At 45.3% G+C, this 72,089-nt stretch overlaps 1 long non-coding RNA gene across 2 annotated transcripts; it reads right to left on the bottom strand.

Moving 5' to 3' along the window:
- Positions 1 to 14,363: 14,363 nt before the first annotated feature.
- On the bottom strand, positions 14,364 to 58,265 carry LOC109283656 (uncharacterized). Of its 2 annotated transcripts, XR_009461750.1 has the most exons (5): positions 58,000 to 58,265; positions 32,834 to 33,096; positions 25,987 to 26,052; positions 18,674 to 22,713; positions 14,364 to 16,857 (listed from the first exon to the last, which is right to left on the bottom strand). It is a non-coding gene; the product is annotated as an uncharacterized LOC109283656 (long non-coding RNA). The 2 variants fall into 2 exon arrangements; XR_002090919.2 differs by lacking the exon at positions 14,364 to 16,857 and having other exon boundaries at positions 18,363 to 22,713.
- Between the last annotated feature and the right edge of the window lie 13,824 nt (positions 58,266 to 72,089).

Raw genomic sequence — 72,089 nt, 5'->3', positions numbered from 1 at the left:
TTTTATGATTTGGGCAGTTGCCAGCGGCTGCAGCAGGGAGCTGCAGCTGACTCCGAACTGGTAAGTACTAGGGGCAGAGCAGGGGGGAAGGGACCATGGAGTGACCCCTACCAGCCCCCTCAGTGCTCCCTGCTCCCCCAGCCCTCCCAATCCCTGCCCACTCCCCCAGCCCTCCCCATGGCTGTCCCAGCCTGCCCCAGCTCCTGGTACTTAAAAAAAAAAAAGCCCTGGTGCTCAGCAGGTGCTTCTGGGCAGGGGGGCAATCCCCACTGCCCTACACTGCATAGGGGGCTTTGCCATGAGTCCCCAGATTCCCCCATTCCCTGCCATTCCCCCAGCCCCCCCCACCACAGGTGCCCCAGGACTCACTGCTCCTGAAATGGGCTTGGAGCTTCGGGGGCTCATGCAGAGCCCCTCACATGGTGCGGGGCCATGGGAGGCAGAGGAGATCACCCCCTGCCAGCAGAAGTGGGGAGTCTGGGTTTTTTTTTCATTTTTTTTTTCTTAAAGGGCTGGAGCTGGCCCGGGCGGGGAACCCACAGGGGGGCTGAGGGAGCAAGGAGGGACCAGGGGGCTCGTGCAGAGCCCCCCATGAAGTGTGGGGCAGTGGGGGGCAGTGGCACATCCCAATCCCTACCAAAACTTAAGTGCCTGACTCAGGTGCCTTAAGAAAGTGTTCCAACCACCAGGTTATAAAATAGGATAGGCAGAGGTAATTACTAGTGCCAGGATGAGGGCAGCCAGATTTGGAGGCCAATGAGGGATTGGGGTTTCTGGGCTACAGCATCAAAGCCAGAATCAGAGCAGTCATCCTGAAGTGAGCTGAGTGTGGAACCAAGGATCAAAAGACAGACTGAGTCCAAGAACACAGCCAAAGAGCAGGAAAAGAGTCATTGCTCAGATACTTTCTATTCCTTTCCCTGGTCTTAAGTAGGGGAAATGGCTAGTCAGGTGTTATATACCAGCCAACTAGGTCCCTGGCAGGGGTTTGACCCTCAGACATTGACAGAGGTTTTAGGCATACCCTATCCTGCCCCTGGAAACTACAGTGACAGTAGTAGGTCAGGTCAAGGTGCTGGGTTTGAAGCTGCCGGTCTGACACTGCTGGGCTATACCACTGTGCAGAAAGAAATACAAGTGTTCAAAAAGTGAACATGTGGAATAATGCACAACTCTTTAGCTTTTTGGTGGGGTGTTCCCCAATCAGGGGACCTGCTTTTTTGGTCTTTACTTCCAAGATTATTATGGGTGTTATATTAATGGTGTTTAATGCGCGTGTGCGAAGCATCTAGTATTCACTTCAGATTCAGATTCAGCCAGTTCAGGGGACAGTGATTTGATTTGGTGATTTGAATCACTGTCCCAATTCAATTCTGAATCTGATTGGGAGATTCGGCTGCTGCCAAATCTCCGAATCTCCAAATCTTCCAGGCTCATCCCCACCCCTCTCCCAGCCCAGCAATGGCTGCCCCAGCTCCTGGCACTTACTGGGTGCTGCTACTTGTTCCCAGGGAATGCCTGTGTCATGTGCACTCTGATGCACGGCAGGTTACGCTGGGTTGGGTAGGAGAGGCTGAGGCCAGCAACTGTGCCTGCCCCAGCAGCCTTACCTGGGGTCCTGGGAACCTCTAGGAGCTGCAGCCACGGCACTCCTGCAACAGGGAGCCTGGCCGGCAGCTGAAGTGTGGCTCCAGATGGCCAGGCTTTGGTTTGGGGCAGCATGTGGTGCTGACCTGCGCGCCACGCCACTTCTTTTGGTGTGGGATATTTTGACCCTGGGATCTACCTCATGCTGCAAAGTAGCAGTGTGGGAAATGCCTGCATGTGCTATGTGTGGCACCACAGATGGGTCTGCAGTGCTACGTACCACACCATCTATGATTGTCTGAACATGCCCTGTATGTCCTGCATAGGGAGTCTAGGCCCTAGGTTTTGGATTCCACTTCAGGTAACTGGTGCCTAAACATTAGGTGTTGCAGCATCAAGTGTGGAGGCATGCAAGTTCCTATTGTTTTTAGCCCAATAGACTTCAGACATATTATAAAAAATAGGGCTGTGAGAAACGGCACTGTTCCATTTAGACTTGAGTTTCAAGCTTTGGACGGAACAGCGTTTTGTTTCTAATTTAATTTCGAGTCAAAACAGCTGTTCCATTTCACTTTGTCAAAACAGTGAGGCTGTTTCGATATTTCGCCTGACATCATGCTGGGAAAAGGAACTCAGCCCAGCTAGGTTGATCTCATTTCCCCAACCTGATCATTGGGCTGGGGAGGGAAACTGAGTGAGCCGGGGCTCAGTTCCCTTCCCCTACACTGTGACGGGCTTCCCACCCCAGTCACAGGAGGTGGGGAGAGCCAGGGCTGCACTCCCCACCTGGCTGGGCCTGGAGCCACTGGGAGCACAGCCCTGGTTTTCCTGTGTCTCCCACCACCTGGCTGCTTCAAAACTCAAAATGTTTTGAAACTTTCAAAACATTTCAACTAGCCTGTTTTGTTTCAAGCTATTTTGAAGCCCTTGGTTTCATTTTGATTTTGCAATAGAAATCTACTTTACAGGGCTATTTACGAAGAGTAACTATTTCATAGTGTGTAGTACTTTGAAGAAAGAAAGACATTGCTATGTGAGTGCCAAAAGTGTGATCACTGTATTATATACCATATTAATGTAGCCCCCCGCAGTATCTAAAATGGGTGTGCTTAAGAAGTCAATATTTAGTACACTTCATTCTTTTCAATTCATGACCATATTTTCCTGTAGTCAAAGTTTATCTATAGAATCCAATTTTGTGGGCAGGGCTAGTAGTACTGTTATTCAAGTTTCCCAATGCTTCTCAGTATAAAACCTTGTTTTCAGCTTCTTATAACATTGCCAGCTTTAATTAGGCTGAAATTTTTCAGGCTGGGTGGCTGACTGAGGCAGACTTTTTTTTAAGGTTTGGCCATTTCTGGGAATGAGTTTAGGGAAATATTCTGGCAGCTTTATCACTAAGGCAATTTTTCTCCCAAGCTTTAGAGCAGGGACTTAAGGACATATATCTTGCTGTTTCTTTTAAAATATTCCAACACTTGGTAAAGTTTTATGCCTTTAAAAAATCTCAGTTTGCACATGTTCAGTAGAGGCTTCTTAGTGTTTAGAAGTGAAAATTATTGAAAATCCCATCTTGTCTGAGCTTGGTCTAGTCCCTCAGGACTCCTAGTTTTAGCAAGGCTACTCATATGCTATTTGCACCAATAATCTGTGTGTGGTCTATCCAGTGATAGAGGCAAAAACAGACTTTTAACTGCTGCTCTGAGATGCTCTAGGGCAGGGTGGTGCTGGGTATCAGAATTGGGTTGGGACCTTTCTCTTGTGTGCTTTCAGTAACTTCATTGCAGCTGTCCAGAGTGGAGGAAGCCTCAAGACTGAAATACAGGCAGGTCAAAAGTTAATCCAAGAGGTAGCGAGTACAGCTGGACAAGGAATTTGCTGAGGACTGGGATTTGATGTCTGTGGAGAGGAAGTCCATGAGTGGGTAGGGAGATTGAGACCATGATGGCAGTAGGATTGGTTGAGCAAGACTGGGAATTGGAAGGCTGTGAGGAGACTGGCAGTGGGATGGGAAAAGTCAAGACAGGAACAAGAAGAACTAGAATGGATTGAATGGTTCAAGCTAATAATCATAGACAAGTCTGTAACTGCTAGATGATGCTTCCCTCCCACAAACGGAACCCAAGATTTCAAAGTCTCATCTTTCCTCTGCTGTCAGCAAACTTCTATGAAACCAAATGGTAAACTGTGTGTCTTATTCCTCTATGTTGCTGGAGGATGACAATATATTCCTGCTACCAGTCATCCCATTAGTTCATAGGGCAGACCTACATGAGTTAGCTCTAAAAATTCCATCCTGGTTGATGATGTGTGTAGGTGTCACTATGATATCACATAGTATTGTTATAGACTATTGTTATAATAATGTTATAGGGCATACAAGCATATATATGAATAGAATCCAGCTAACAAGACTAAAATCAAGGGCTTATTATAGAATGGCTAGGGGGAAAATTAAAACTATGTTGATCAGGGAACCATACTAGGTTTTCAGATTAAATATGAGTTGCTTCAAAGGAGGTAAATTGGAAGTACAAATATTTTGCACAAGAATGGAAAACTTTTCAATTTTGAACTGTGGAACATGGAAATGGCTGAACATCTTTACACTTGTGGCTTCTCCTGGGAGAGTAGCAACTCTTTTGGGAGCAACCGAATATCTGTACATGGCATTTGTCAGAACAAGGCCTGATTGTATTAATCCAAAGTCTGAGGTCTGATGGAAATTTTGCTCAAGTCACTGCCTAACTGGGGGTCTAATTTAGTATTTATTAACTACTGGGCATGTCTACACATGGGATGCTCGAGAGCTTGGCAAAGGACCCAGGGGGTCAACCTGCCAGCCAGGCTGCTCTGACTAGGCTCCATGTGCTGTGGAGTGGCTGGCTGAGGCACAAATGTGCTTCAGCTCAGGAGCTGTTTGCCCCACACTGAAGTATCCTGTGCCCAACCAGCTGGGGCATCTACATGTGTGCCACCACACAAAAAAAACTCTGGAGCAGGGTATTACTTATATTTTACACTGCTGTGAAGTTTATTAGTTTCTTGTGCCCTAAGAGGAGCCCAGATGTAGACACCAAGACATTTACTTCACAGTTAATTAGTCAACTGTGCAGTAAATGTCTCGTGCAGACACATCCACTGACATTAGGCTTAGTGCTATTTCAAAACACAGAAAGAGAGCCAATAATTATTCTGAGAAGCTTCAGCCAGAGGCATAACTAGCAAGTTTTTTACCTTGTGTCACAAGAAGCTCCAGTAAAGTAAAATAAGAGTATGGTATTGCTCATTGTGACTATTGTCTGGCCTTAAGCTTTAGAGTGCTAATTTTTGGACCAAATCCCTCCATAGCTTTTAGTAGAGATAGAAACTGTGATTATTGAAAACCGTCTTATCTTGATTCAAAGACTTCAGGTTATGGTGAATCTACCAAGTCCCATGCTAGTTTATTTCAATGGCAAATTAGTAGGGCTGTACAAAATTTTGGCAGCCGTTTTGTTTCGGAGGTGTTTTGCCCCATTTTGGCACCTGAATCACAGAATATGAAAAGAAATGGAAGGCTCCAAAAAATCTCCAGAATGAAACCATCCAAAACATTTTGAAATGTTTCGGATGTTTTGGAATGTTTCAGAGGCAGGCTTACAGGGAAACAGAAACTCAGAAGAGGGAGGGGGGAGAGGAGGGAGTAGGGAGGACTGCTCTGATATTGACATCTGTAGCTGGGCAGTGTCTGCGATCTGTCCCTGAGGTCCCTTCCAATCCCAGTGCTCTGGGAGAGGGACAGAGAAACAGCATATAAGGCTCTGTGTGAAGCCTTTCTCTGCCTTTTGTGAGCTATCTGTCTGGAAGCAACAGCGTGTGGAAGGTACTGGCTGACTGCAGTGGCTGGCTTCCTAGTAGTTAGTCTCTTTCTAGTCTCTCTTCTTGGAAAGGATTGGCTACACCTTTCCAGTATATTACAGATAGAAGATATATTGCACATATAAGATATATTACACACACAGCAAACATTATGAAGCGTGCTGGGAAAGCAGGTGCCAGGACTTCTGGCAAGGAAGTGAGAAAGGCTAGAAGGGGTAGGGGCGAGCTGGAAGTTCCAACCCCCCAACCCCCCCCCAAACTTAGGTGAACTCTCTTCCCTAGCAGCCATGAGGCTTCTGCTGCTAATGGCAGCAAGGAGGTGGGAGCAGTTTCTGCACCTGCCCCACCTCCACTAACACCAGCAATAATAATAACCCCCAGCACCACCAGCATGACAAGCACCAGCATGACAGTCTCCTCTATCCCAATTTTAATCCCCAGCCTGAGCCCTCCACTGCCAGAGGAGGATCTAGAGCTGGAACCAGGGGAACTCAGTGCCATCACCAGAGAAGTTCTGGGGAAGGAGGAGGAATCTGAGTTTCTGCTCCACACCTCTCAAAGTTCCCCTAGAGCCAGGTCTCTTTCTCTAGAAAGCACCTTGGAGGGGGTTGAGGTTGTGGAGGCAAGTGGCTCAGCTGAGTCAGCTATTCCTATTGTTGTGCCTCTGCCTGCTGAAGAGGGGGATAAGGCAGGATCCGCACTCACACCCCAGAAGTGAGGGGGTAGTGTAGTGTAGGATCATTTTGAGGTGGCAGAGGATCTCAGGTATGCTATCTGCCAGCACTTCCAATGCAAGACCAGCTGGGGCAAGGACGAAAAACACTTCAGCACCATGGGGAAGCTGATGCATATCAGGGGGCACCGCCTCCTTGTCCTTGCTCCTCCTCAGCCTGGCACCAGTAGGAACATGCCCAAAGGAAAGTCCACCTCTCACTCCAAAGCCCCCAGCTCCCAGCAGCAAAGGCAGGCCACCCTGGAACAGTGGGGGAAAGGCAGAGAGAAAAAAGAGGCACATTCCCAAGGCAAGCGAGGTCGCCCAGAGCATTGGGAAGATGCTTGATCTGGATGGCCAGCCCTTATCCTTAGTTGAGCGGCCATGGTTCAGGTGGCTCATGGTGCTCATGGCTCCATCATACCATGTGCCCACATGCATCCCCTTCAGCAGGACGGTGGTGCCCTCCTTGTATGAGGCATGCAGGGAGTACTTGAGGGAGGAGCTGCACAAGACAGGTCTGCAGGTGGCCTTGCACTTCACCTTGGACATCTGGAGCAGCTGGGGTGGAAATCATGCTTACCTCTCCCTCACAGGGCACTGGTGCCATCAGTCAGGATGTCAGTGGACTCTCCTTCAAGTGGAGGTGATGGATGATTCCCACATGGCAATGGAGATCATGGGGCCCATGAACTTCATGGTGCAGGGGTGGCTCATTGGGCAGGGTGAGCTCACCTGCAGTTTCATGGTCACTAAAAATGTGGCCAATCTGGTCAAAGTGGTCCATGATGCCAACTTGTTGGCATCTGCTGTGTGGCACACAAGTTCCACCTTATAGTCAGGGACACCTTGGAGTGGGACAGGGCTGCCAGTGAGGGCACTGTCACAACCAGCCAGCTAATTTAAAAATGCAGGAAGGTGGTGGGCTACTTCCACCAGAGCATCAAGGGGTGCAAGATGCTGTGGGACAAACAGGCAGAGCTCAGCATTCCATGGCAAAAAATTATGCAGGATGTAGAGACTACGCGGAACTCCACATACCTGATGCTCGAAAGGCTAGTTGAACAACAGAAAGCCATCCATGAGATGGCCTTTCTGGGGGTGATTGGGATCAGTGGCCGTCTTGGTGGTCCTCAAGCCATTCCTCATGACCACCAAGAGCCTCAGCACTGGTGATGCCCACCTTAGCCAGGTGATCCCCATAGTGAGGGACCTTCAGAACCAAATGGAGAAGTTTCAAGGGATTGATGTTCTTGGCTGGGGCAAGCCGCTTTCACCAGAGGTGCAGGCAGTGGTGAAGCAGCTGAAGGAGGGCATCAAGAAACATCTGGATCCATTGCAGTCCAGTACAGTCCATTTGCTGGTTGCCATGTGTGACCCAAGGGTGAAGGGGAGTGTGTATGCCAGCAAAACCCTGGATCAGTGGACGGAAGTGCTGGTGAACAGAGTCAGGGAGGCAGAAGGGCAGAGGCGAAGGGAAATGGAAGAGGGGAAACTACTGTCCTGTGCCAGGACTCTATCCACCAGCCAATCTCTTCCACCACAGGTGCTGCCAATGTGGGCCAAGGGCATAGTTTCCATGTTGGAGTACAGAGCCACCAGACTCCAGGATTGGGCAGGTAGCACTGAGGCCTTGGTGGCTACCTATCTCATCGAGGACATGGAGACACTACTCTGCGACCCCTTGGCCTACTGGGCAAGCCGCAGCCAGATGTGGCAGGATCTGGCCACAATTGCCCAGGAACACCTGTCCTGTTCACTGATCAGTGTTCCAAGTGAGAAGGTGTTCAGCATTGCTGGGGATGTTGTGACACCCCACTGTACCTCCTTGGATCCTGGTTTGGTGGAGCAGCTGGTGTTCCTGAAAGTGAACCTCCCACTGCTGGGGCTCCCAAAGCTCCATGTGCAGATGGAGTGACTGCCACCCTCATCATACACACCTATTTCCTTTAAAAAAAAAAAAATTAATACCCCACTCTCAGAGCTGGAGGTGGCACTCACTGTATCACCAGCCACCAAAGAAAAAACATCTTCCTGCTGAGGATGAACCTGGAGGTATGGTCTGGGGCTATAGGGAAGGAGGAGACCACAAGTACTGGGCATGACCTAAAACTGCACCCTGCCAGGGTTGGGAGGCCTGGTGGGACTGCTGGTGATGTGGCAGCCCCCAAGAAATGCCAGGACCACAAACCTCCCTGGTGAAAGGCAGGTAGGAGGCACATTAGAACCTGCAGCCACCACATGTACTCACAGTCCTAGCTAGGGAAATCCCAGATCTGTAAGATCTTTGAGAGGCCTGAGGCTTGCTGGTTTCAGTGGAGTTGTGAGGCTCCAGGTAAGCTTAGCTGCCTGGGATGCCATCTGCGAGGCATGAGCCGCAGCATAGGGGAGGCATGGAGCTGAGGAATGGATGTCACCTCTAGACATCAGGGGCCTAAATGCTTAGCTTAAAAGATTAGCAAGCTTTCAGGTTTAAAACCCTTCATCAGGCTGAGGAAGCGTCTGCAGTTGGTATGTGTGCTCTTCCTGGATGGAAGGAATAGTAAAGAAGCCAGAGGTTGGCATGCAATGCAGGCAAGAAAGACAGTCAGTGAAAATGTAAACTGAAGTGTCAGGGGGTGAGGGACAGTCTGGGAGGCGGGGAGAGGGGGGCAGAAGGGGGATGTAAGTTGTAAAAGTGGAGAGGTACCTGGGGAGTCAGATGTTGGGAAGGTTATAGTGTGTCATAAAGCCAATGTTTATATTAAGTCCATGAATTTCTGTATCCAGGAGGTTGATGAAGTGAAGTTCATAGGCTCATCTGTGAAAAGTGGTTTGTAAATTCCCTTTGAGGATCAGGCCTGAGAGATTGGAGACAGAGTGGCTTTCTTGTGAGAAATGTGTCCACACAGGTAGCTGGGTATTCTTGTCTGTAATAGATTTCTGGTGTGCATTCATTCTGGTGTGTAGTTGTTTCTTGGTGTCTCCTATGTATTTTCTGTCAGGGCATTTGTTGCACTGGATCAGATATATAATGTTTCTGGAGGTGCAGCTGTAAGATCCAGGAGTGGTGATGGTTCTGTTGTGGGGTGTAGTAATTGTGGGGGTACTGGAGATATGTTGGCAGGTTTTTTCTTGTCATGGCACAGTCTGGATCCATTCAGTGTGTTTTGGCCTGTAGGAAGTTTGCTTCTGGTGATGAGGTTAGAGAGGTTCAGTGCTTGTTTGAATTTACAAACCACTTTTCACAGACGAGCCTATGAACTTCACTTCATCAACCTCCTGGATACAAAAACTCATGGACTCAATATAGACATTGGATTTTATGATGCACTATAACCTGCCTGACATCTGACTCCCCAGGTATATTCCCCCTGTGCCGGAGGGGGTGAAGGATCCAATGTGCAAAGCATCGGCCGCAATGTAGGACGGGTACGGAGCTGTGGAAAGAATGTCACTCCAAGACACCTCAATGGGAAGCCTTCTGCCTAGGAAACATCTGAATCAGTTTTCCATCAAGGCATAGCTGGCCAAAGAGCGATGGATGGTTGGCCCAGTTACAGGTTGCCATCCTTGTTGTTTTCATCCTGCTCTGCCTAACACATACACGTGACATGAGTTTTGCTTTGAACAGTTTGAGGTGCAGTTTCTCAAACCCCACTGCACCTATCTCCTTGAAACTTGCCAGGCATCGTGGCCTCAGCAGAGGCTACCATCCTGCAATTTCCGTCTGAATCAGCAAGAAATGACAAAGTTATAGACAGTTTATTGATTCCCCGTTATAGTCTATGGCCGAATCACTGAAACAGCATCAAATCTCTGAAACAGATTCAGTCAAATTGAAACAGAACAGTGATCTGAAACACTAAAACAAATCACTATCCCTCCGAAGTGACTGAATCTGAAACTGCAATGAAACATAGCTGTTTCACACAGCCCTACAAATTAGCATCTATTTTGAAGTATGGACAACAGAACTGCATACAGTATGCCAGTAAAGGTCTCGCTAGTAAAAAACAGACTTAAAAAATCCTACTAAATATGTTGCTGAAAAACTCTTTTTGTGAAAGGACCTATATACATTTCTAGCTAGACTGGTAGACATAAAAACTATAATAACATTCCATTCAAACCTTTTGTTTTGGTTCATGTGGTTCTGTTCAATTGCCCTGTTCATTTTACTTTGAGTTTTGGTTGCTCCAAAAAAATATAAAGTAAAACTCATCCCAAGCCACAGTCTTCCCTCCTCCTCCTCCCGCCTCACCAAAGTTTCTGTTGAAATTATGTAAAAATGTGCCTTTTCATAAACACAAAAATCACTTAGCACAACTTTGCTTGTGATTGGGCCACAATTTGTTCAAAATATTTGCTTGTACCGAGTTCTGAATATTTTTTTCTCAGATGTAGTGACAATGGACGAGCTTTCAGTATTTGAAATTGTTTACCATATTCTAACAAATTTGCAGCCAAAATTTGATACCAGGTATATATAAAAAAAATGTAGTTAAAAAAAGTGGCACAGTGGCACAGCAAATTTGTGCCACTACTTTTTGTGCCACTGCAAGTGCATGCCCTTGCATGTGGGGATGTGGCCAAAGGGTACTAACCTATACCTCTTTCTCATAATGGTTTAGTATAGAGCAGGGATGAATGGATAAATGTAGTAGGGCTGTGCAAAGCTTCGGGTGGTGATTTGATTCAGAGGAGATTCAGCCCGATTCGGTGGCCAAATCTCCAAATCCAAATTGAATCAGGGGGCCAATTAAAAGGTCCAAATTAATTTGAAGCTCTCCGAATCTTCAGAAAAGATTTGGAGAGCTTTAATGATTCGGGCAGGCCCTGGTGGTTGCAGCAGGGAGCTGCAGCCAGACTTGGAGCTTGTAAGTAGGGGGCTGGGGGAGAGGACCAGGTGGGGACCCCTGCCAGGCCCCATCCCCTGCCTGCTCCCCCAGGCCCCCCTGACCCCCACCCGCTCCCTCAGCCTACCATGGATGCCCTGCCTGCCCCAGCTCCCAGCCCTTTAAAAAAAAAAAAAAAGAGAAAAACACCAGGACTCACCACTTCTGCAGCAGCCTCAGGGCTTTGGAGGGCTTGTGGAAGAGCCCCCCATGTGGCGCAGGGCAGTGGTGGGCAGCAGGGATGACCTCCTGACAGGCAGGAATGGTGAGTCCAGGGTTTTTCTTGTTTTGTTTTGTTTTGTTTTTAAAGGGCCGGAGCTGGGATGGATGGGGCAGCCATGGAGTGGGGGGAAGCTGGGACAGTGGGGAGAGGGTCGGGGGGTTGTGGCAGAGCCCTCCATGCAGCGTGGGGCAGTGGGGGGCAGCAGGGATCGCCCCCCCCTGGCAGGGAGCCGGGGCTTTTTTTTCCTAAGTGCTGGGAGCTGGGATGGGTGGGACAGCCATTGCTGGGCTGGGAGAGCAGGCAGGAGATGGGCCTGGGTGATTCGGAGATTCAGCAGCAGCTGAATCTCCGAATTTGATTTGGAGGAATCAATTTGGGACAGTGATTCAAATCACCAAATTGAATCACTGTCCCCCGAATTGGCCGAATCTGAATTCGAGGCAAATGCTAGCCATTTCACACAGGCCTAAAATGTAGTTCATTCAAAGCTTGGTTGTTAAGTATGGGATTGGATGAGTATGAAAATGAACAGATGAAACTGCTTTCTGGATTGAGAGGTCTTCTGGAAAAGCAACCCAATGATGATGACTAGAGTTACAAAACATGGTGTTAATTAAACTGGGTTAAAAATGTTCTGGCTTAGTTTGGCAGATGTAAATGTAGCTAGGATTAGCTTTTTTGTTGAGTTGACTAGCCATAACATAGAACTATGTTACATTGTTACTGTACTGGGGCATTAATACTTTTGCATTGTAAAATAGCTGGTATTACCCCCCTCCCCCCCCAATAAAAAATCTTAGGACATATTTGGCCAAGTTTATAAACATTTTGGTGCTTGTTTGGCTTTCCCCTACATTTGGCAGCTTAGTTTTCACTCAAATAACCCTATAGTATTCACTCCAAAACATATGTCCAAACCGGCCGTTTGGATTTAAGATTTGCATGAGTGTATGTATTTACTTGATGGTGCAAGCCTATATGAAGAGTGGAAATGGAAAAGTGTTGTTGTGGTAGCCCTGCAAGCTAAATCCTGCTTTACAAAACATAAAACACTGGACTTCATATGAAGGGTGGGGTACTGTGCTGTGCATCTGAGATGAGGGGTGCTATGTGAGTTTTAAGCCATTTTTTGATCCTCAACCAAAACACTGATTATATAAAGACAATTTTAATAAAGTGCATTTTTGATCTGACAGGTCTTTTTAGTTGAATAAATGACTTTTTAGTTGAATAAATGTTTACATGCACACGGTTTAATTTAGAACTAGGGAAATTAAACTCTGCAATCATACTTTCAAAAAATATTAATCACAACAGTTTCAAAGGTGTCCTGAGGGATTTAAACAAGTGAATCCTATTAACTTCACTTAGTTTCATGCTACTAAATAGCTATGCTTTGCCTTGTTGATAAAACTATTCCTCTGAATGAAATGAAGAGTTCCCTTGCTCAGCTTAATTCAGCTCATACTACTATATGGAGGCACAGAGCCACAGGTGACTTTGGAGAACCATATCATCCTTTTGTTAATAAACATGATGCTATTTAAAAGACACCTGGTTTTGACGTTCCACTGCAAATCTTAAGATCTAGCCCAGAAAACTTGTAATGAGTCATAATTTCTATTTTGAAAGAACTAAGCCAGTTCTCGACATTGCAAGGGAGTACTTGGTTCAGGTGAGCGTTGAAACTTCTTCACTACATAGTGCAGATCCTACTTTCACATACCAATAGTGTGTATGTGTGTATGATAGTTACTATGGTTTGCTCTCTGTTACATTTATTAAGGAGAATGATTTTTGACATCTGATACTAGAGCTTCCATCCAATATCTCATATCCCCAGTCCCCACAACTTCTCCTCAGCTCTTGGGGCTTGCTCTTCAGCTCCCATTCTGAGCCTACAGGGGTATCTCTTGTCACTTATTCCAGGCTGGTGGGTTTACTCCAGGTGTTCTTCACCTTCCCTGTCTCAGGCCAGGTCTTGCAAGGAAGAAGAATAGGTGAGGGAGGATCTGTCCTCACTGAACACAAGAAGAGTTGGAAGTAGGAGGAGCAGAGCTACTGAGCTTTTTTCGCTTCCTTTTCCTTTCTGTGAGAAAGGTATTGGATGGCTGAGGGGAAGGAGACAGATTTCTGTCTGTTCTTGCAGAGCCTTTCATTGACGGCTTTGTTACAGGACATGGGCAGTCAGCACAGAATGAACTGTAATTAGTAAGAGGGTCAGAGCTTCACATGATATTGCAAGGCTGAATTCAGGCCTAGTTAGCTTGTTTAAGAATTGCAGGAATTGAAAAAAATAGATACACAGATCATAGAAAGTTAGGGTTGGAAGGGACCTCAGGAGGTCATCTAGTCCAGCCCCCTGCTCAAGGCAGGACGAGCCCCAACTAGATAATCCCAGCCGAGGCTTTGTATAGCCGGGCTTTGAAAACCTCCAAGGATGGAGGCTCCACCACCCCTCTGGGTAACCTGTTCCTTGTTGAACCTCATGAGATGCCTGTTGGCTTATTCCTCCAATTTTTCTAGGTTACTCTGGACGCATCCAGATGACCCGCACATGCCTTTTGCAGCATCTCAAACCCCTCTGAGACACTGTAAGATGCACATGAGGGAATGGGAAAAGGTTCCCCCGACTTCAAGTTTGCTGCACGGATGCAAAATTATACCCCTGGATATCCAGGGGTAAAAAAAAAACATAGTGAAAAAAAGTGGGGCAGGGCACTGTCCCCAACTGTACCCTGAGGCAACCAGAGGCTGGGTCCTCCACAGAGATGCTCTGGCTGCTAGAGCATCCCTGTGGTTGGCCCTTGCCCTGGTGCTGAAGCATGCTGCCTGCCCGTGTAGGGCAGGCAGTGTGCCAGCAGCAGAGCTTCTGCTAAGTAAGGAGTCAGGGGGCTGGAGGAGAGGGGAGGGGACCATGGGGGGACCCCCGCTGGGCCCACTACCTCCCCCAGCCCCTCTGATCCCTGCCCCACCTGGCCCCATCCTCTGCCTGCCCCCCAAGCCCCTCTGATCCCTGCCTGGCCCCATCCTCCCCAGGGCCCTGATCACTGCCCCCCCATCCCAGCATCCCCACAATTAAAAAAACCCCAATAAACCAAAACCCCAGCATTTCTAGCTGCCGTCTGGGTCACTGGGGCCCTGCCTGCACAGTGGGGTGGGGTGACAGCCCCAGCAGCCCTCTGGGCCCTGCTGCCCCCCGTTGCCCTTTGCTTAGAACAGCACCTACTTCTATGGTGAATAGAGGCATTTTTTTTAAGTGCCAGAGCCTACAGTTGGGGGCGGCAGCTCTCAGGGGGCTGGGGGTGCAACCGGGGGCTGGGGCTGGGTGGGACAGCCATTTGGGGGTCTGGGGTAGCAGGGGGTGGGGATGGGTAGGGCAGCTATTGAGGGGAGCTGCAGGAGCCAGCAGGGGATGGGTCCTGGTGGGGCAACAATCGGGGGTTGGGGTGGGGCATGTGGGCCCTGCAGGGGAGTTGGTAGCCCCTGTGGGGGCCATTTGGCCCCTGTTGGGGGTGCTGTAACTTCTGGTGGGGGGCTGTAGCCCCTGTGGGGGGGACTGTAACACCTGGTGAGGGGCTGTAGTCCCTGTGGGGGGCAGAAAAACATAGAGGTATTTAGAATTCATTTTTTTATAATGATAGAGACACTGCTAGGCATCCAAATTGCTTTAACACTGTAGATATATCAATAAAACATGCCCAACTGATTGCTGTCTCTCTGTCTGTCACTCTCTCTCTCTATATATATATAGTGGTCTTTTGTTTTGATCATGGAGGAACATGGATTTTGGGGTATTTTACAGAGTGACTTTGGGATTTTTTATCAGGGATTTTTCAATTTTCAAATAGGGAACACCAGAATTCCTGCTAGGGAGGCCAGTGGCAGGACCCTGCCTGCTCAGGGCTGGTATCTTGGACCCAGCTGAAGGTGGCTGACCTCTTGGCCAATTCGGGCCAGGAGGACATGCTTTGACAGTTCAAATCAGGCCACCACACTGGGAACATCTTCTGGGCAATAGCTGCCCAGATGGCCAGGCAGGGGCACGCATGGCAGTAGTGTTGCACAAAGGCCAAACCTGCAACCACAGCCAAATGGAAGCTGGCCCAGAGGGGTAGATGCCTCTACTGGCTGTGCAGTCCCCATCCAGGTCTGGCAGGTGCACAGCAGGTTACAGCCAGGCAGCAGCCCCCACTGCCACATGGCTACAGTGGGTAGAGGGTGCAGGAAACTCTCAGGGCTGCTTCAGCAGTCCAACTGGGACAAGGGGTCCTGTCCCCAGGTACCAGTTGGCTGGACCCCAGAAGCTTCTGAGAGCCAGTGGCCCTGACCTACTTGCCAGGGCAGTTTTTTGTACTGCTGGGGCCAGGACAGGTGCTGGCCCCAGGCTCTAGTTCCCCCTGGCTGCAGATTTGTGAGGAGCCAGGCAGGGTTATTTTGTCCCAAGTGGCACAATTTACTCCACAACAAAGTGCATGTCTGAGCATGTGTGCTGAGGCAAAAAGCCCCGGCTCAAATTTGCACCGCTTCTATTTGAGCTGTTGCAAGCGCATGTGCCTGCATGTGTGGGTGTGCCCTCTGAGTCCTAGCCTTACCCTCCAGCATATCTACTACTCCCCCCAGCTTGGTGTGATCTGCAGCCTTCCTTAGGGTAGCCTTTCTTAGCTTATGCCATCTTCCAGGTCGTTGATGAAGACATTGAACCAAACCAGCCCTCAGACCAACCCCTGGGGCACTCCACTTGATACTGTTTGCCAATTAGACATCAAGCAATTGATTACTACTCTTTAAGTCTGATACTTCAACCAGTTTTCTATCCACCTTACAGTCCATTCTTCCAGCCCATACTTCCCCAGCTTGCCTGGGAGATTGTTGTGGGAGGCAGCATCAAAAACCTTGCTAAAATCAAGGTGCACTACATCCACCGGTCTTCCCCCATCCACAGAGCCAGTCATCTCATCATAGAAGGCAATCAGGTTGTTCAAGCATGACTTGCCCTTGGTGAATCTATGCTAACTGTTCCTAATCACCTTCTTCTCCTCCAAGTGCTTCAAGATGGACGTCTTGAGGGTCTGCTCCATGATTCTTCCAGGGACTGTGGTGAGGCTGACTGATCTGTAGTTCCCTGTATCCTCCTTTTTCCCTTTCTTAAATATAGGCACTACATTTGCCCATTTCCAATTATCTGGGACCCCTCTTGATCACCAAAGTGTTCAAAGATTATGGCCAATGGCTCTGCAATCATATCAGCAAACTCCCTCAGCACAGATTGTTCAAAGGTTCCAAAAAGCAATTATTCTTTGCTTTATCAAGGACAAAACATAGATAATAAATAATAAACACTTGCGCACATTTCCCTACTTCAGTTTCTGAACTCCATAGTTGTCTTCTCTGAGCCAGAATCCTTCAAGGTGCCCAGGATCTCTGACCGGCAGCTCCTGGCTGCTCTTCTGAACAATGAAGCCTCTTCTTATTCCTGAAGCCAGTTCTCTGCAACAGCTCTCCTCTTTCTCAAATAACATCCAGTCCTCTTTCTAAAATAACATCCAGGTCCTAATGTCAATTCAGCTCAGTCTTCTCATCCACAGTGGGCGCATCTAAACAAGATGTTTACTGCAGTTACCTAATTAGCTCCACAGTAAAGTCTCAGCATTTACACATGTGACCCTATTATGCTGCAGTAAACTAATAAATGCCACTGTAGGTCAGTACATGTCAAAACAAATACTATCCTATGGTGCTGTTATTTAGTGCACCACGATGCACATGTATATGCTGATGGGACACAAGGGTGCTTCAGAGCAGGGGCTGCCTGACAGCTAGCCCTGCACTGGAGCACCCTCGTGCCCCAGCCAGTCCATCTGTAGCACACTGACCTGGGCTACAGCAACCCCAGACTGGCAAGCTGACCCTCTGGCTCCCCTGCAAGCCAAGGCTGCTCTAACCTGGCTGCATATGCTGTAGTCCCGGGCACACGTGCAAATGCAGTGCTAGAGAGCAACAAACTTTGGCATGATATATGCCAGAATTTACTCATTCACAGTAATTTCATGTGTAGATGAAATTACCCAGTGATCCATTGTTTCAATACCAGTTTATTTGGCATAACCTATTTTCTTGTTTTTGCCTCTATTGTATGCATTCAACATATACTTGTTCATTGATTACCTCATTTCCCCATGTCCCTGGAAAGAAGCTACTGACTTGATGCCAGGTGCCAAGATATGCAAGGATAAACAGGTAAACTGTGTCATACATAGAATCATAGAAAATTAGATAAATAATAATTCATTAAAATTAAACAAATTCTCCCATTTTGTCCATATGAGTACAGGTTGGATTTGCACCTGGAGGCTTCAGCTAGAGCTATATTGGTAAAACCTGTCTCATACAGATAAGAGTTTGCACAAAGGCTTAGGAACCAAAGCCATCATGTTTCATGCAGGTATATCCTATGATACCTAAATACAATAGGGTGAGTTAAGGACAGAGTTTCAGCCCTAACGCTGAATTTCCTAGCTTTTACGGGCTTAAGTCATACCCTTAATGTTATTTAAAAGTATTTTTTGGTGATTTAATATATACTATAACTTGTTCCTGTGTGACAACTGGATTTATACTGGCTTCATCCCTAATACCACTGGAAACTGGAAGCAGGCTCCCCCTATGAGTCTGCACTCCAAATATGTTGAGCGGACAGCAACCCTCTAATGCTGATCTATTTTGCCTTGCTGTTGTATCCAATAAAAGTTCTATGTTCTATTCTTCTTCTGTTGCATTTCAGTACCACGTTCAACTTGTAGGCTATTGGCCCGCTAAATATTAACAATGACCGCCAAAGGAACAAAATGTTTGCATTTTCTCTATTTCTTTTCTCTCTTGCTTCTATATTTGCATTAAAAAGTCTGATGTAACAAAAAGGGTGTGGCTTGTTTTTTTTTACATTAGAAATTCAGCTCCTGTCTAACATGCATTTCCTCTGGATGATTCTATATGCATGCATTTTCTCTGGATGATTTTATAGATGACTGGAGAAGCTTGTTAGGTGCATAATGCCACAGCCTGAGGAAGGGAAGTGATTTTCTGTCAGGCTATTCAAAACTCTCTTTTTGGTTTTTATTAACGCTTTTTTAATACAAACATCTAGCAAGCAGTTCAGAGACAATATCATCTCAACAATCTCACATTAAAGAAAATCTGAGAGCTCTTTTTTGTGTGGCTGTAAGAAAAAAATTTTAACTCTTGTAAAATAAATTATAAAGTAGGAGAGAGAAGGAGTTTTTTGTTATTTTGTTCATTTCACTGGTCATTTCTGGAAAAAGAAAGAAGCTTAACATTAATTTCCCTTAAAAGTTTTAATTGTGCAATATATGCTAGCATTTGTTTTATCAGATACTAGTTTGTTTTACGTACTCAAAAGGCAAACATCCTTAACTCTTCTATGTCCTGTTTGTGGTGCTTTGAGGGTACAGGAGATAGCAAGCTGGTTGAGTGTTCATAGGGTTGTAAAGCTAGCATGTCTATATTTACGACATCTACCTCTTCCTTCCTTTTCCCCTGCATAGGAGATATAATCACAGAGTACACAGGGCTCCTGCAATCCCGGCCTGGAAAAATGGTTTCTTAGCATCATAGAATCATGGAAATTAAGGGCTGGAAGGGACTTCAAAAGATCATTAAGTCCAACCCCCTCCACTCTGATCCCAAATGATCCAAGCAAGTGTCTGTCCAGTCTCCTCTTGAAGACTTTCATGGTTGAGGACTCTACCACTTCCTTGGGAAGTCTGTTTCAGATTCTGGTCATCCTCACTGTAAAGAAGTTCTTCCTTACATCCAACATTCTCTAACAGTTTATGGCCACTGCTTCTTGTCCTCCCCTGGGGCACCCTAGTGAATAGTTTTTCTCCCAGCTCCCGATATATGCCCCTTACATACTTATAGATGGCCTCCAAGTCCCGCCTCAGTCTTCTCTTCCCTAGGCTGAGCAGTCTCAGATTCCTTAGTTTTTCCTCATAAGATTTGTCCTCCAGACCCTCAATCTTTCTTGTGGCCCTTCTTTGGACCCTTTCAAGATTCTCTACATCTTTTTTGAAGTGCAGCGCCCAGAACTGGACACAGCACTCCAGCTGGGGTCTCACCAGCGCTGAGTAGCGAGGAAGTATCACTTCCTTAGCCCTGCTCATGACACATTGGCTAATGCATCCCAGAACCAAACCCTGAGGGATACCACTGGCCACCTCCTGCCAAGATGATACAGACCCATCCACTAACACTCCCTGGGTTCAACTCATTAGCCAGTTCCCAACCCACCTGACCATGGACTCTGCCAGCCCACAATCCCCCAGTTTTTTTTATAAGAGAATCATATTGAAGGCCTTTTTAAAATCCAAGTGTATGACATCAAAAGCATCTCTCACATCCAAGTGGTTCGTTACTGGATCATAGAATAAGATAAGGTTGGTCAGACACAATCTGCCTGCAATTAAACCATGTTGGCTATCCTTCAGCATCATGCTTTCTTCCAGTCTCCACAAATGGACTTCTTGATAATTTTTTCCAAAAAATTACCCAGTATCAAAGTCAAACTGACTGACTTATAGTTTCCCAGATCCTCCCTCCTCCCCTTCATAAAGACTGGCAACTTTTCCAGTCTTCCAGGACCTCTCCTGAGCACCACAAGTCTTCAAATACCTTTGCCAATGGTCCTGCAATGACTCCAGCCAATTCCCTCAGTGTTCTTGAGTGTAGGCCATCTGGTCCTGCCGACCTGAAGACATTCAGCCATTTTATGTGCTCCTTCACCGGTTTGACACTGACCATTGGTTGGCAATTGCCCTCCCCCACCCCCTGCATCCATCCAAAATACCAACACTGGTGCAAGCTAGCATCCTTGAGGCTGCTCTAGTTTGGTCAAGAGAGATCCTATGTAGTTTTAGTTTCTCCCTGCCACTGGGTGCATCTACACAAAACACTGAGTGTGCAGTAGCTGAATAATATTGTGCAGTAGCAGGTCATAGCACAGACAGTGCTAATATGCTATTGTGAAGTAGCATCACTTAAAAGATGTTTGCTGACACAACTGCACAGTAATGCCAGTTACTGCACATTTAGTTAGTACTTGCTGATACAAATTCTAACTAAATGTGCAGTAACCACTGTGCAGTAGTGTCTCATGTAGAGGCGCCCACTGTGTCCTTAGTTAAGTAAACTGACATCAAAAGAGGAGGTTTGGACATGAAGCAATATGCTTAAGAGCTCAAAGGAAAGAAGGCTGTACCAACTGGCCTTAGAGTTGTATAAGGCAGACAGTGTGGTACCAGAGGGGTTGCTGCTGCTGAAAATCAAGTCCTTCAACTTCCAGATACTTTCAGTAAAACATATTCCACAAAAAAGTGTTTAAAATTAGCATCTGCTGTTTGCGTTCAGGTCCTGTTTTTGTTCAAGGTGAAAATTCCTGGTAAAAATTATTCGGCAGAAGAAAAAATCCTGACCTATTCATACTATAATAATACTCAGCTTTTAAAACTTTAAACGCTCTTAACCACAAACAATTTGGAACAACCAACTGCAATCTATTAAGTTTCAACTCACAGGGATTTCATTTTTTCCCTCAGCCCTTTCTTGTATGCTATACAAGTATTTATATGAAACTCACAGATATTACTGGATTGAAAAAATAAAAGTTTATGAGGAGAGAGAGACTAATGCCCATACCTCCCAAGTTAGGCTTCAGAAACCAAGAAATGTATTCACTACTGTTTGATGTATATTTTCTGTATTTAATTATTTCTCTTCATTCCTCTGGGAATTACATCATTTTAACTTTAGGGCCAAATCCTGCCTGATTTAGGCAAATAGTACTGCTAAGGATAATGACTGTTTTTCCCTTCACTTATTTTGCTGGGAGTAAGGCAAGTAGGATTTGCTCCATAAGTCAATATACCCATTAAAAGAATACTTTATCATGTGACACATTTACTGGGGAGATCCTTATCTACCTTATGACTTTGCGGTCCTTAAAATAAGTAGCATTGTTAATAGACTGCATATGTACTGCTCTTAATGACCATGATACAAAGCAGTTCTGTTTCTCTTTTGAACCGAAGAGTAACATTTGGGAGGTTTTATCACAGATTAAATATGTTCATTTCAGGATAATTTCAAGATAAGTTAATTCATTGTTTGCAATTTAATAAAAATATCAACAAGGTGCCATTGTCATATCACCCTCTGATGATTTCCCCTAATTATCTTTAAAACTTGATTGATTTTTTTATGACATGAACTGGGCTATACTGTTAAAATAATTGCTTAATTATCTGTTTGGTTTGGTTAAACTGAGAAACAATGAAATCTAATGACTAAAGCTTATGTTTCATGGATTTTATGGGGTTGCTTATTATGCGCTATTCTGCTTTTATAGATTTATCAAATATTTTATGGAGATGGCTTATTTCACATTTTATTAGGATAGCAGCTTTTGGTATTTGGGAGTAGATGCCTGACAGATGGTGAGTATGTTTTGCAACACTGCTAAGAAGCTGATTAAATGCAAATGGTGTTTACTTTGTGACTGTGGTGATTTTTAAACTTATTAAAATATTCATCTTGTGATTTCTTCCCTCCGTTGGTTATACAGCTTACTATGGATGAAATACTTAAAAACATACCTCACAGTGAAGCCCTATCAAAGAGAAGGTGGTTATACAAGTTTGAGAACAAAATTTGGTTTTATATTCAGAAATTAACACAGTTATTGGATGCAAGTTCTTTGCTGGAGGGACTTGGTATGCTGGAGAATAGCTGGTATGTACCTATCACTTTTACCTGGTTGGGAAATGTACTTGTGATAAAAAAGTTTACAAAGTATTGCTTTAGACTGTTTGCCTTTTTAAGTGTCCAGTATGAGACAGAAATGTGCTAGAACTCTATCTGAACATATAGTAAAAATATCTTTTTGAAAGCTGTGGACAGTCAGTCAACACCTGTCAGCACCACCACCACATAAATGAAAAGCGATGACTATTTTTTACATGTCAGTGAATTTCAGCTATGACAACCTAATGCAAAACTAGACAAATCCACAGTTATATTACCCGTTAATCTCTTAACAGACCCAACTTACTGGCAAGTTTTAAAATAAACATCAGAGGACAAGATCCGCATGCAAAACTTTCACTGTCTTTAGCGGGCTGTTGAAGTAGGCCTATAATTTGAAGACATGTGGTGGCAGCTAGATATTCTGTAGCTCATCTAAGGATGTTATTTCAAAATTTCTACAAGTTGTTTGTGGTAAGCCTTGTTTCCCAACCATCTTCTAGTATTTTCTGAGTTTACATTTGGGAGCAGACCCACTAGAAAAAAGACCTAAATCATATAGATTTGGGTAATACTTAGCTGGTCTGTAAGCACTCTGCAGTCTTTGAAGCTCTGTAGACTCTGAAGATCTTACTCTGCAGGGTAAAGTTGATGAATATGTTGCAGGTAACCATATCTCTACTTAACACTATTTAAACTCTATTTTCTTCTCATAGCATGTCTTGACATTTGCTGATTCACTGAAGATATTCTAGAATGTGTCATCAGAAGTACCAAAATTTCATCACAATCATACCAAAAAACCTGTGATGGATGTAATGCCTTGGACAATTCAAAGACTGTTGTATCAATATTACAAGATTATGTAATCCTTATAAAACCAATAAGGACATATATTGCTGGTTAAATGGGTAAAATAAGGAATATTGACCATGGGAAATTAAGTTACTAGTGGTAATTAATGCAGATTTCCAATTAAGGTAGCTAACCTGTTGCAGGGTTTCACCCTCATGCAATACCATATACTCATATTTGTATTTACTTTACTAGACAGTCATCCCACTTCTTTATGGAGACCTTGATCAAGTACTTCAGAGCCTCTCACCGGACCTATTGGTTTTGGCTATTGTCCCTGGTTAGGTTTTGGATCAAGTGTGAGCATCCTCATTTCCTAGGTAAAGCCAATCACTATGTACACTTGCAGGCACATTGTCTACCTGGCCTCTTGAACTATGGCCATGTTCATGAAGCTAGGCAGATAGTGTGCCTGAATGTGCATAATGTGATCAGTCTGACCCAGAGAGTGAGGACACTTGCAGTTAATCCAAAACCTGACTGGGGACTGTAACTGAAAAAGACAGGCCTGGTGAGAGAGTCTCAAGTACTTTATTAAATTTTCCATGTAGAATCAGGTGACTTCTTGGCAGAGTAGATAAGCATATAAGTTGTTTAATTTTTTTTAGTGTTTTTTCTTAAATGCTTATGTTCTGAATAAATTATATCCAGCTCTAGCAAACTTGCCTAAATAACTACAGTAGCAATTCAGCTTGCTGGTCAATGTGATTATCTCTGTCATTGTTCCTGACAGAACAAATTGAAAGTTTTGAACTAATCTCAGATTTGTTGAGAGAGTTGCAATGAATTGCAGAAGTTTGTTGCCTATGTCCCCAGTTTAGAAGTAGAGGAACTATGTATTCCTGCCTTGTGAGAGATGACATTTAGGATAGAAACGGACACTGCCTTTGCGCCACCATAAAAACATTTATGGAGGAAAAAAAGCCAAGTAAACAAACCTCCACACCCTTTGCCATGCCACACATTCCTAAAATTTGTGGGTGCAATGAAGGTAGTAAGAATTGCTGTTGCATTATTGTAGCAGATGTCCATTTGCTTTATGGTACAATGCTACTCCAGCTTCTCGGGCAGATATTCCCAGAGCTTGAGGGGCTCCATCCTGCACACCCTGGGAATTCCTGTTTAGGGCTGGGTCCCTCAAGCCCTGATAGCACTTGCCTGGTTTTCCCTGCTTACAGAGATGTGCCCTTGGGACTCTCCAAGGTTTCTGTAAATGGGGAATTCCAGCTTAACCTACCCTTACACAGATGTGCCTTGGAGATTCTCCAAGACATGTCCCAGACAATCTCTGAGGTATGTCTCTGTAAGTGGGGAACATGTTGCCCTATGTTCTGCAGGATGAGCCCCTTGCACGATGTGGGACAACAGGCAACAACAGTTCAAACACTTTCCGCCACAGCTGATCTGCTTTATTTGATGATGTCTGTTTACATGCGTAGAGGCCTGAAGTGTAAGTGAAGCATCCCAGAAGAAATGAAAAGGGATCAAATAGATAGTTTACTCAGAAACTGTGATAAAGGATTTTTGAGATATCCTTAGTAAACCAGGAAAAATAAAGCGGGTGTCACAGAAGGAAAGTCAATAACAAAGGTTAGAGAGAATTTTAATTTGTGCTGAATGTGCATCATAGAAAATGAGGGTTGGAAGGGAGCTCAGGAGGTCATCTAGTCCAACCCGCTGCTCAAAGCAGGACCATCCCCAACTAGATCATTTCAACTAGGGTTTTGTTAAGCTGGGCCTTAAAAACCTCCAAGGATGGAGATTCTACCACCTCTTTAGCTAACCCATTCCAGTGCTTCACCATCCTCCTAGAAAGAAAGCTTTTCTCATTATATAAAATATTATAACTGAAATTTGTTTTATATTGTTCAGTTTTTTACTTGTGGTTGACTTTTCAGAAATGTACAACCCAGATTCAATGGCAGGATACAACTGACCTGCCAATTACAAGAATTAAATATAGATACCAAGAAAATCCAAATAAGTTATTGCCCAGCATAGAATCAAGTGGTTTCCTGCCAGCCACATGAATATACTTCTAAATTTAAAAAATGTGCTCTGTGCTGGACAGAAATGGAAATTGGGAAAAAAGTGGGTAATTAGCATTAGTGCAGATTATTATTATATCTTAATGTTTACTAAAACTGTTCTGTCTTTCTGGCAAAAGTGATGGAGGGAACTCTAAATTAAGGATGGTAACATTAACTTAAGGACCTACTAAGTTAAGGATGTTACCATATTCCTTATGTCTACCTAGATAGGTCTGGTGCATCTGTATGTGTCTTCTGATGTGACTGGACGCTACAGTCTTTTATAAGGCAAAAAACTCATCAAAATCAAAGGAGATTTGGCCTGAGTAATGATTGCCCCCATTTGCTCCGCCCTGGCTTAAAGTGCTGCAGTCCTGGGCACATGTGCAGACACTGAGCCTGGGAACAGCCGACCCCAGCATAAACTGCACTGGAGTTTATTACTCCGTTTTAATAACATGTGTAGATGTACCCATGGAAACCCTTTTGTGTGTGTGTGTGTGGCCCTTAAAAAAACCCCAAAAAAGGCAGTTACTTCTCCAAGAGGGAATGAGCATCGGGCCTGGAGGTACTGCAATACCAGGCACACAGAAAGGTCAGAGCAAGCTCCCACACCTTCCCCATGTGCCAAAAATACCATAATTTTTTTATTTCTTTTTTAGGGAAAATTTTTCGTGTTCCAAGTCAAATCAGCCAAATCAATTCCAAATCTGTGAGTCATTCAAGAACCATATGTGGCTCTACTACTGGCAACCATCCTCCACCCCCACCCGGGGCTTCAGATGCTTCTAATTCCTTTGGCGGGCATCCTACGTGCAGGCCCAAGCCCATCCTATGTGCAGGTTCTAAATCCTTTGGCCCATCCTAGGTGCAGGTTTGGATGCTCCCAAGTTTCGCTTGCCCCCAGCCGTATGGCCACAGGAGCAAGGTAGGGAGGAGTCTCCCATGTCCATAAAGTGAGCATAAAGACAATATCGTCCCACCTGTAGTGAAAGTGGGAGACTAACTATGCAAGGTACTTACCTCTTGTCAGAAAAGCAGTTATCCCCTGCTGGTAGGAAAACCATCTTCTAGATCATGGTGTCTCCCCTGCCAGGTAAGTAAAAGTACTTTAAAGAAATTTTTGGTGTTCTAACCCAAATCAGCCAAATCAAGTTCAAACCTGTCAGTCAGTCCAGAACCATAAGAGGTCCTACAACCAGGAAACATCCTCTACCCCCACCTGGGGCTTCAGATATTTCCAAAGTCTTTTGGCAGGCATCCTACGTACAGGCCCAAGCCCAGAGGCTCCCATTTCCACAAAGTGGGCTTTCAGCCCCCAAACCTCAGCAGGTACTAAACCACACCAGAAGAACAGTTCCTGGGAATGCTTCAGGAAAACTGCCTTCATGTACCCAGATACATGATGTTTCCCCTGACAGGTAAGTATCATCAACTACAGAAATGATTCCTGAAAGTAAGTAAAATACCATAAGGATAGGTTAGTGCAGCTCATCTGAATAAAATATATAGTGGTGTCCATTGTATACAGTCCTGTTCAGCACTGACTCTTTTTCAAGTTGTGGTGAGCGACTAAGCCTCTACATTGCATACATTTTGACTTCCTCTTCACTCTCACAGCTGAGCTATGCCTTTCTTTCCCATTTCCAATTAGTCCTGTTTCTTTACCAGCCTTAAATGTCTAGTAAACATCACCAAATGGGGTCCCAAACAGTTCACCCAGAATCCCTCTGTTGCCCCTCTTTCAATGTGTCACATATGATTAATATGACCCTGTCCTCTATAAGGTAAAGCTGAGCCAGGTTACCCTGTGCTGACTCTGCATATAAGTTTTTGGAGGATCCCAGAACTCATGGCAAGAACACTTCATTCCAGTCATGACGCGGGGCTAATTGGCACATGGATCATTTTTTGGTGGTTATATGGAGCGCACACATACTGAGCAGTGCTGAGCTATGGCTTGAAACTTTATTGACTCTGGTGGGGCCCAGCCCAAGTAACTATATGGTAAATCATGAGCCTTTTGGCTTGGCCTAATATCATGCATAGTGTGTGCTATATTTAAGTAGATACAAAAAAGTGCTGCTTAAAAATATGTTTATGGGGTGCCTGTGTTAAAATTTGTAGCAGTTTCAAAATAAGGTAAAATAGATCAGTTCTGGATGATCTAATGGGAACCCCTAGTAATCTGCAAATTACTATAGGCAAGTTTATTTCAAAGGACTTAGTAGGTCCTATTGGCATGACTATAGGCAAGTTTATTTCAAAGTCACGGTGTTCAAATTTGCCTCTCATTTTCATGTCCTCAGGGAGAGCAGGCTCTGACTGTAAGGATGGAGGGAAGGAGTTGCAGGGGGAACATGTTGTGAGGGCAGAGAGCAAAGGGATTATCTGACATCCCCAGATCTATTTTCCCTGATGTAGCAGTGGGAGGGGGACAAATTCAAGGTAAACATCCAATAATTACATTCTGTACCTTGAAAATTATAACACATTTATAAATATTCCATATATAAAATCTTAATTATTGGGGGGGGGGGGTGAGGGTCATCTTATATTTAGGGTCATCAGGTATTCATGTAATTTTTTCTTACTTTTTTGGTCATTTGATAGTGGAACATTCCAAATGGATGTATAATCCTCATCTGCCTAATTCTAAGGTATTGGTTTCCATGTGGCATATATTCTGACAAAGAATTGATTGAATTCTGATTTTTTTCCTGATATATATAAATATTTAAACTAATTTATTGTCAAGAATCTCCATGTAACATTCACTGCAGAGGTTATCCTAGTCCCAGAAAGACAGCAGTTAAAAGCCTGAATATATGTTATTCAAGGCATTATTACTGAAATGGATTGGGGGAAAATGCTCCATCACTTGAAAAACAAACAAAAGTATCTCATAAACCCCAAATAGAACAAGGACATGATTGAGCCCAGCAAAAAAATTGAGGGAAAATAATTGAAGAAATTTGCAAGGAACTTTGCCAGCTTGTTTTACAGAAAATGAATAGATATGTTCCAGTTTCTGTGGAAAGTTGTGGAGGTACTTCATATAATTTATAATTGATTTTCCACAAAACTGTTGAAAAATCGTTTCTTTTTTCTTGTGCTACTTAAAGTGCAACACCAGCAAAAATCTGCAGAACATGTTGGCAAATTCTTCAGAAACTAACTACCTCAGAAGCTCAGAAGCCTGATCTTCTGTTTCATGTATTTGTAAATGAGACTACAGAGAATGCGTGAAACATATGGATTGGTAAGACATACTACACTATTATAGTAGCTCTTCCTTAACAGTAGTTCATTTTTTAGGAAAGAATGTCTGAAGATGGTTTTAGACAAATTTTACATTAAAAAGCAGGTCACAGATTTGAGATATTAAATGGAATATCTTATAATTACAAGACTGACCTGGACTGTGATTTAAACATCACTCAGCAAAGGAGAAGACAGACCCAAGTGTTGTATCCAGACTTGGTTTTCTGTTCCTCTAAAGCATTATCTTGGAAGATTTGTTATTAGAGACTTAGCTTTTCAGTTCTAATTTGGTTCAATGCCGGTTTAGTTCTGTAGCAACAAGGAATGAATATCTCAAAGGTGTTTGGTGGTCCATGGATGTGTCTTCATATGCCTATTAATGCAGAGCAGTAAGGTCCTGAGCTTATCACTCCAGAGTGTTTTGCTGCTGGGTGCGCATATGCCCAGACTGCAACATATTGCGCTGGGTCACAGCAGCCCCTGCTGGCAGGGGGGCTGGGGTGTCAGCATGCCATCCCTGTGCTTCTCCGACCAGGCTCAATATGCTGCAGACGGGCTAGCTAGGGCATAAATGTGCTTCAGTGTGAGGCTAGCCAGCAGGCAGCTTCCACACTCTAGCACCGCCAGACCCCAGCCAGCTGGGTTGGCATCTACATGTGCACTGCTGCACATGAAAAAAATCCACCTCTGTAGCAGGGTAGGACTTGTATTTACAGGTAGTGCATTGCTACGGTGATGTAGTGTTTCATGTAGACGCACCTACTTAGTACTATAATAGTGATTCTTGCATTCAAGACTTGGTTATTGTACAGCCCAGTTTTTACATCCTCTGAGACCTTTGCATACACAACTTGTGTACGATTTTTAGTTACAACACAGAATCCATGGTATTTCCATGATCCATCTTGAGAGACTGCATTGTATTCAAGATAACTCACCTGTAAGACTCTGAGGGGAAAATGAATGTCAGTGGATCAAGTTTATACTATTAATCTGCTCCTGTTTTGATCTTGTCATCTACCTTGTTTCTCATTACACTTAGCCTATGTTAACCACACTTAAAACTCTAGCATATAAGGCTGCGTCCAGATGAGTGTGATGTTTGGCACAGAGCAAGTTACCCCGCGTTGGTAGGGGAGGCTGGGGCCAGCACTGTGCTGGCCCCAGCAGCCTTACCTGTGGGGCCCTGGTGGACTCCCAGGGCTGCAGCCATGGTGATCCTGCCAGGTGGAGCCTGGCTGGCAGCCACAATGCAGCTCTGGGCAGCCCAGCTCCACTTTTCAGCAGCATGTGCTGCCCGTCCATGTGCTGCTCCATTTTTTTTTCCCCACAGGTTTTTTTGACCCCTGGATATCAAGGGATCAAAAATCCCATGGAAAAAAAAAATGGAGCAGCGCATGCATGGGCAGAGTGCCTTTGTAGCATGGAGAATGCCTTACTGTGCAGCATATGGTGCTGCAGACATGTTTGCGGTACCACATACCTCACGGCCATGCTCATCTGACACGCCCCAAGAATTCAAGCAGGATAAAATGTGGTATGTGCTCCCTTATTACAGGAAAGTTGCACCTTTTTGAGTGAGAAGTATCTCCCAGTCGTATTGAGTAATACACTTTGTGTTGCTTCATGGAGATGATAAAATCAATTGAGTCCTGGGTCTGGGACTCACCCTACTGATTATGGGTCCCAGCCCCAGGACTGCCCAGGAGTCTTCAACTGGCTCCAGTGGGTCTCCAGGTTAAGACTGAAAATCAGCGGATTTTTGGATCTCAGACCTGAGATTGCATGAGAGCCACGATGGGACCTTTAAATCAGCTTATTTTGCAGTCTCGGCCCTAGGATTAAAGGGAGCCAGTTCAAGACACCAGTGTGGTACTATGATCTATATTTAGATTGTAATAAGCATGAATGTGCAACTGCTCAGAAAACTTTCTAAGTCATATTAATACTTACTATGATCTAGATATAACATGTGCTAAGTGTAATGTGTAACAAGGCCCCTGTGTGGGTTTTTCTGTGAGTTCTGTTCTAATCAGTTTATCCCAATTATTTCTTTGCACATATAGGACTTTTTAATTCCAAGGCAGTCTTATATCATTACAGGATTGATCAATAAATCAAAAGGACTCTTATAGAACCCATCATGGCATGCATCCCAGATAATTTTAAAGAGGAATAAAATGAGCAGGCCAAGTAATTACAAATAAGCTGTGTGAAAGAAATGTGACTTCAGTGTGGTTTTCCAAAATTAAGCCATGTCCCAGTTACAAAGCAGCTGCACCATTAAATGGGAATCCATAGGCTGGACTCCTACCAATTACCATATTAAACAAAACTTTGATTGCCTTTAACTGTAAAAGTTTACAATAACTTGTAAACATATAGCTAATAATATTGCCAAAGTTCACAAAGTGGTAAGTTACCTAGTGCACAGTGTAGTCTTAATAACAGTAGCAAAAAACAGAGTACAAGCCTTAATTCCTTGTTATTAATGTTTTATGAATGACTTTTAGTTGCATTTAATTTAACATAATTTAAATATGGTGGTTTAGATATACTCTCCTCTGTTTTTATTTACTTTTTTAAAAAGAGAGAGAATCTTTATAAAATGTTATAAATTGATGACATGTCTAAAGAAACCTTTAATTCAGATAAATAAAGAGCAGGGGATTGTGGCTAGTCTTCTGGGGTATATATTAATTTCCCAGTTGTGCTTCAGGCTTCATTCTGAACCACTGAAGTCAGCAGGAACTTTGCATTTGACTTCCATTGATGCAGAATCAGTAAGTGACTTTAGAGAATTATATCCATAGCTGTAAATTGGATATAATAATAGCGAACACTGAGGGTATTTTGTGCTCTAATTAATGTAATTCATTTTTTTTTGTAAAGTGCTTTTATACACTCAAATGAAAGGAGAATAACTTGAGACTTAATGGTATTCCATGATTCTTCTCCATGTTTCCATTCTCAGTGTTGTCTCTTAAACATGAACTGTCCTTCCTCTCCCAGTTCATTTGGCCTCCTTATTTCCTCATTCTAATTTCTCCTTGTGGTTTAAACAATGCCTGTCCACCATAAACTCTACAAATGTTAATTAAGTTAACCAGTCACTTCCCCTCTCCAAATCCAATTTACACCCAAGATATTAAGGAGGGGGTGATTACTGGAAACAGCAATAATAACAAAATCCTAGGGCTCTGGTATTGAAATCTTATGTATATAGTTTCATAGTTTCATATTTGTTAGGGGCTGGAAGGTAGGGCTGTGTGAAACTTCAGGTGATGAATCGATTCCGAGGAGATTTGGCCCAATTTGGTGGCCTAATCTCCAAATCTGAATCGAATCAGGGGGCCGATTAAAAGGTCTGAATTGATTCAAAGTTCTCCGAATCTTCGGAAAAGATTTGGAGAGCTTTGATGATTCGGACAGTCCCTGGTGGCTGCAGCAGAGAGCTGCAGCCGGACTCAAAGCTGGTAAGTAGGGGGTGGGAGAGGAGGAGCTAGATGGGTGGAAGGGGACCATGGGGGGGATCCCTGCCAGTCCCATCCCCTGACTGCTCCTCCAGCCCCCCCATGCCTGCCCTGCCTGCCCCAGCTCCCGGTGCTTTAAAGAAAAGCCTGCACTCACCGGGTGCTGCTTGGTGGGGGGAGGGGGGCAATTCCTGCTGCCCCTCACTGCCCCATGCTGCAAGGGGGGCCTCGGCCATGAGCCCCTGGCCCCCCCCACCCTCGCTCCTCCAGCCCCCCCGTGGGTGCCCCAGCCCTTTAAGAAAAAAAAACCTGAGAAAAACCCCAGAACTCACCATCCTGCAGCAGCCTCAGGGTTTTGGGGGGCTCATGCAGAGCACCCCACATGGCACAGGGCAGAGGGGATCACCCCCCCCCCCCGGTCATCAGGAATGGTGAATCCAGGGTTTTTCTCTTTTTTTTTTCTTAAAGGGCCAGAGCTGGGGCAGGCAGGGCAGCCATGGGGGGCTGGGACAACGGGGGGGGGGCAGGGGGCTCATGCAGAGCCCCCCATGCTGCATGGGGCAGTGGGGGACAGCGGGGATCACCTCCCCTGCCTGGCAGCACCTGCTAAATCTGGGCTTTTTTTTCCCCAAGTGCCGGGAGCTGGGGTAGGTGGGCAACCATTGCTGAGCTGGAAGAGCGGGCAGGGAATGGGCCTGGCTGATTTGGAGATTTGACTGAATCAATTTGGGACAGCGATTCAAATCACTGAATTGAATCACTGTCCCCCGAATTGGCTGAATCTGAATCCAAAGTGAATACCAGCTGCTTTGCACAGGCCTACTGGAAGGGACCTTACAGTCTCCTTGGTCCAGCCCCTTTGCACATGGGGAGGAAAAACTGCTGGGATCAAATGATCCCAGCAAGATGCGTGTCAAGGCATTTTTTGAAGATTACCAGGGTGGATGATTGTATCACTTCTTGGGGGAGCCTGTTCCAAATCCTTGGCACTCAGCTTGTAAAAAAGTTTTTCCTTATGCCTACCCTGAAGCAATCTTCAATCAGCTTCTGCCCATTATGTTTTTTCCTCCCCTGGAGGGCCTTGGTGAACAAATGCTCCCCTAAACCCTGATGTATGCCCCTGATATACTTACAGGCTGCAACCAAGTCTCCCCTGACTCTTCGCATCTCCAGGCTGAACAATCCCAAGTCCTTCAGTCTCTCCGCATACATCTTGGTCTCCAGGCCTCTAATCATGCATGTGGCCCTCAGCTGGACTCTCTTGAGCTTCTCCACATCCTTCTTGAAGTACAGCACCCAGAACTGGATGCAGTACTCCAGTTGCATTCTCACCAAGGCTGAGTAAAGTGGGAGGATGACATCCTTTGCCTTCCTTGAGATGCGTCAATGGATCCTCCTAATGTATGGGAGCAAAAGGGGATGAGGAGAGACTTTCATGAGACATGGGCAGAAGGGTCTAAAAACCAGTAGAACAAATTCTCTCCATTACCTGGAATTGAATCTATTATTTCTAAGTCTTAACATCCCTTTGTGGCCAGATAAACACCTGTGGAAATCACTGAAACAATGTTTTGTCACCATCTCTTCTCAGTGATAGGTCCACATAAATGAGAAAAGTTATCTATTGCTAAAAATTACCCTATTAGCTCACTGGTAGACAGAAATATGTTCTGAATCCAAAAGACTCAATCCAGTTGATGTCCCATATCACAGTCAATGAAGTTCCACAGGACGGATTTTCAACTTTAAGTCATTAGGAAAGTCCTTTTAAAAAAACTTCCAAAAATATTAAGGTTGCAAAATTAAATAATCCAGAGTTATGCCCAGATTAAAGATGTCTCTTCAGTCTTTATTCTTCTCTCGTGCATTGTGACAGGATGGCACCCAAGGACCACCATGGTGCCCCCAGTGGCTACCCTGATCTTGGCTGGCTCCCACTCTAGCCTTCCAGGGTCTTACCCTGCTTTTTCTTCTGCCACACCTTGATGTTAAAAGGTAACAAGGTGGGTGCCCTCAGAGGCTGGTGAGCCTCAGGTGCTCTCTCTCTCTGCTCATTTCTTCAGGCCCTACTTGCCTTAAAGGCTAAATTCATGGACACCTTCCACCCCTACAGCCATGCCCATATCTTGCAGGTCTTATTCTGCCTAGGGCATGTGGACAATGGATCATGGCTCTGCCCCAGCTTCAGCCCATGCTGTCACCTCTGCAATATCCTAGACCTGGCCCCAGAGCAGCTCCCTGCCCAGCTCCATGCCCTGCTAGTGCTGCTCAGGCTGATCTCTATGGAAACCCTGGTCCCACACTGTCACAACCCTGCCACTGCTGGGATCTCCATGGAAACCAGACAGAGTAACATGTGCAGGGGCTGCTGGGAAATGGAGTCCATTGTAGGCCCAATCCAACCCACAGGACTTTGCCTGCCCCTGATAAAGACACTGGACTTCAGAAAAGCAGATTTTAACAGACTCAGAACTCGTGGGCAGGATGCCCTGGGAAGCAATTCTGAGGAGAAAAGCAGTCCAGGAGAGCTGGCTGTATATTAAGGAGGCCTTTACTAAGGTCTCAGAAGCAAACTGTCCCATGTGAAGAAAGAATAGGAAGTATAGCAAGAAGCTGGGCTGGTTAAACAGTGAAGTCTTTAGGAAATTGCAAAGAATCCTACAAAAAATGGAAAAGTATAATGATATCACATGATCATACAGGAAAAAATCAGGAGGAACAAGGCAAAAAAAAAGGACTCTTTCTTATAATTCTAACAGACTCATAGGCCCTATCTACATGTTGCTATATGGTGATGTTGCTATGGAGCTGTGCTTTAGTACTTCCCTTTGGAAATACTAAAGCATGGCACAGTATGGGCAGGTACTGTACCGTGCACATGGCGCACCAGTAGATTTCACCACTACATCGCCATAGCGGTGTACTATACCCAGAGAGCACACTGCTATGTCAACAAAGCTAACAAACAGATGTAGACACAAGTGATCACTACATCGCCGCAGTGCTCTGTATGGTGATGTAGCATGTCACTACGTCGCCCTAGGGCAATGTGTAGATGCACCCATATTTTAAGGAAAGTGTAGGTCCCTTACTGAATGCAGAAGCCAATCTAGTAATGGATGATGGAGGGAAGGCTGAAATATTTAATATCTTTTTTACCTCAGTCTTCACAAATAAGGTCAGCTACCATATGATAAGTGCAGTTGGCAGCAAGGATAGGGGTGGAAATAAGCGGCCAAGAGTAGTAGAAGAACAGGATGTGGATAATTTAGAGAAGCTGGATGTCTTCAAGTTAGAAGGGCCATCCAGAATGTACCCTAAATTGCTGAAGGAATTGACTGAGGTTATTTCAAGGTCATTGACTATTGTCTGAGAATTCACAAGGTCAGGTGAAGTTCTGGATGACTAAAAAAGGACAAGTATATTGCTCATCTTTGAAAAAAGGGAAGCAGAAATATCCAGGCACTTACAGGCAAATCAGACTGATCTCAATACCAGGAAAGATTGTGGAGTAAGTCATCAAAAAGACTATTTCTAAGTACCTAGAAGAAAATAAAGCAATCAGGACTAGCCACTTGGATTTTTCAATAGCAAGTCACACCTAACCAACATTATTTCCTTCTATGACAAGAAGACAGGCTCTGTAGATGAGGGAAACAGTGGATGTGACATACTTTAATTTTAGCAAGTGTTTTAACATGGTTTCCCATGACATTCTTGTAAATTAATTAAGTAAATACAGACTAGGTTAAAGTACTGTAAAGTGGACTATGCTAAATGAGTACAGTAGACTCCTGTATTACATATATTTGACTTACCCATGTCTCTCATTTATGTAAGTTATTATTAACACTCAAGCAGAAAAATGCACCACGAGACACACTTTGCGAGATGCTCAGACTGAGTTAAACGGAGTTACATGCAGCTTGAGTTTCCAAGCAAGATTCTGGAGGCTCGCTCAGGCTCAGTGCCACCATTGTGGTAGCACCAGTCTCCTTTTAATGCTCTCAGTTAAGAGCTCTCTTAACTCCTTACACTTCATTAAGTGGCTGATGCATTCAAACTTTTGGATGTTTACCTAACCTTCTTTGATGAAAATGACCCCAGTCATGAAAGAAGTGCTAAGGTTGCCAGGCTGATGAAGGAAGCCAATGCCTGCTACACGGAGCTTTACAGGGAGAAGCGGTGTTTGCTCAGTGCAATGCTATCTCAACTCAGTCAACTGATTCTCAGCCCTCCACTTCTGGGGAAGAGCCCAAACAATATGTTTTTATAACATAATAAATAAAGTATTGGTTGAAAAAGGTTTTATTTTGTTACCATTGGTGTCATAAATGTGAGGTCTAAGGAACACAACCCCTTACTTTTCTGTTATTTCCTGTGGGAAAATTTACCTTGAGTCGTGCAAATTTGACATACGCAAGGTTTCTCAGGAACGTAATATACGTGTACATCAGGGCTCTTCTGTAGATAGCAATGGCTCAATATCTAGTTGGGAGGAGTGAGGTTCTGGATTTAGAGCTGTTTAATATCATCATTAATAATTTGGAGAATGAAACTGAATGCACATTTAGCAAATTTGGAGATGTTACCATGTTGCAGATTCTCTGGAGGATAGGCAAGGTTTCAGAATGACTTCAGTAAATTGGTGACATGGTCCTAAATTATTTGCATGAAAGTCAGTGAGGACAAGTGCAAAGTCCTGTATTTGGGGCAGAACAATTGCATGCACAAATACAGACTGAGGAAAGGCTGACAAAGTTGCAGTACTGCAGAAAAGAACTTGGGAGTCACAGTGGACCATGAGCTGAGTATGAGCCAACCTTGTTACAAAAAAAGGCTAATAATATATGAATTAAACCATCACTTACAAATCAAAGGGAATGATTCTTCCACTTAGTTCAGCACCAGGGAGGCCTCACTTAGAGTACTATACTTCAAAAAAGATGTAGACAGATTGGAAAGAGTTCAGTGGAGAGTGACAAAAATGAGTGGAGGACTAGGAAACATGATATATGAGGACAGGCTGAAAAAGCTAAAGTTTATAGATTCATAGATTGTAAAGTGTAGAGTCAGAAGGGACCACGAAAGATCATCATGTCTGACCCCCTGCCCCATGCAGGAAAGAGGACCGAGGTCAGATGACCCCAGCCAGGTGCCTATCTAGCCTCCTCTTGAAAACCTCCAAGTTACGTGGTAGTACCACCTCTCTTGGCAGCCCATTCCAGACTCTGGCCACCCTTACTGTGAAAAATTTCTTCCTAATATCTAACCTGAATCTACTCTCCACTAGTTTGTACTCATTATTCCTAGTTACTCTTAGGGGTGCCCTGGTAAATAGCGCATCTCCAGCTCCCTGTTGTCCTCCCTTAATAAACTTATATGCAGCTACAAGGTCTCCCCTCAGACATCTCTTGTGAAGGCTGAAGAGATCCAGATCCCTCAACCTCCCCTTGTAGGGTCTTGTACAGAGGCCACTAATCATACAAGTGGCCCTTCTCTGAACCCTCTCCAGATTCTCTGCATCCCTCTTGAAGTGCAGCATCCATAACTGGACACAGTACTCCAAATGTGGCCTGACCAATGCCGCATAGAGGGGGAGCATCACTTCCCTTGATCTGTTGGTTATGCATCTGCTAATGTACGATAAGGTGTGATTGGCTTTGTTAATGGCTTCATTACACTGCCAGCTCATGTTCATCTTGGAATGAACTATGACTCCAAGATCCGTCTCAGCCACTGAGCTACTGAGGAGGTCATCCCCCAACCTATAGGTGTGCTGGGGATTCCTCCTCCTTAGGTGGAGTACCTTGCATTTGTCTTTGTTGAATTGCATCCTGTTTCATAGATACATAGATGTAGGGTCAGAAGGGACCTTGTAGATCTTCTAGTCCGACCCCCTGCCCTGGGCATGAGAGAAAACGGCTCAAACGACCCCAGCCAGGTAAACGTCAAGCCTCCTCTTAAAGACTCTCAAGGTAGGAGCCATCACCACTTCCCTTGGAAGTTGGTTCCAGATCCTAGCTGCCCTGACTGAAGTAGTGCCTTCTAATGTCTAGTCTAAACCTACTCTCTAGCAACTTATGGCCATTATTCCTTGTTACTCTGGGAGGCGCTCAGGGGAACAAGGTCTCTCTCAAACCCCGCTGGTCCCCCTCATAAGTTTATAGATGGCCATCAGGTCCCCCCTCAGCCTTCTCTTGAAAATGCTGAACAGGTTAAGGTCCCGTAGCCTCTCCTCATAGGGTGTGCCCTTCTGTCCCTGGATCATGTGAGTGGCCCTCCTTTGGACATTCTCAATGCTGTCCACATTCCTCCTGAAGTGTGGTGCCCAGAACTGGATGCAGTACTCTAGCTGCAGCCTGACCAGTGTCACATAGAGGGGGAGAATCACCTCCTTGGCCCTGCTTGTGATCCATCTGTGGATGCAGGACAAGGTACAGTTAGCCCTACTGACCGTGTTCTCGCATTGTCGGCCCATGTTGATCTTGGAGTCAATTATGACTCCCCCATTCAAAACCCTCTTTCTTTGCCCCCAGTCTTTTCTCCTCTACCCCTGCCTTGATGATGGAAGATGTGTACTGCTCCCTAACATAGAGAGTTACACCCCTGCCTTTTTTCCCCACTCTGTCTCACCTATACAACCTGTACCCCTCAATTCCTACCACCCAGTCATGAGTAGAAGCCTACCATGTTTTCATTAAGACGACTAGGTCATACTGGGTGCTAGCAAGTAAGACTATGAGTTCCTCCTGCTTATTCCCCATACTCCTGGCATTTGTGTAAAGACACATTAGCCCTGATGGGTGCTCTTGGTGCCCCTTTGCTTTGATGTCTAGTGTGGCCCTTAGTGCTTACCTGGTTTGGTCCAGTGCCTGGTTTGTGGCTTGCCAACCCTGGGTTCTCCTTGACCACCGGTTTCCCATCCCACCATTATTTTGTCTGGAGAAAAGAAGACTGAGGAAGGAATTGGTAACAGTCTTCAAATAGTATAAGGGTGGTTAAACAATGGAACAGGTTGCTGGAACAGGGAGCCCTTTCCCTGTTACTGGAAAGTGCCGTGACTGCTTTATGGGCAGGGTTTTTGTAGTACAGGTACAGGCAACCAGCAGAGTGGTGGTTAAGGAAAAGCTCTGTGGTCAAGTCAGCTAACAGGGGAGTCACATGCCTGGAAAGGGGCAGGGCTTTAGTAGTATATAAGCCAGATCCATAGCAGGGAGTTAGACCCAGGAAGCAGCTGGGTGAGGAGGCCTTGCTGTGAGATGGCTGCTACTGATGACTACCAGGCAGGGACATTTGGGAATGTACCAAAGGGATGTAATTCAGGGCCTGGAAGAAATGTGGTAGGCAGCCAGTAGGCTGAGTGTTTGTGTTGCTGCCAGAAAGCTTAGATTTGTGTTTGGGTCTTAACTGGTGGCTTGGGTAGGAATAGAAAGAGGTGGTATGGGGGTCCTATTAGTGGCTGAGTGGCATGTGATTGCTTTGAACCCTACCCAAGGTCAGGCTGAAGGTACAGACAGCCTGCAAAGGGGCAGAGATAAGAGTTTGGGAAAAGGGGGCCTGGAGCCTGAACGGGGCAGAGATAAAGTTCCTGAAGGGCAAGATAAGGGGTTGGAGCCCCAAAGCCAGTCTGGGAACAGTGGGCCTTGGCTAAGGGACCAACTACAGTAGAGGGGTGGAAGCCAAGAAGGCCAAGGCCCCAGCAAGGCAGGAAAGACCTGAAGTGGCCTGGTGGCTTTGGGGGACAAGTGTCCCATCTAAGTGATGATACATAACATCTGCAAGGTATGAGCATGACTATGGGGGTGGCTGGAGGTCATGACTTAAGCTCTTAAGGCAAGTAAGGTCAGGAGAGTCAACCACTGAGGAAGAAGGAGCACCTTAGGCTCATCAGTCTCTGAGGGCAGCCTCCCTTTCGTGAAGTTTCCATCAAGACATGACAGGAAAGAAATCAAAACAAGACCTTGAAAGATAGGGGAGAGAGAGAGAGAGAGAGAAAGAGAGCCTAGCAGGGATGAAGTGGCCTATACAGGGCATCACAATAGTCCTCAGTCACCTAACCTATTACAGTTACACAGAGAGATTATGAAATCTCTATCCTTGGACATTTTTAAGACCAGGTTAGACAGACCCTTGATTGGGATGTTTAGTTGGGAACAATCCTGCCTTAAGTAGTGGGTTGAACTAGATGACCTTTTGGGGTCCCTTCTAATCTTCTATTCTACGCTGAAGGTTTTTTGTGTGTTTGGTTTGCTGATGACACTATTAATAACACTATTAATAAATTGTTAGGGAGCATGGATATTTTAATTGCTTACAGGGAAAATTTAAACAGTTTAATTCTCCTTGCATCCAGGAAGGCAGGGGATGCAGTTTAGGATTTTGAGATTTCTGCCTTATCTTGATAGTTCTGTTCAAACGATCAATAGAGAAACAGTTAATTATATTCACATTTAAATGAACTTCTTACAGTTGTTGTTATTCCCTGAAAATAATTTGACAATTCAGGCCTTTCAGAGCTATTTTTTCAAATTTCCTGCAGACATAAGGAGAGAAAAGTATCAGTTTACATTTACAATAAACATTTCATATGTTATTTTTTGCTAACTGTCACACCTAGAAGAAAGCTGAGATCCTGGATTACAGTTTTACTGGAGCAGATGGATTCTCAAACAAATTTTCTGATTCTGTGAGATTACAGAATAGAAGAAGTCCTTTTTCACCAAATCCAAGGGTGTTATTTTAATCTATAACATATCCTGATTCACTACTGCACTACTCCACTTTTACTCCAGTATGTCTTAGTTGCAGTTATCTAACGCTGAAGTAACAGAGTGGTGAACTGGACTCTGTCAGCAAAATTTTCAACGGTGATTAGCTTTTGAGGTTGTCATTTGAGAGATCTAACAAGATTTTTCAGAAGGTACATGCTCTTCTCTATTTTACAAAATTGGACCCTTTTAAAGAGCTCAAGTTCAGCATTCAAACACTGAGACCTTTATACTTTGGGTGGTTAATTCTCAGGAAAGTATTCCCTGTTATAAATAAAAGTGAAACAGTGTACAGTTAACTATGAAAAATATCTAATGGCTAGCATTTTTCTGGAGGGGAAATTAGGTTTTTAAATCCATGATGTCATTTGTGAGTCTGAATGTTCATTAAAGAGCCCTTTGTAATAAGTACAGGTTATATATACAAAGGGCACCTGCATATGTAAATAAAGGCTACAATGACTCCTGCGCTCCAGCATCTGACTTAATTAATATTGGCTTCTGTGCAGGGTGTGTGTGCCTTGTATAGAAGCCAAAAAAAGGAAAATAAGTTAGCAGCTGTAGGTAGTGTGTACTGTTTTGACACTTTCCAAATGACTGCACAAGGGACCTATACATGATGGATGTTGTTGGGATTTTTTAAACATACTTTTTAATGTCTTAACAGGCAGATGATGGTGGAAAGGAAAAGGAGGAGATTTATTGGCTTCATTTCTGACAAGTATCTGTGATTATGTCACTTAATTGTTGGATTATCTGTTCTCTCCAAATTAAAGCAAATTGTCCTTTTGCCTGCCTTCTAATCCTGAGGGGTGAATTTCAGATTCTTGCCTTTATGTGACTGTTTCCACCATCATCATAAAAGGCTGTATAGTCTTTGCTTATCTTTGGATCCCATTCTCAGTAAGATTCTCTTTGGATTGTTCTGGTTTTACTTTGCTCTTGTGCATTCAAAGTCCAAATGTCTCATTTTACCAGTGTTACTTCAGCAGGTGTCAGCTGATCATATTTTCCCAAAATCGGATGGCAGTTAAATTAAGCAGCAGTTTGGCTCCGTATATTCGGTGGTTCTTTGGAGAAGTGCACCTAGTTAATTCCTCCTGCAGCATTCTGAAGATGTTGGTACCAGATTCTGATGTCAGTTACAGTGGGGTACTCCAAGGTAAATCCATGGCACCAGCTCTATTGCCGTTTGAAATCTGAACCTGGTGATTACTCCATTTCTTAGAGTTGTGCAGAGTATTCACAATAAAGCTGAAGAGCAAAAATTAATATTGTCTTTGTTTGTTTTGTTGGTCTCTTGAAACTCAGCCCAGGGTTTTTTGAGATTTTCAAGTGAACCTCCGCTGATTTATGGTTTGTCAAGCAAACCTCGCAGAAGTTGCATTTTATGTAATTTTCATGTCAACTGGAGGTCACACTTGATGGTTTTGACTGAGTTTCACTGTGTGAGTTTTAATTTAACGTATTCCATCCAGAATAAAAGAATTTGTGTAAAAAAACCAACAACTTTATGCACAGTTGTAATGTCTTCAGGCAGTTGTAGAACTGGGATGCTTTAAGTGAAGACTCCCTCTCTATCAAAACATCAGTTAGAGAACCATGAAAGATAGAGATAGAAAAAGAGGTATACCAGCTTCTGGCTTCTTTACTATTCATTCCATGCAGGAAGAGCACACACCAACTGCAGATGTTTCCTCAGCCTGACAAAGGGTATTTATACTTGAAAGCTTGCTAAGAAGAATTTTTCCAACTCTTTGAGTTGGTTTAATAAAAGATAACAGATTCACCCAAAGAACCTTGTCTTCCAGAGGCAGAAAAAGGCCTTTTCACTCATTCCCTTTCTGAGTATTTGGTGAGAGTATGCCACAACCTGATAAGTCTCACTACAGAGACATTTTCTTAACATTTCCACATTCTAGTCTTTATTTCCCCTTTTTAATTTCATTCCATTACTCCAAGTTCTACTCCCATGTATCATCCTACTGTTACCCACTGCTAGGGCTGTGTGAAGCTTTGGTCCCTGAGTCCATTCGGTGGAGATTCAGCCTGATTCAGTGGCTGAATCTCTGAATCCGAATCGAATCAGGACACCCCTTAACTTCTCCAAATCGAATTGGAACCCTCTGAATCAATTCAGAGAGATTCAGAAAGATTCGGACATAGACACAGCTTTAAATATTTTTTCTACATACCTCAAAGTACCAGGGGGCTCATGAATGCTGCAATGCTGGGGTGCATGAAGCGCTTCACAGGAGTGCAGGGGGCTCCCCAGCGTGCTTGGCAGGAGACCCGGAAGTGGACCAGAAGCACTTCCAGTCCACTTCCGGGTCTGCCGGGGAGCCCGTGGGGGGCCCCTCCTCTGCACCTCCCTGGCTTGGCGACTGGTGCCTCCTAGGTCTAGGAGAGTACCTGGGGTCCCTCCACAGCTGATTGCCCAGCCAGGAGGTTGCAGGCCACCACTCCTCCCACAGCATGGTCCCCAGTGGACCTGGAAGTGGACCGGAAGTACTTCCGGTCTACTTCTGGGTTTGCCACTGAGCATGCAAGGAGGCCCCCCGCACTCCTGTGGGACACTCCATCTGCCCCACCATCTCAGCATTCACAAGCCATGCCTGGTACCTTGAGGGATGTAGAAAAAACATTTAAAGCTGTGTCTATGGCTGAATCACTGATTCTCTGAATCAGCATCGAATCTTCAGATTTGGATTTGGCCGAATCAAATAGGGGACAGTGATCTGAATCATTGAATCAAATCACTGTCTCTGAATTGGGCTGAATCTGAGTCCGAATCGAATAGGGTCCATTTCACACACCCCTACCCACTGCCCATATGGCCTTTCCTTCATGATTAATTCCAACACCACTCCAATCATACTTTGTTTTTTTAACTTGTAACCATACCTTTTGTTACTTACAAGTACCCAAAGCCTGCACACATGAACTTTACACATTGTGAGTAGTCACATTGATTTTAAAGGGACTTCTCAAAAGGTGCATCTACACAAGCTGCTTTACCATGCAGTTGACTAACTGAGCGCATGGTAAAGCATCCCTGTCTACACATACAAGTCCTTACAACACAGTCAACTAGTCTGCTATACAGTTAATGTGCTACCTACAAATGCAGATAGCAAGTTAACTGTGCCATACCAACTGTACAGTTGTGCATATGTAGATGGCAAATTTGTTCCCAGTCAGCCCCACCACCAGGGGGCCACCCTCAGGCTAGCCTCGGGGCTATGGAGCCCATGGCTTCTTCAGGTCCAGGGCTGGGGCAGCTCTTTTCCTTCCCCCACCTTGTCCTTTAAAACTCTGTAGTGACCCTGGGGGGTCTGTGCCACTTGCTGCCTGCCTCTGGCCACCAGGTGCCACAGCAGAGGCCCTGGGTCAGCCACAGCACCCTTCCTGGACCCTGGCACTGGCCCTCAGCCCAGCCCCACCACCTGCTTGCCTGTCCCATGCCATGCCCCTGTACTGTGTGCTGTAGGCACCTGCCCCAAACTGGGCTCTCACCTGCACCCCCTGAGGGCCATCAAGGGAGCCATGCTGACATCATCCCCAATGTCACACACTGCATCCTGGGGGTGGAACTGGTTCCAGGATGAGACTATAGACCTTGTTGCACTGTGGGATGAGGCCGCAGTCCAGACCCAGTTTGCCCAGGGCAGGCACTCCAACTTGCACATCTGTGCAGGCCTGGAGCCCACATGCAGGATCATGGGCACACCTGGTTGGCATGCCAGTGCTGCATAAAAACCATGGCCCTGCAGGCACAGCGGGTCAGCATCACTGTCCACAACCAGTGGTCAGGGGCTGCCCACAGGACCATGCCTATTATGAAGCCACTAGAACACATTCTCATGCCCCAGGACCCTGGGTGGAACCACATCATGTTCTCCAGCACAGGTGGCCTGCCAGAACCTCCATCATGGCCTGGCAGTGGCAGCAAGACATTAACAGGGGAGGGCCCCTCAGAGCCCCAGAAGCCTATCCCACCATGGTCCCCACCCCTGACATCATCCAGCAGCTCTGGCAGCTCTGCCAGCCCGCAGGCCCGGACCAGCACCTACCCCATCAGCTCTGGGTGTGCAGCCCCACCCAGGAGGCCAACCTGCCTTTATAAGCTCTAGCTCCTCCCTGGAGGGGGTCCCTACCCAGCCAGCTAGGTGTCATGCCTCTGCACCTCAGGATGCCATGGGGAGCTGCATGTTGTTGTCACCACCAGTGGGGACAGACTTGAGCCATCAGGCATGCCTGCCATGCCCACATGGTAAGCCCGACACTGGGGGAAGAGCCCTCCCCATCCCTGCCCCTTCCCCCCCTCCCCATCCATCCTGGCCAAGCTCCCCGTGGCACCTGGAGTTTCCCCACCCCCAGCACACAGGGGGGTGAGAGGCAGTGAAAAACTTTATGGAGCAGCCAGTGCTCCTTCAGCTAAGCAGGCACAGGCCTCTCACATGAAGAAATGAATTGATGCTGGCAGTGATGATGTTCTCAGATGTGGGAGACAGGGATGTGTAGCATAGGCAGAAGTACCCCTCCAGGTGGTGGTAAATTTTATGGGGAAGCATGGGCTTTCCCACCTCACTGTCAAAGCTCAGGGTTTCAAGCCAGTTTCTCACATGCACCTGGGGCACCATGGCTAACAACATCAATAGGACATAGTGGGTCAGGCACCCCTCAGTCCATGGAAACAGTTCATTGCAGCACACTCATGACACTTTCACCAGGGGTATGCATGGGGCACAGGGCATGCATGGCATGGGGGGGTAGCCTTGAGGTGCCTCTTCAGAGAGGACCCTGTGGGGAGGGCAGGGGTGCCACCAGCTCCATGTCCCAGTCAGCTGGGATCTCCTCAGCCTCCCAAGCATGGGTGCTGTGGGCCTGGTGGCAAAGGAGGAGATGGCCTGGCTTGCAGGAGAAGTGGGTCTGAAGCAGCCTCAGCAGGTGCTGCCAGGGGCCAGGCCTGGCCTGGGAATAGGGCAGGAAAGGCTGGGTGCCTGTGGCAAGCACCCAGTGACCCACCTGCCCCTGCAGAGTGACTTGGGATGGGAGCTCAACCTGTGGCTACCTGTGCCAGCGCCTGCCTAGCCAACTTACTATGGTCCCTTGTCACCTGCCTGCACCTGACCCCTGAACTGAGGCCAGGCAGCACACAGCTCCCTGGTATAGTACACATTATCTCAGAAATGTTGCAAACTATCATGGGAGCCTCTTTTTCCTAGCTCTTCAGGTCTAGCAGCTGCACACAGGGGAGAGACACCAGCTGCATGTGGGGATGTACCTTCAGGATCCTCACTAGTCTTGGCCAGGGCAGTCCATATGCACCGGCTTCAGCAGCAGCAGACCCAAAACCAGACCCTGCTGCTAGGACTGGCTAGATACCTGGAGGAGGAGTGGCTGATGGACTCACAGGCCTAGCACATAGAGAATATTATGTGTAAGCAGGAGAGGATTCGCACAGGAGTTGGAGAAGGACCAGGCAGACTAGGCTTTCCAGGACAGGCTCCTGGTCCTCGAGGAGAGGCATATTGCCCTCCTTAAGAGGATAGTGGAGGACCTGGAGCAGCATGCAGCTGTGGTGACCAGGGCAGTGGAGGCAATGGAAGAGGACCGCTGGGTACTGGACACCATCCTGGCCCTGGTGTCACCTTCATTCTGTCCACTGCCATGTCCCCAGCCCTAGCCTCACCTGCCCCCTGGCAGTTGCCTGCCAACCAGCCACAAGCCCCACAGTGGTCTTGGGCTGAGGTGCAGTGGTGCCTCCAGTAGCCAGGTCCTCAGCCACTTGTTGCATAGGTCTGGCCCAGGCACCAGTTGATATGTGCCTGGTGGGGGTTCACCTGTCCACTGTGAACCCCCACCAGGCACATAGGGCTGCATGAGCCAGAGGAGGAGTGGGTAGGCAGGGTCCCCGATGAGGAGGGGTGGGGCTATCACCTCACCTGGCTGGAAATCTGGCACCCCTGGCATGAAGCAGGGCAATAGTCAGCTGGGTCTTCCTGGTGAGAGACAGCCATATGGTGGTGGCCTGCCACTTCAGGTGCAGGTGGAGCAGATCAAGGAGGTCCTGGAAAGTGGCCCAGGTCATCCAAAAGGACTCCAGCCACTGTTTGTCATCATCCCAGGTGCTCTGGATGACATACAGCCACCAGTCCTGGCTGGTTGGGCAGGCTCACAGGTGGTAGAGCTGAAGACCCAGGAGCTTGTGGATGGCACTGGTAGCATCATCCACATAAGCACCATTGGCATCCCTCCTGCTAGGGTCCAGGTGGCAGCCCAGGGGCTGGGTGGTATCAGTGGCGGAGAGAGGGGGGATGAGATGCAGTAGTGAGCCTGGCCACATGACTATGTAGCAGAAGACGGCAGGCAGGCCCAAGACTGACCTGGACCAGGTGGCAGTCACTGTGGTGGTAAAGCACAGCAAGCGGGGTGGCAAGCAGGGGCCCAGGGCATGTGTTGTCACTCCTGGGGCCTGGGGGTGCAGCAGCTATTGCATGGTGGGCACAGGCTCTGGTGACAGAGGCAGAGAGGGCTGTGCCAGCATGCTTCAGAGTGCTTTGGGCCAGAAACACAGGAGGCCAAAGAGCACTATGCAGGGCTGACTTCTAAAGAGGACCCTTAGCCACAGTCAGCTGTAGCCAGAGCCTCCAGCCCTCCCCTGGCTGCTACAAGGGGGTGGCACAGGGCTGGAGGAGGCTGGAAGCAGGCTACTGCCATGAGGAGAAAATCTGCTCTGAAATGGCCAAACATTGCCCAGGGCACAGTAAATCATATAGCACTAATTGCATGTGTAGACATGCCCAGAGTGCATAAAGTCTAGCATGTACATAAGGTCTGTTCTTTTACAGGAACAGGCCTTACACTTATGCCTTCCAGTGACAAAGCCTATTTTGAGAGGGGCAATATATTTCTAAATGAGAATGCCCTACTCAAGCCAAATTCTTTCTTTCTTTCTCAGTTGTTTTTGCTGATTTCTTCAGATCAGACCTGGATAGATAATGCAAAGTATGCAGTTCATAGTTCCTCAGCTAAAGAAAATTTTAAGATGAAGCAGGAAGAGAGATCTACTGGTTTTCTGTGGATCAAGATGTGGCAAGCAAGCATTAACTAAAGCTAAATTTTGGGTAGAATATTTGGTAGGGCTGTGTGAAACAGGAGCGTTTTGCTTTGACTTCCATTTCAACATTTTGATGGAACAGTGTTTCATTTCAAGTTTCATTTAGTTTCAAAAGCACTGTTCGGTTCTGTTTCGTTGAAATGGTCTTGTTGTTTCAATGTCTCGCCCATGGGCTATAATGGGGAAGTACAAAACAGCCTATAACGTTGTCATTTCTTGCCTGATTCCAATTAAACTTGCAGGGACGGTAGCCCCTTCTGAGGGCATGAAGCCTGACAAATGTCAAGAAGTCAGGTGCAGGGGTTTCTAGGAAACTGCACCTCAAGCTGCTGACAAGCAAGAGCCAGAGAACAGGAGCAGTGTCCTGTGATCCTGCAGGCAGATCAGGGGTCCACACCACTGGAAGGAGTCCAGCAGAGCCCCTGCAGCCCTCCCAGGGGTGCAGGTGGGCCCCTGATCTACCTGCCAGATGACAGGAGGCTGCTTATGCTGCCTGAGACCCAACACTGGGGAAGTGAATCTGGCTGGGGGAAGCGCCTCCTGCTGCTGGGCTCAGTTACCAGCAGTTCGCATTGCTAAGGAACTCAGCCTGGCTGAGGAAAGCACCTCCCACTGCCAGGTTCCATTCCCAGTGGTGGGGAACTCAGCTGGCTAGGGGAAGCACCTCCCCCAGCCAGGCTGAGTTCCCCAGTGCTGGGAATAGAGCCTGGTAGCAGGAGGCACTTCCCCCAGCTGGGGTAAGTTCCCAGCAGCTCACAGCCCTGGGAAACTGATCATGGTGGGGGGAAGTGCATCCTGCCACTGGGATCAGCTCCCAGTGGCTCACAGCCTGTGGAACTGAGCCCAGTGTCAGGAGGCAGAGCGCAGTGCCAGCTCTGCCTGCCTTCCGCCACCGGGCTGAGCAACATGGAGCTGGTGGAGCCGACTGGAGCACAGCCCGGTAGTGGGAGGCTGGAAGAGCTGGTGCTGCACTCTGATCAGCTCTGCCAGCCCCACGGAGTACAGCCTGATAGTGGGAGGTGGGGAGAGCCAGGGATGCGCTCCCCCTCAGGCTGAGCCACATGGGGCTGCTGAGCTGCTCGGAGCTCAGGCTCTGGCTCTCTCCTGCTTCCCACCACCTGGCTGGCTGCTTCGAAATTCAAAACTTTTCTAAACTTTCAAAATGCTTCAACTAGCCTTGTTTCATTTTGAGGCTGTTTCGAAGCCCTTCATTTCATTTCAATTTTGCTGTTTTGAGCTTGAAACAAATCAAAACAGTGTTGAAACAAAACAGCTGGTGAAGCTTTGCACAGGCCTAATATTTGGCAGGTAAGGTTCTTTGAGTAGATGTGATATCTTTTATTAGATCAACTGCAACTGAGTAGTTGGAAAAAGTTCTTGGCAAGCTTTCGGGCTCAGTCACCCTTCTTCTAGCATAGGGAGTCTCTGCTGTCCTGAGACTCCAAGAATGAGGGAAGCTAAAAATGTGGTAGGATGTCAGTGAGAATGTAAATAGGTAGAAATTAGAAAGACAAAAGGTAAAGCAGAGAGGGGAGGGGGAAGAAAGCAGGGGGAGAATAGGCTAAAGGGAGACATTACAGTGCTTGAATACAGGGTGGAAAAGAGGCTGTCAGTGAAAAACAAAATAGTTGGAGATAAGGAAAACAGGAATGAGAGAAGCTCAAAGTGTGAGAGGATGTACTGAAAATATAAATAGGTAGAAAGGAGAAACAAAAGGTAAAGTAGGGGAGGGAAGGGGAAGAAAGTGGGGTGGAGGGGGGGGAGGGGAAGACCAAAGGGAAACATTACAGAAGTAATAATACAGGGTAAGAAAGAGGCTCTGAGTGAAGAAGGAAATAGTAGGAAATCAGGGAGACAAAGGGCAGAAAAGTAGGGGAGGGGAGCAAAGAACAATGTAAGAGGTCAGGCAGGTACCTGTTGAATCTGATGTCAGGTAGGTTGTAATGTGTCATAAATCCAATGTCTATATTGAGTCCATGATTTTTTGTATCCAGTAGATTTATGAAGTGAAGTTCATAGACTCATCTAAGGAAGGTGTTTTGTCAGTGTCCTTTGAGGATTAGAACTGAGAGATTGGAGAGGGAGTGATTTTCCTCTGAGAAGTATGACCCCACAGGTAGTTGGGGGCCTATGGAACCATGGAGCCCTAATAGTTCAAACCATGGTACCCTAATGGAAGAAATATCAGGTTTCATTAAATCCATCTTAAAACCGCTCATCACCCAAAGACTGGGTTTTATTTAATATACAACTGACTTCCTGCGAAAACTCAAAAACATAGACCACCTTCCCAGCAATACCCTCCTAGCCACCATGGATGTCACTAGCCTATATACCAACATCCCACACCAGGGTGGCATCCAAGCCTCCCTCAAATATCTACAAGTACAGACCTCAAGATATCACCAAACTCTTATACTTCATCCTCACACACAACAATTTCAGTTTCAACAGCCAACTCTTCCTCCAGTCTATGGGCACAGCTATGGGCACCAAAATACCCCACAATATGCCAACCTTTTTGTGGCCCACATAGAAGAAGACTTCCTCAACAATGGCACCATCAAATCCTTACTATACCTGAGATACATAGATGACATCTTCATCATTTGGACCGAAACCCTGAAGTCTCTGATTGATTTCCACCAAAAATTTAATAAACATCACCCCTCCATCAGGCTATCACTTGAATATTCTAATACCAACATTTCCTTTTTGGACACCATGATCAATATCCAGGATGGTAAAATGAAACCTATCATATATAAGAAACCCATGGACCAACATGCATATCTACACAGAACCAGCAATCACCCTAAACATTCCAAGAAAGCTGTAATATACAGCCAAGCTCAGATACCACTGAGTTTGCAGCAAGGAGAATACTCATGATCACCACCTCACAAATCTCAAAAGGGCCTTCATGCAACAAGGACACTCCTCCAGAGAGATATATCACACTTTTGAAAGAACCACCCAGATACTACATGAAGATTTGTTGCACTATAAAAAGAAAATCAGCTGGGCAATGTTTTATTGATATATATATATATATATACAATTTTAAGGCAATTTGGAAGCCTACCAGTGCCTCCATCATCATAATAAAGTCAATTCTAAATATCTATATAGCTTGGCATTTATTTTTGGCTTTTTTGTCAAAGAAAAATCAGAGCTGCCCCTACCCCCTTTACTCACCAGGATGTGCAGCACTGAGCAGCACTGATATGCCAGTGCCCTGCCCCTGCCCTTCACTCTCAACCCACTGCCTGCCTTCTGCCCCAGTGCCCTCACTCCTGCCCCACAGGGCCAGGTATGTGGGTGAGGGATTTGTGGGGGTTGTTTGGGGGTGTGGGGTTTGTGGGTGGATTGTGAGGGGACTGTGGGTGTGGGGGGCACATGAGGAGCTTCTCAGGATGGGTGGGTCACCTGCCCTCCGCAGGGTGCAGGCCCCCCACACAGCTCATGGACTGCTCCCCCCACAGGGCCACAGCTGCCCCAACAGGACTACAGCCCCCTCACAGGGCCCACATGCCCCACCCACCTGGCCTCAGCCTCCCTGCCCACCCCACCCCCCACTCGGCCCCAGCCCCCTGGCACTCACCAGCAGCAGCGGCCATTGAAGCTGCTTGGGACCTCGGGGCACAGCTTCCCCGTGTGGCACCAGGTAGCGGGTGGCAGCAGGGCTCAGCCCTGGCCACCTGGCACCCATGCTGCTGTTGTCACATTGTGCGAGTGTGACCCGGCTAGGCAGGATGCCACATAAAGACTGAAAGAGGGAGTGCCCTGCCCCACTTTTTTCCCCCGGGGTACTTTTTGATACCTGGCTCTCCAGATATCAAATGTTGACCCTGCACTGCAAATATGCAGCACAGGGAACATTTTTTTTGTTCCCAGAGTGCCTCGTGCAGTGTCCCAGACTGGTTTGGGATGCTGCAAGAGGCACATGCGCACTCATCTGGACATGCCCAACATGACCATCAAGCCTGAACTATAAAGCTAAGGAATATCTCCTACATATTGGATTAAAATATACTTCTTAAAAAAAATGATGGGTTCATTTTGCTTTAAAGATTCCAAGCAAAGTTTAGTTCCTTCAACCTATTGATAAATGGTATAATATTCAGTTGTCTTTTCTTTACTGCTCTCAGATTAAGATTGTATATCATTTCAAGATGGGATTTGTTTGCCTTCACCTTCAAGCCATTGGCTCTTACTAAGTCTTTGTATGGAAGGTTGAACCCTAATGCACACACATATATTCCATGTATCCATCATGAATTAATCCATATACCAACCATTTTACCAATGCGGTGTACAGAGGCATCATCACCTTTATACTGTGTCAGCAATCTAACCTCCTTGCTATTTATGACCCCAGTGGTCTTTATATCGTTATGTTAATGACATGTTTAACCTGCAAAGACTTTTGTATTCTTATCTAGATGTTTTATAAAAACAGAAAAATTTGGTTAGAACAATTCGCTGGGGAACTTAAGAGACATGGCCCTACTCATTGATATTTTATGTTCATAATGCCATTTTGCAAGCTGTTCTTGACCCAGTCTTTAACTCATCCAAGATGTACCCTATTAATGCAATATCATGCAAACCCAAGTGTACCATATTCTTTTTTGCCTTGTATTAATGTTACTGCATCAGTACTTGGCCTGGGACCTTTGGGTTATTAAGTCCAGTCTATGGCTGTGGCAAGCAGTTTTGTTATATAATGCCATTCAGAAACTAACTTTGGTCTAAAAACCCCACAGTGGGGTTGTATAAAACATGCCTTCCATGGAAACCATACTGATTGGCAATAATTATATTTTTGAGTCTTTGCTGATAGTCTCAGATTAACTGCTTTATTACTTTAAGTGGATTCAATTTCAGGCAAATGGTATAGAGTTTCCTGGGTCACCCTTTTTTAATACTGGAACTTCGCTGGCAATCCTGCCAATCTTTCCCCATCTTTCCAAGATTTGTTGAAAATTAACATTAGTCATTGAAAGAGTTCCTTAGTTAATTTATTTAAGACTCTTGGGCATTTTTTTTTCAGTCTGTTGATTTAAAACTGTTTAATTTTAGCTAATACAGCCTCAAATCCTCCTTTCTGACAGATGATAAAATTTTATTCCATTGACAGGATTATGTGCAATATGTATGAGATCATATGGGATACATGTTCATTTTGCATTCCAAATACAAACCAAATATCTATTAAACATTGCTTTTTAACAAAGAACCCTTCTTGCTCAGTATAACTGTTTTCATGTTTGTAAATCATGACTTACTGGGTATGCAGGAAGATATTCTGGAACAATTTCAAGTTTTTGCTACCACTTCCAAAACTGAATTAGTTTTCCTTTGGTTTATAATGCTTTAAGCTTTTAAAATTAGCCCTTTTAACTTTCAAATATATATATACGGTTGATGCTATATTCTGTTTGCACAATGTAAATGAAATGTGATTGTGATTGCTGCTAAGTTTTAGATCAGAAATGAACTCTTCTGAATTCATCAGAATGAGGTACAATATTTACTTGCCTTCTCTTAAGCACAGGACTTTCCTTATTAAGAAATTATCATCTATTATTTTTATAATGTGTAAGGAAATTTTTACTGGCCACCTGGGATACCTAGCAAATGTCCATTAGGTTGAACTCATCCATGGTACCACAGTATTTCTTCCTACTTGTTACGGAAAGATATTTAAGGAGGAATTCATCATGTTCTCTACTAAGATTCGTTGATCTGTAATAGTTGCCAACCAGTATGACATCTTTATAGATTCATTGATATTAGGATTGGAAGGGACCTCAGCAGATCATCAAGTCTGACCCCCTGCCCTGGGCAAGAAAGAGCGCTGGGTCAGATGACCCCAGCCAGATGTTTGTCCAGTCTCCTCTTGAAGACCCCCAAGGTAGGGGAGAGCACCACCTCCCTTGGAAGCCCATTCCAGATTCTGGCAACCCTTATCATAAAAATGTTCTTTCTGATGTCTAACCTGAATCTGCTCTCTGTCAGTTTGTGGCTCTTATTTCTAGTTACTTCAAGGGGTGCCCTGGTAAATAGAGCATCACCTATCCTTTGCTGTCCTCCCCTGATGAATTTGTAAATGGCCACAAGATCACTTCTCAGCCTTCTCTTGCGGAGGTGAAAGATTCAGGACCCTCAATTTCTCCTCATAGGACCTTACCTGCAGGCCCCTAACCATACGAGTGGCCCTGCTCTGGATCCTCTCAAAGTTATCCACATCCCTCTTGAAGTACGGCATTCAAAATTGGACACAGTACTCCAGCTGTAGCCTCACCAGTGCCACATAGAGGGGAAGTATCACCTCCCTGGACCTGTTTGTGATGCACCTGCTAATGCATGATAAATTGTGGTTAGCTTTTGTTGATCACTTCATCACATTGACAACTCATGCTTATAATGGAGTCAACTATGCCTCCGAGATCCCTTTCTGCTACAGTGCTGCTTTAGTTTTACTAGTTAATACTTTGATCCATAAACATGCGAGATCCTATGATTCTGAGTCATTTATGAATATGTATAGTATCTTTGATGTAAAATATCACCCACACTACTTTTTCCCATTCTAGTCCTATAGAACAAGTTGTAAACATCAATTTTAACCTTCCAGTTAAAATGAAGAAAGACCAGCCACAACATATTTCTTCTTGTGCATGAACATCTCCAATTTCTCTTATTACCCAGGTTCCTGTCACTGATGGATAGATAATTAAAAATGTGTTCCCTGTTGCATTTGGATTTGTCATATATATGATACCTTGGGACTTGTTTATATATTTGAATGTTTGTGTAATATTTCCCTGTTAACTCTCCCTCATGATTAATTCAAAGTACTCCTGGCTACCTTAGCTAACCTGTCATCCAGGAAATTGGTTTCCCTATTACAGAAATAGAGGCCGTAAGAATCATACTATCCCTTCTCTCCTTAGAAGGTGACATAGTAGTTCACAAAACCAAGACCTTCTTTGCTATATCACTTAACCAATGTCCACCTTCATTGCTTTCTGCCTTCCTTCTTCTCTCATTTGAGGGACAAGAAAGATTTCCAAGATCATTATGATAGTCCTTCTCTTTACCTCTCTTCCCAGATTCCCAGAGACTTCCACAATCTATGGAGTGGTGCCTAATAAGAAATGCTCTTGATGCCAGAGCAGATAACTGCTAAAGGACACTCTCTTAACCTCAGAATCACACTAGGTATTGCCTTTGATGTTCTTAGACTTTACTTCTGGCAAGTAGCAACCTGTCTTGCCATCTTTCTGTGGCTTGGAGGATGCTCTATACCCCATCATGTGAAGTCCTGAATGAAAACATTTATTTCACCTTAAGCCATTTGTGGTTATTGTCTTGGTGTTTTCTTAGCTCTGTCTGATTTGTGCTAAGCAGTGGGTCTTAATTCTATTCCTTGTGGGTCCTTTTCTCTGTTTCTTCTTGTAAATTGATATGTTTACCTATCTTATTCAACACCTGGTAATAATACAACACTTCTAGCTGTGAAGATAGCCCGATAGGAACAAAATTACCAGTTGTCTTTGTTTTTCTTTGTCATTTGTTGCCTCCCCTTATGGGTGTCCACATGAGCTCGCACATGCGTCTTGCAGCATCTCAAAGCCTGGACTGCTGGGGCTGGGTGGAGGGAGGGGCATCAGGGGCGGGGCCAGGTGGGGGCGCAATCAGGGAGCTGGCTGCCCCCCACTGCCCCATGCTGCATGGGAGGGCTCTGCCATTTGGCCCCAGAGCCTCCACAGTCCCTGCTACTGCCAGCGAGCGTGAGAATTTTTTTTTTAAGTGCTGAGAGGCTGGAGCCGGGGGGGGGGGGGGGGGGGAGGCAAGGCAGCCATGACGGGGGCTGGGGATGCAAACAAGGGATGGGGCCAACAGGGGCAGCCCCTGGGGGGACTGGGGGAGTAGGCAGGGGGTAGGGCCAGGTGGAGCAGCCATTTTGGGGGCTGGGGGTGCAAACAGAGGGTGGGGCTGTGGTGGGCAGCCATTGGTGGGCTGCAAGAACCGGGGGGGATGGGCCAGATGGGGCAGCAAAATGGTGGTGTGGGAAAGCAAGTGAGGATGGGGCATGTGGGCCCTGCAGGGGGGATGTAGCCCCTGTAGGGGGCATGTGGGCCCTGTTAGGGGTGGTGTAACCCCTGTTGAGGGTCTGTATCTCCTGTGGGGGGGGCTGTAGCCCTGTGGGGGGCAGTCTGTGAGCTGTTCAGGGGGGCTGCACCCTGTGGGGGGCAGGGTACCCACCCCTCCTGAGCAGCTCCCTCTCCCAGTCCCCCCACAATGCATCCACACCTACCTACACAGCCCATGGATCCCCACATCCCTCCACAGCCACCCACACCTTGGACCCAGTGGGAGATGACTGATCTCCTGGTTAACTGGGTCTAGGAAGACATGGTTTGACAGTTCAAAGCAGGCCACCACACTGGGAACATCTTCTGGGCAATAGCTGCCTAGATGGCTGGGCAGGGGGCACACATGTCTATAGTGCTGCACAAAGGCAAACTCTGCAGCCACAGCCCACTGGCAGCTGGCCCAGAAGGCAAAATGCCTCTACTGGCTGTACAGTCCCCATCCAGGTCTGGCAGGTGCACAGTAGGACACAGCCAGGCAGCAGCCCTCACTGCCAAACTGCTGCAGTGGGTAGAGGGTGCAGGGAACTCTCAGGGCTGCTGCAGCAGTCCAGCTGGCACAAGGGGTAGTGTCCCCAGGTACCAATTGGCCGGGCCCCAGAAGCTTCTGAGAGTCAGTAGCCCTGAACTACTTGCCAGGGCAGCTTTTTGTATTGCTGGGGCCAGGACAGGGCAGCTTTTTATACTGCTGGGGACAGCACAGGTGCTGGCCCTGGGCTCTAGCTCCAGATCCAGGAGGATACAGACAGGGTTCTTTTGCCCCAAGTGGCACAATTTGGCCCACACCAAAGTGCATTTCTGGGCATGTGCGCTGAGGCAAAAAGCCCTGGATCAAATTTGCACCACTTCTTTTTGAGCTGCTGCAAGTGCATGTGATTGCATGTGTGGATGTGCCCTATAGGACCTATTGTGATATTAACCATATATGACCATCCAAAGAATCATCTGTATTCCTGATGCTTTACAAGATGTACAGGTGTTCCTTAAGATCTTGAATCTTCTTCTCTATCAGGGCTCCCAGGTTGTACTTCATGCAAAAGAAGTCACCTCTCTTATCAGGCAGAAATCAGAACACAGCAGTTCATCAAGTACATGTCAAGATAATTGGGTATGTGTACATGAGATGCTGACTGTGCTGTAGCTGAAAAATACTGTGTAGTCATGTGCCACAGCAGAGACATTGCTAATATTAGACTAGTATTAGGCAACAGCGCAATATTAGGCGACTGTGCAGTAGCATCACCTAAAAGACATTTGCCAACACTACTGTGCAGTAACTCCGGTTACTGCACATTTATTTAGTACTTGCTAATACAAGTGCTAAATAAATGCACATCAATGACTATGCAGTAATGTCTTATTTAGACATGGCCATTGATGACTCTCTGCTTATACGTAGTTCTCTGGCAAAAATGGACTATAAAGAAAAGCATAAACCAAAGTAGAAACTCTCCTCTTAGCTCTTCATTGTTCATTGCTGAAATGTTCACTGTTACCTGGCTTTTAATTGTAAGGCAGATGTATCCCTAGATTAAGGGTTATCTACTAGCTCTCTAAATCACAGGCCAAGCACTAGATCAAGGCCTCATGCACTGAACCAAATTCACAAGAATCAGACCTGCTCACATCAGTCACAAGAAACATGAAGACAATAACTCAATCCCAAGATCAGCACTCTCTTTTCACGCTAATGTACACTAAACATTCCAGTTAGCCAGTCCCTGTTTCCTGCCATGGTTCTCTTTAAACTGTTAATAAACTTTGTAATGGAAGTAATTATCAATCCTTATGTTTTCTTGTTGTTTTGTTGTTTTATTTGTTTTTTTTGGTTTTGTTTTCCTTGACCTTTGTATTTCTTAGACTTCTGTTTCTCTGCAGAGAGCAGCCATTTTGTTGTTAGAGTGGCTAACTTCTGTTCAGAAACATGCACAGGATTTTCTCATGGACACTTCCCTTCTGCTGTTCTTGCTTTCTTCCAAAATCTAAAACCAAAACAATAAAAACATCTCTCTTTTGGCCTGGTTGTAAGGAAACATAACTCCCCCAGTGATACTAGAATCTCTTTGCAAAATCAAAACACTGAACCAGCTCTTGTCTATTAAAGGAGAAATAAAAATATACTTTACCAATTCATTAACAAGCAGAGAAAGAGCCTAAGGTCAGTAATAAGACAAGCATATAGTTTTTAAAATCACAAATAAACATGCTAAATATTTGAAAGTAATTTTTCCTCTACTTACCTAGAAAGACAGGAAAAACATTCAGTAACAGATAGCAGTCTCTATGTTATAACATATCCAACACCTAGTGGAGCAGACATACCAAACCAGCATGACCTCTCAGGTGTCTAGTTTTGGCTGAGTTCAATTCCAGTACTTTTGGGTTGACAGCATGACCTGCATGTATTGGGCAGAGTACTCCTCTTGTAATCCCATTCTATCCTTTTCTTACCCTGTTTACTCTCTCCCTCAAATGACTGTGACCTTCTGCCAGATTTTCTTGAAGATTATGCTAATCTTTATTGGCAAGAGCAACAGTAGCTGGAGCAAAAAAGTGAAAGAGAATGCCACATGAGAATGAACAGCATGCAGAGCGTGAGAAGGAGCATCAGCAATAGCTGGAACCAAAGCAGCTGCGTCAGCAGGCAGTCCCCGGAGCAGTAAGTGGAGATATATAAATTGAAGCTTCCCAAAATGAATTCTAAATTAATTTTCCAGTACTTGGAGGAAGGCACAGGGGCTAAATTTTTTGCTGGTGTAAATGGATGAAGCTCTATTGTTTTAAGTTTGCCTATTTAATATAGCTGAAAATTCTGTTCATCAACTTCATTTCTTCCTAAACAAATGTGTGTATGCAGTTGTGTGGACAAGCAGAGATAGTCCTCCCACCCTCATGTGCCTCTCATCTGAGGATGTATACACACTTAAATGTAAATGAGTGTTCCAGTGACAAATAGGTCAAAACAACCTTCTTGAAACACTTTGACCTGACACCAAATGTTTCCAGCCTGAAATCTGGCTGAAAGCAAGCCAACTCAGTGTTAGATTCACACTGAACTGATTATTTTATAGGATGGGATTAATCTTCTGACTGGATGGAAGAGGTTAATGCCAACAGTTTTAAAGATGCAGCCAAGGCATTGGAACTGGTGCTTCTTGACAGTAGACCTCTAGAACTGCATCTCAAGCCATATAGAATGCTTCTATATTACGACATCTGTAGCATGGTTCAGGGCCAGATTTAAAATGGTTGTCACAACTATTTATCAAGATGGAATATGGTTTAAGTGAGTTGAGAAACAAGCATGTTGTAACCAAGCCCCACAGTATGTTTGTTTACATAGGGAAGAAGAATCTTAAATTAGTACCAGGTGTTTAGAACCAGACCTGCTGCATAGAGAATGCACCAGGGAATTAGCAATTATGGCGGAGCCACCGTGAGGCCTTAGTTAAAGGCTGTGTTCTGTTTTGCACTTATATGAAAAGTTCAGCCTGTTTGTTTTATAGTAAAAAAAATCGTGTTTTTCTTTTGAGCTTGTCCATATGCACATTCCACTGTGGGTACGTACATATGTTGCTCTGACACATGAGCTCAGCGGTTCTTTGCCTTAGCAGTACCTTTGTGGTGAACATGTACCCTGTTTCTTTTTGTTTTCTGCATTCATTGCCTCTTGGACTATAGGCACCTCCTGCTGCTCAGTTCCCCTCACGTGTCTTCTGGCTGCTGCCACTTTTGCAGCCTGCAGTTATTTTTGGTCTTTACAACTTTTTACTCTGTACCACTCTGTAGCCGGGATATACTCAAGTGTGTACTCCCCTCTCCAATTGTAGGGAAGTGTCAGCAAGGCACACATGCTGGAGATAGAAATTGGCAACTGCTCGCAGGTTCCACCTTTGCCCCTATAGAGTCATGCCAGGACAATGGTAACTTAACTAATACAAATTTATTCTGTTACAGAATAAAGAAAGGTAAGTAACGATATAAATATATATCTATATACACACAATTCTGTGTACATAAATAGGGCTATACACAAGCAGTTAGTGATGGGAACAGGTAAGTAATGAAACAAACAACTCTTTAACACCCTTGACATCAACCTCAAGGAACTCAGGATGGGTCCCACAAACCGGGGAGGGGGGGGGAGGGGAGGGGGCAGGATAACAGAAAAGGAATCCCATCTAGGACCTGGGTGGGAGTCACACCATCATAAAACTCAGCATTAACCAACTAGTAATCGGAACACTCCAAAATATAAGGCACAGTGATTCTGGGCCTGTCCCTCAGCAGGCAGCACAGCACCCCAGAAACCCCTCTCTCTATAGCATGGGTCCCAAACCCATTCTAGAAGGGAGTAGAGAAATATCCATGTGCCCTGATCTCAATAGGGGTCCCAGCAAAGAGGGGTCTGCGATGAAGCCCTCCCTGAGAACCTGCCCTGGGTGTTCCCTCCCCTGTGAGAAACTCTTTCCCCAGCAACTCACGACTCCTGGGTTGGGCAGGTGATCGGTATCCCCTTGGACAAGTTGCCCCCAATGCAGCCTTCACCTAGGTCTCCTCATGCAATCCCCAGGTCAGATCTGCTGTGCTGTGGAGCCTGCACCCTGCTCTGGGCTGTATGCCAATCAGGGGAGGGCCTGAACCACCCCGAGTGGCTCCCAGGGCCTGGGCCCACTGTGGACTCACCATGCAGCACTGCCTGCACTGCTCGCCATGCTCCTCTGTGGCATGGCTGGGGGGCATGGCCACCTGCCACTTCCATCCCATGATGGAATCTTCAGGCTCTTCAGGACAACTGCAAGTGCCTCCTGGGTAGCTCTTCCCCAAATCTTCTTCAGCCCCGATCTCCTCTGCATCCCTCACTGCAGCTGTCCTGCGTGCTGAGCAAATTGCTTCTTTTATTCCCTCCAGAGGCACCACCTCCAGGGTGCTGTTGGACCTGCAACATGCAGGCTTCAGTCAGGTCCGAGGCTGTCTGGCCTCCACAGCCCAGTGGGCGGGACCCAGCATGTCAGGGCAGAGTGGGATTGTGTGGGAAAGCTTGTTGCCACCACTGGGACCTCCATGCCATCATGGTGATGCACCTCTGCCTGCCTGGCAACAGCAAGAGACACAACGCTGCACCACAACCCTCACTGCTGCTGGGTGAGCAGAGGTGGCATGGAGCTCCTGGCGATGGTACCAAGCTTCCCCACCCTGCTTTGCCCTGCCATGCCACTGGCCTGCAGAGGCCCCCAGTTTTTCTCCTTTAAAATGACAAAATAATGGGTTTTATCATGTTTTTACATGGCAAATGGAAAACCCGAATCCCTGATCACCGTAAGTACAGGAGAGGGAGAGGAAGGACTCTATGAGATACCTGTTCAGGGAACCATATCACTCACTCCCCTGATCTCAAAGTATGTTCCTGCTTTTGCTTATGTGGCAGCATTGGGCTTTGATTCCCCCACCAGTGGATTAATTCAAGGAGAAATTATTGGTCAAGAGCCTGGTTCTCAACCTCAGTCTTGAACCTGCCCCTCCCCCTTCATAACTCTGTTGTTACAGACGCAGAAGTAACGTTCATGTAATGGAGTAGAGAGACTCTTACTTTATGTTCTTTTTGTTCCTAAATGACCTAGTAGTTCCTTAAGCCACCCCATAAATAGAGACCTACTGAAATTGCAGTGAGACAGGGTTTTTCACAGCACATAGAGCCAATTTCATGGGAATTTCAAGGCAGCCCTGCCCCTCACTGCTGATTGGCAGAGAGGCCCTGCAGGGGAGGAGGGACAAGGGGTTGGCTGTCATCTTGATTGCTGGCTGCCCTTCATGCTACCATGCCCCTTAGCACTGATTGGCGGAGAGGTCCCAGCAAGGGGAGGAGGGATGAGGGGGCAGTCACCATCTTGTCTGCTGCCCTTCCTGCTGGCCCACCAGCTGGCGCCTTCCTCATCCAGCAACAAGGACCTCTGACTCCCACTGGGAAGCCAGCATGTTTTTTGCTGTTGTTGATGATGATTTTGCAGATCTTGTAGACAATCCCAGATTTGTCAGTTTTTGTGAAATCTGTGAAACAGTGAAATAAGTCCCTACCCATAGATAGAAGGGGCTGCAATACTCTCTTAGTAGGATGACCCAGGCTCTTCAGATCCCAGAAGGTGAAGGAACCTACTCAAGGGTTTGCAGACTGCCTCATTCCACAGAAGCATGAGGCATCCTTGTTTTGCAGGTGCCAAAGTCCCTGTTTCTTTCTTTAGTCCCCTGGCACCAGTAGTAGTGCACACTCAGCAATGTGACTTCTCCATTTAGGATGCTTTCATGGGCCCAGTCAGAATACTCTGGAAAGCTCCAACTACCTTAGATCCCACCACCTGGAAGGCTGATAAATAATTTTAATAACCTTCCAATGGTGCAAAACTTTAATCTCGCCCAACACTGTCTCTGGTTATGACATATCTATTTCAGAATATGGACTCTGGCTTAACTAAATTGAGATAAGCATGTTGTAACTAGGCCCCACAATATGTTTGATTTTGTAGAGTAGATGAATCTTAAATTAGTACCAGGTGCTGGTAATAGACCTGCTGCATAGAGAACACAACAGGGAATTGGCAATTACGGCAGAGGCTTTGTGAGGCCTTAGTTAAAGGTTGTGTTCTGTTTTGCATTAATAGTAAGAGTTCAGTTTGTTTGTAGTAAAAACACGGGTCTAAATTGTACTTGCCCACTTAATATCTAATGAATAGCTGCTGGCAAAGTTTGGGCTTACATGACCAGGGTCAAGGAAGCATTCTGCTTCACTCATAGTTCTCCCATGCTTTCAGTGGGGAGCTAGTACAGAGCCTGTAAGCTCCAGAGGCACCTACTGCTTTGCCTTCCAGAATCTCTCAGTTCCCCATTTCATTTCAATGGGAAGTACATAGACACCTCCAGAGATGGATCCTCAGTTACTTAGGAGGCACATCACTCTCCATTCATTTCAATGGGAAATTCTAACTTCTGTTAAGATAAAACTAGCTGGTTGGAATTCCATTTCCCAGAAATACATGGGGCATACAGATCTTAGCAGGGCCTCTGATCTGACCTGAACAGATAAGCAATATGGTGCGTTCTGTGCAAATTAATATAGAGGGGCATGAGGTACATATACTGCCTCCAAAGGGTCAGCAAGCTGGCAAGATGTGCTGGTTGGAGCTCATTCATTTGTGAGAAACATAAAAACTGGAGCATCTTTAAACTGGATTACTCCCATAATAAGACACTATACATAGGCTTGGAGGCTCCTGTTTTGAATCCACATTTGTTGTCAGTGCTTTAAGCATGTAAGAGAGGTGGGACTATGTTTTTCTTCCTGTAGCTAGCATACTTAGCACACCAGAGCCCAACTTGACTTATAAAAACTTTGCCACGAACAAACGAGATATTAATTCCAAGGAGCATCTGCAATCAGTACAGATCAATGAAAGACTTATTCAGGGTTTGAGAGAAACAGGGATACCACTAATGCTAATGAAACCTATTGTGAGAAAATACTTCCCAATTGGGATTAAAGATCTGAGCATAGTCTTGATTCTTGGTACTTCTGTTAGTTCAGTGAGGAGAATGTATTCTGGCATTGTGGATGACATGCCAGTTGACACCATGCCAAGGATAGAAATTAGGGGCTTGAAGAAGAGACTGTATGATGTTCAGTCTTTGAAAACCATAGCAAAGGTACATAGCATGTTAAAGTACATAATTTACCCCTGGAACTATTGGGCTTTTGCTGTTTACCAACACCTATGGGTTCATTTAAAAGTTGATTCTCCTGTAGAGAAGGAGGAAGAGTTGGTAGAAATAAATCATTGTCAATATGCCATGCATCCCCTGCTTTCGTTACTGTATCCTTCTCTCTGGCCCTCGTGCAATTCAACTTTCTCTCTCACATCTGTCCTAAATGTTTCTGCTAAAATCATATTCCTCTCCTCCCACATGTCGACACTTTATTGGTTTCCTGCCTCTTACCATGTCCAGATCAAGCTGTTCATCTTTACCTAGGCCTTTGTTATGTTCTGCCAATAATAAATCTAATTTCATTTCCTTCAACTCCTTCCTCACATCCTCTTTTCTTTATCTGGGAGTTTGCAGTGTTGGAGGCCCAGAAAAGAAAGCTTAGGAATGAAATTTTCTTTAAACTAAGGCCTAGCCTGTATACTGAGTTGTACCGGTTTCACCGAAAGCATGATTCTGTACTACTTGAATTAAACCAGAGCAATTTTGTGTGTTGACTCTGACTTATCAAATCTGACTTTTATACTGTATTAATCTGAAAATTTACAGGTGCAAGCTAAAGAGATGTAACCAATTTTAAACTGATATGAGTATACAGTAGTGGCCAGGAAAGATGTTTTCTTGCATATGAAATTTGTTGAGGTTTCTAAACAGTTTCTTATTCTGCGTTGAGGTGGAACTGAGCATTTGAAATTTTGGAAAAAACAAGAAAAGCCTACTCTGCAATAGGGTGCCTAACTGGGATGTGGGAGAGACAGGTTCATGTCCTTGGTCTGAATCAAACAAAGCAGAGACTTTAACTCAGTGGGTCATTCTCTCTCTCATATAAAATAGATGTCACATGGTCATTAAATACATCATTCTCCTTAGCTTCCAAATGCCATCTGGACTATGAGGCCTAAGTTAAATGCTTTCAATATACAACAGTTGTAAAAATGAATGGCATCAGCATGGAAGAAAGGTAACTGGTAGCTACACCAGTTCAGTGCATTTATGAACACCCTAGCAGAATCCTTGAAAAGAACAAAGTTAAGAGTTTGCAATCCTTGATGAAGTAACCCCCCATCTGTCCCTCCAATTAATATCAACTTAGATCAGGTACTTTTAGCATTCTGAGGGTGTGTCTACTAGGGTGTGCGAAGCTTCGGGTGCTGATTTGATTCAGAGGAAATTCCACCTGATTCGGTGGCTGACTCTCCAAATCCGAATCGGACCAATTTTAAGGCCTGAATCAATCCAAAGCTCTCCAAATCTTTGAAAAATATTTGGAGAGCTTCGACGATCCGGGCAGTCCCCAGTGACTGCAGCAAGGAACTGCAGCCAACTCTGAGCTGCTAAGTACTAGGGGCGGGGGGGGGGGGACCATTGGGGAACCCCTGCCAGCCCCCCCAGCCCCCCTGCTCCCCCAGCCCCTCCCCCCATAGCTGCCTCCACTAGCTCCAACTTGGTACTTTAAAGAAAAGCCCTGGTGCTCATTGGGTGCTGCCAGGCAGGTGAGCAGTGATCCCCACTGCCCCCCACTGCCCCACATTGCATGGGGGGCTCTGCATGAGCCCCCTGACCCCCTCACTCCCCCAGCCGCACCACAGATGCCCTGCCCAGGCCAGCTCCAGCCCTTTAAGAAACCCCCCCCGCCCCAAGAACAGCCCCGGGACTCACCACTCCTGCAGTGGCCTTGGGGCTTTGGGAGGCTTTTGCAAAGCCCCCCACGTGGTGCAGGGCAATGGGGGACAGTGGGGGTTGCCCCCTGCTGGCAGGAACAGTGAATCCAGGGTTTTTTGGGGGGGGTTCTTAAAGGGCCGGAGCTGGCATGGGCGGGGCACCCGTAGGGTGGCTGGGGAAGTGAGGGGGGATCAGGGGGCTTGTGCAGAGCCCCCCCATACAGTAGGGGCCAGTGGGGGGCAGCAGAGATCACCCCCTACCTGGCAGCACCTGCTGATCCAGGGCTTTTTTTTAACAAGTGCTGGCAGCTGGGGTGGGCAGAGTAGCCATTGTCAGGCTGGGAGAGCAGGAAAAGGATGGACCTGGCCTGAATGCTTCAAAGATTCAGAGATCTGGCAGCAGACGAATCTCCAAACCAGATTCGGCCGAATCGAATTGGGACAGTGATTTGAATCACTGTCCCCTGAATTGACCGAATCTAAATCTGAAGCAAATACTAGCTGCTTCGTACAGACCTACTGTCTACACATTCATTAATGTGCCATAATTATGGCGCATTACATTTAGTACCTGTAATAAAGGGTACTAACTTAATGCACCTTAATTGGCTCTACTGTGCATTAGCGCAGATGAATGATTTTTACGCAACATTAATGTACATTAGACTAAGTCTACTCTGTATTAGCACAGTTTTTGCCAGTTGCACTAACATGCAGTAGAATTAGTCCAATGTGCATTAAGCATCTTGTATAGACACATGCCCATAGGTTCAGGGCTGTAGTAGGAATTAGGAACTTTCCACTGCCTTCATTTTTACCTGGCCTGCTGTAACTCCTTCTCAGTTATTTATAGCCAAAACAGGCTCTCCTGGCTGTCAGAAATACCTGGCATACAAAGGCTTTTTTCCCCCTTCTATACACACCCTCAAAATCCCCATTTTCAGAGGAGTAGCACAGAATCTGACCCTGGCTCTGTGCCCCCTGCAGGTTCCTGGTCAGATCATTTTTGTTTATAATCAGTGTCAAAGGAGCATAAAAAGGATTAAACAGATCAGAAAGTCAGGCCCCTTAAGCACTACCTGAGTGCCATATACTCAGTGCAACAATTAAAAGTGAATTTGTTAGTTGTCTTCTAGGAAAATCCAGAGTACATATTTTTGCACAGGCAGACAAGGTTCTTTGCGTAAATCTGATATCTTTTATTATACCAACTCAAATAGTTGGAAAAATTCTTCTTTGCAAGCTTTCAGGTACAAATACCCGTTGTCAGGCTGAGGAAGCATCTGCAGTTGATCTGTACTCTTCCTGGATGGAATAATAAAAAAGCCCAGAAGCCAGTATGCATGGAAGAAAGCTAGTCAATGATAATGTAAACTGAGGTAGTCAATGGGTGAGAGACAGGTTGCGGGGGAGGGAGGGAAGGAGTGAATATAGCTATTAAATAGTAGAGAGGTCACCTGGGGAGTCAGATGCTAGACAGGTTATAATGTGTCATAAATCCATTGTCTATATTTAGTCCATGATTTGTTGTGTCCAGTATGAACGCACACCAAAAATCTATCAAAGACAAGAATACCCAATTACACTCTCACTCCAAGATAATCACTCCCTCTCTGATCTCTCACTTCTCCACAACAGAACCATCACCATTCCTGGATCTTACACCTGCACCTCCAGAAATGTAATATATCTCATCCTGTGCACCAAACACCCTGGTGGAAAATATGTAAGAGAAACCAAACAAAAACTGCATACCAGAATGAATACACCCTGAAAATCCATCAAAGACAAAAATATCCAATTACCTGTGGGTGCCCACTTCTCACAAGACAATCACTCCCTCTCCGATCTCTCATTTCTAATCCTCAAAGGGAATTTACAAAACACCTTTCACAGACAAGCCAATAACGTCACCTTGACTGCCACTGAAGATTGCCTACTGCAGCATAAGGGTGACCTGGAAACAGATATAGGATTGAGATACCAGAAAGAGAGAGAGAGAAAAACCTAAAACACTTTGATATATATCAGACAGTTTTATGTTTTATAATTTTTTATGGAGCCATCTAAACTGTGAATCCCTGGGAAACATATAGTTGTTTGGCCTTTCCAACACTATGTCCTAAAATTCTTCCCTTCTGGGAAAGATGGGGGGAAGGCTTTAAGAGCAATTCTGAATAGTGAAACTGGTAAAGTTCTCCTCCACCAAAGGCCCTTTCTGCTGGTATCCATGATGGAAGTGGGGATCTTGCCTAATAATCAATGGTCATGAAAATCTAGGCCTGTTTTTGATCCATGTATATGTAGGGACCTACTTAAATAATGGCAAGACAAAGGGTTTTTTTGTGGCCTGCTCAAAGTGTTCGGAACTCATTTTGTGGGCATTTCACAGTGGCCCTGCCCCTTGGTGCTGATTGGCAGAGAGGACCGGGGGGGGGGGGAGGAAGAAAGAAGGGGTGTCTGCCATCTTGATTGCTGGCTGCCCTTCATGTCACCTTGCCCTTCAGTGCTGATCAGCAAAGAGACCGTGGTGGATGGGGGAGGGATGAGGGGCAGCTGCCATCTTATTTGCTGTGCTTCATGCCACCATGCCAGCTGGTGCCATTCTCTCCCGGCAGTGAGGACTCTTGGCTCCCACCGGGGAGCCAGCATTTTATATTTATGTTGTTGATTTTGTGGACAGTCCTGGATTTCATGGTTTTTGATAAATCCGTGAAACCATGAATTAAGTAGGTCCGTGCTTACATTAAAAGGCTCTAGGGCAAGGACTGTGCTTTTTGTTCAGTGACTGGCACAACAAGGTTCTGATCCATGACTGGATCTGTGTACCACATGCATCATAAATATCTGTTGTTGTAACCTTTTTATTGGTGGCTTTCTCATAACAGAACAAAATAAAATTGTACTTCATGCTGGTGGGGCTCACTTATTTAGGGGTATGGGCTGTTTTAAACTAAGTACAGGGGGAATGCCTATGCTGCATTAGGATAAAAACAGTGGGGAAAAAAACCTTTAAGCTCTCCTTGCACAATGCACCTTACTAACTTGTAATGTATATATTTTGGGCAAACACAAGGATCTGGTCCAATGTATCATTTTAATTATTTTATATATTAACTACAAATAGGTTGCTTGGTAGCTACACCTAATCTCTGCTTCTTACTAATGGAAAATATTCTCTCTTGTATGCATCTGTGGGTATGTCTACATGTTCATTAATGCGCTTTTGCTACTGCACATTAAGTTTAAGTTTAGTACCTCTGGGCACCTATACTCAAGAACAGGGCCTGCTCTGACACACTGGAATTTCAGCGTGGTGGAGCAAACTCAATTAATCAAGTCTGCTGGTGCATGGCAATTGCCACGCTCTAGCAACCCCCTGCATCTCATGTATCAGCATCCCTGCACTTAAAAATGATGGTGTGGGCACTTGAATAACAAGCTTTAGTTCAAGCACCCCTGCTGCCATTTTTAAGTTCAGGGATGCTGATATACAAGATGCGGCGGTCCTTTAATTAGAGCAGCTCTTGGAGTTGCTCTAATGAAAGCATTGCATTCCCAGCCCCCGGAGCATGTGTAAAAGTTCCCTCCAATATGAGTACTACATAAAGGCACATTAGGCTGCCCTAATGTGCAGTAGCAATAGTGAATGCCTTTTTATTGATGCTTAATGTGTAGTAGACTAATTTGGTGTACTGTTTTTGATGTGGCACTTTAATGTGCAGTAGAATAGTCTACTGAGCATTAAAGTGCACATGTAGATACACTCATAAACACCCAAAATAATTTCAATATAGCCAGCAACAATGTCTAAAACCAACAGACTTTGCATTTTTCCTTGTCTCCTTCCAGTCCCTCTTTAGCCTACAATGAAATGTGGTTTGAGGAAGTCAGAAACTCACTTTTCTCTTTTGTCTGCATAGAGATTGCAGGTCTGTGCATATGGCTGAGCAGATAATTCAGGAACCTTTGATCCAGGTTTGCTGTGTATGTTAATGTAAACTGAAATGTTTTTGTTTGCTGCTGAGTCATTTAAGATCTTCACAACGCTGCGGTGATTCTTTACATTCTTGGTGATAAGAAAATGTACCTGCTAGAGAAAGTTTTTTTCTTATGGAATCCTGGCTCAAACTGAAGTTGAGTCCTTGTCCAACATGCACAGTTGTGCTTAGAAAGTCATGGCACAGATATTTCATGAGGTGGAAGGAAGAAGGAACAAGCCCAGTTCACATACTTACTGTTGAAGCTGGAAAAGGGAGCCAGGAGCTGCTTTGCATAGGTGGTTCTCCTCAAGTAAAATAGATGATGGGAAAAGTCATCCTGAGATAGCTAGAATGTTTTCTGCACTGTAGTGCTTCCTTTGAGGATGAAGATTCACAAATAGCCCCTGCCTTGACTCGAGTAGCTTGCCTCATCTATGCCTGCACTGAGTATTATTTAGCGTGTTAGTCCTGTTTCAACAATGACAAGCAAAATGAGGGGCAGGAACTGATGAAGGAGAGGAGGCTAAGGGCAGGGATCTCTCCATGTTTCTTCTCCAACATACTGATAGTAGTTTAGGATTTTTCAAAGCTGCACATGTTGAGTACTATCTGCCAATAAACACAGCTCAGTGGGTGAGAAATCTGTCTGCCTCTTGCTGAGAATTAAAAGAAAAAAGACACCAAATGAACAGTTACTTCACATGTAGGTCATGCCTCTTGCTGGGGTATTTGCCCCGACCCAATCCCATTCCAGCTTGTCTCTCTCACTCAAGCCTTCGTTGTCCTCCCCCTCTTCCACCACTGCTGCACTACTGGTGGTCTATTGCATGTGGGACAGATGTTTTCCCCATACTATTATAAGATTATTTTTCAAGTGGCTTCTTAGAGCAGATGTTCCAGTGTGTGCACCCTCCTTTCCTTGGCTGAAAGTGCTATGCACAAAGAGCAGATTGCATTGCTGCTCTCCTTTTGATCTAAAGAGAGAAAGAAAAAAAATCCCATATGAACAATGCTGGTTTTCGTTTTAGGCTGCTTGGCAATGGTGCACCTGGGCGTGTGTGTCTTCTGCTTCTTTTCTTCTTCATCACTAGTGCTGTTTGCAGATGTTTTTTTTCTGGGCCTTTCTTCTTCAGCCCATTTTTTTCCCTCAGTGACCCAATCCCTTACTCCCACTGCTTTTAAACTTCCTTTCATCTGAGGCTCTGGCATTGCTGCTTCCACATCATTCTCTGGCCACTGCCAGCACCTCATCTTCATTATCTTCATCCTCATTTTAGCATCTCCCAGTCTGTTGGGATGGATCATTTTCATATGTTTGGGTACAAGGCCTGACCCCTTTTTGCCTTTCATTTCTGAGATGATGGCTTTGCTTTACTGTCCCTCACTGCTGCATCCATGTCTTGTTTGGAACAGTTACTTCACCTGAGCACCGCTGTATCCGCACTTTAATTTTGTTCTTCAGCTTGAGTTCATGGCATTGGCAAGACTCCACTTTCCACCTCAGAGAATAATAAAGGCTGCTACCACTAGCATCCTTATTTATCTATCAAGACAACAGAATAAAATGGACAGATGTAATGAATTAATAGAAACATCCAGTACCTAGACTTGAAGCCTGTGCTATATACTAAATTCCCATTGGTGAGGCTTAATCAACTTGAATGTAGTTTTTAGAATTAATAAACTCTGCCTTTAATTGATTTAATCTACCCTTTTGAATGTATAAAATGTCAGCCTTTGAGTATGTTATTTGTTAGAAAAGCCCCTGCCTTCAGCTGACATGAATCCAACTGTCTGAAAGAAAAATTATTGTTTCACATATTTGTCTTGCCAAATGATCATTGTAGAGTCTGAGGGCCAGATCCTAACCTGGTATAAATCTCTCTTATCTCAACTCATTTCACTAGAGCCAGAACAACGTACACCAGCTGAGAATCTGGCTCTGAATATATTTTCAGTAAAAGGGCCTATTGTTATTCTTGTTTGGATGTGACCAGTACTGTCTGTAGCCATTAATCTTTATATTACCCCTCATAGAAAAGTCCTGAAGAATTTAAAAATGATTGATCACATCTTATACTATATGAGATGTATAGGATTCCAAGCAGGAATATAACTCTCTGTTAAATGTTATAGGCTGTCTTAAAATTTGCATGGAAGATTTATTATTCTCTGTTGTTACATAATTTTTTAGAGTAATTTCCTATAAGTTATAGAACCTTCCCATAAACAGTTTCAACCACAAATATAACATCATTTTTGGCTATTATACTTTATTTTGTACAAAAGCTTTTGTCATAAAAAGCCCTAAACACATACAAAGTCAAGCCCATTTTACCACAGTGGCAGGATTTTCCATGGGAAGTGTACATGGAACAACCTAAAATACTATTGCAAAGCTAAATGCAAAGGAGCATTTCCTTAAAAGGTGCAAGTTGCCAAAGTCTCCTTGAAATCAGTGGAGTTATGCCCATGTATAGCAGCTGCAGAATTTGTCCACGTTTTTTAATCAGTGCTCATTGTTCTTTACTTTAACATTTATATAACAGTTAGAAAATGACTTTTACAATGTTCTGCATAGAAAAATAGGAATTGTCTTTTGGGAACAGGCCTCTGGTGGTTATAGCCATATATTCTGCATAAGTCAGTGGGCAGCCCTGGATGTTTCAGAGGACCCTTAAAAGGAATAAATTTATACTAACATGTCTGCAGGTAAAGTTCTCTAATTCCAGACAGCTAGGTGGTTTGTCCTGAAGCATAAAGAGAAGCATTAAGAAAAGCTGGGAAGGGGGGAAAGGGAGGACCTTTGATAACTTTTTTCAAATACCTGAAGGACAATTATAGAGGATGGAAAGTGCCTTTTCTCTGTGGCCATAGGGGACAGGACTAGGCACAATGGCCTCAAGCTACAGTAGTGGACATTTAGGTTGAGAT

The sequence above is a fragment of the Alligator mississippiensis genome, chromosome 4 (genome assembly GCF_030867095.1).
Source record: "Alligator mississippiensis isolate rAllMis1 chromosome 4, rAllMis1, whole genome shotgun sequence".
NCBI classification, from domain to species: Eukaryota; Metazoa; Chordata; order Crocodylia; family Alligatoridae; genus Alligator; species Alligator mississippiensis.
Note: the sequence above shows the minus strand (reverse complement) of the source record. Positions and strands in the feature narration are given on the sequence as shown.